We start from the raw sequence: 70,319 nt of genomic DNA, 5'->3' as shown, positions 1-70,319 counted from the left end.
CTTTGCTCAGTCAGGCAACATATCATTGATTTCCCTATGAAAATAAATAGTTCACTTTTATCAGAACTTGGCAGCAAGCAGAATAAACTTGAAGAGCAGCACAATCCAAGCAGCATCCCGATAAGGTCCCCACGTGGTGCCTGTATGCTGGGCAAGCAGTGACTCTTCAGGCTGAAATCATTAGTGTGGCTTTGAAATCGTTCCAAAACCAACTCCCCTTTCAGGAAGCACCAAAAAAGAAGCTAACTTGTACCAACCACGATGGCAATTGTAGTGACTTTCCATTTTAAGATGGTCCTTTTTTGAGTAAGTAGCATAAGTTTGTTTGTGACCTGATCTAATGCCTGGCAGATTCACTGAGCTGTGAGTAGGTTTTCTCCTTCTGAAATATGCTGTGCTTGAAGGTTTCCATCAACCACCTTTAAAACAGTGGGGCAAAGAGCCTTTGTTTTCCCATTTCCCGTACGTGAAATGAGCTAGCAGTTCCTCTGAGGCTTGATTTACTGATGGTTGTAAAGCTCGTGGTAATATCTGCTTGGGGATTTCAAAAAGCTGCACTTCTGTCTAGTGTAAGTACCCTGACTTCAGCAAAGCTATGAACTAGATGAGTATCTCCATCTTGTGCTAGTAACTCCTAACTAATCTTATTAAATCCTTTCCAGACCCAGATCAATATCTGAAATGCACTCTGTCCTCTAATTAATCTGATGAGCCATGCTATCCGTGTTTACAGGTGCCTTCAAATTTTTCTTTAGGGTTTTTTATTTTAAAATTAAACTGGGTTAGCAGAACCAGGGTCATGGTCTCTGTTTCTCGGTAGCTTTTTCATGCCCTTATTAAATATCCTGCACTGAGTGCACTCAGTAATTCAATGATCCTGCCCTGGGGAACAGAGTTTGATACCAGGGTCTTAAAGACCCTGCACGGGGGCAAGTCTGGCAGTTTGATGGCTCATATGCGAAAGGCATCGCTCAGACCAGCCTGACAGATGCGTAGATGTGTTCCTCAGAGACATAAATGCGTGATGAAGCGTGTGGACCTACATGAGTTAGAGCAGCGTCACGTCAGCGCTCCTGCCTCATGTGTTCTCACCTGTGCTTGGTCTCCTTCAGCTCTTGAGGGGCAGGGTCTGCCTCTTGGTGAGGTCAGTCTTCTGACACGTGGCTCTTCTTGGAGCAAAGGGCTATTTGACAACAGCCCCATTGATCCGTGATGGACTACAGTGCTGCTAACTGGTGAGGGCATGAAAACACCGGCCTTTAGTTGTATATGCCCTCCAGACAAATGGGCATGTGGTCTTAGTTCATTAACAGTATAGACGACTTCATTAATGGTATAGACGACAGTAAGACTTAGAAGTAAGCTGTAGGAACAGAAGGAATTAATGGAATAATACCGTGACTCAAGAGAGAGCTGCAAGCAATATCGCAGTCTTGCTTTCTTTTTCTTTATCAGTCTCTAGCCTGCTTCTTTGGAAGGGATTCAGCTAATTGAAGGCATCAAGAAGGAGGTGCTGGAGAGGTTTATGGCAACAGGGACAACGGAAAGTGCAAGGCCAAGCCAAAACACTGAGATACCAGGTGGAGAGGAAAGAGGTCTGTACCAACCAGAGAGATTATCTAGTCTCTAGAGTTTTCCATGGAAATCTGAAGTTTTTTTTCTCATTTAAAGAGTGGAAATCACAAACGTTTTTGGTTTCTCCATGAGACACAAAGAATATCGCACAGCTGAAAATGTAGTACTTGGAGTTAGTGCAAAAGTTTTGTTCACCTCTTGGCCAGTGCAGGAGCTGCTATGGTGCTCGGAGGTGTTGTGAGGAGGTTCATCCTGACCCCTTTTATTATTTGAAGCTTACAGGGTCATGGAGAGGTGAGGAGAGAAATGGGCCCTTGTGTCCCTTCTGTAAAGGCTGAAAGTGTTTTGCAGCGCTTCATCTAAAGATTTGGGTTTGGCACAGGCCTAGACTGCTCTTGTGCCCAGTTCAGTCTTGCAGCTGGTACGTGTGCTAGTTTGGACTCAGAGACTGTTTAAGAACATCTTCCTTTTCTTTGAGGGCATTTGCATGCCTCCCTGTTCCCCTTGCATATAAAGGAAGGCCTGACCACCCAGCTATCACCCCACAGCTAGGGCACTTTCATATTACAATCTTAGCCTGGGTCTGGTGACCCAGACTTGACCTGCAGAGCGAACTTGACGAGCCAGAACAGTGCAGGTCTGCCAGGAAAATGGCAAGCTCTGCTCTGCAAAGAGCTGCTCAGCTGGGCTGCTGCTGAGCAGGTTGTGAGGATGAGAAGCCCTTCTCTGTTAGGATCTAGGGCTTGGCTTGGCCACACGTGTGGGCTTCGCTACCAGGGTCGAACAAGCACTCCCATTCCTGCAACTAAATTTTCGGAGAGTGCTCTGCATAGTTTGAATATCCCAGCGTGGGGTGGGTGAAAGGGAGCAGCTCTGGGTCTCCTCTCCCCCTTCGTCCTCATGGGAATTAAACATGAGAGCTAAGTGCTTGCTTTTCTGAAGCTATTATTGGCAACCGATGCAAAAATGTCCCTTTTCATGACAAGTAAATGACCTGCTAAGTACAAGCTATAAAAATTCAGGTCATGTTTTCTGTTTCATTAATATGCTGCCTGACAAAGCCTTTGCCTGCTGGGGCTCTCTGCTGGGGAATGGGAGTTAGAAAAGCCTTAAGGATTTCTCACTGTCATTATGAGATAGAAAGGCAAACAGGCTTCTAAAGGAAGGAAGGCTCCCAAAAGACAGGCTGCCTTTGTGTCCTGATCTCATGAGCAACCACAGGAGGAGGGAAGTAATGCCATTTACACACACAGTCCCAGCAGTGTGGGGTTCGAATGCTTTTATGTTTCACTAATAGCTGGGCCTGACTGTCCCAGAAGTCAATAGAAAGGTTTTCCTTGATGGAAACAGGCAGTGGACCAAAAATGTTATTCGGCCACAAAAATTTTTGCAAAGTTGGTAAGTAGGAGGGGAAGAGCAATATGAATTGGAAAGAGGATCCAAGGGAGAGCCTCTTTGAAATGCTTTTCTACAAAAACATTGGCTACTGTAGTCTTTGGGCCAGTAGCATCAGCAATTTACTGGAGACAGTTGTTCTTTCCACATAAAACTGTCTTTCAGAAATCAGAGAAGTGTCTCCCTGCAGGGGACATCCAAGGTGGGTTCAGAGGGTGCATCACTTCTTGGTGCAACTACAGGGCTTTCCCATAAAGGAGCCAGGGAGGATGGACCTTCGTTCACATGCTTGGCTAAGGCAGGATTAATCTAAAGCTGGATTCTGCCACCACATAATCCTGGCAAATGTTTGGATTCAAGGCCTTTTCCCTCTGTAGGGAGTTTGGGCTTGAAGGAGTTTGAAGAGCATTAATTTTTGCTCTTGGCAATGTTGAGTAGCCTTCTTAACTGCATTCTCTGGGCTTGCAGGGTGGTAGCTGACGTGCTGGCAGTGAGGTCTTGCTGCCCTGCCTAGGGCTGAGGTTTGGCTTTCCAGCGCCAGGTCAGCTCCCATTCCTCTTGCCTGTCCTGCTTTCTCAGCTATGAGCTGATACAGTGAGTTTCACACAGAGAACGTGGAGGCCGAGATCCGGCAGAGAGATCTGAGATGTAACCTGACAGCTCAGCGCCGTTCAGAGGGTTATAAATCCTTCCTTGAGCCAACAGGTGTTTCCAGGTTTGGCATCCAGGTGTTCTGCTGAATCACTTCTTGCTAGAGGTGGGTTTTAGGGACCAGGCTGCTTCATGCCCTCTTCTGCGTTGTTCACTACCCCATACCTTGCTCTCTACAGTGCTTTTGCCCAGAATGCCAATGTTTTGGAGCAGCACCATCAGCCTCGTTCCAGGGATACTCAGCCTGCAATGAATGCATTGATTCATAGCTTATTTTTAAAGCCAGAAGGAATTGCTATGCTCATTTGCTCTGACCTCGAGCGTGCAGTGGGCACAGGAGTATTTATAGCTCTGTTTACAGTGTTCTGCTCTGTATACAAGCCAATAAGGCCAAGCAAAGAGCAGGGTCCCTGCCCCAGTGTAGGTTTGACAGCCCCTACGAGCTCAACTGCTTTATTTGCCCTCGGTAAATGGCAGGGCAGACTAGCCCTGCTGATGCCAGAGCACGTGGGCAGAGTCGCCCGTGCACAAGGACTTACTGCGTACACATCTGTGGCCTGTTTGCAACAGAAGCAGAAACAAGCTCCAGGTGCAAGGCCAGAGATCTGGGAAATCCTGGGTCTGTGCTTTAGTGTTCCTTAGTCTCCATGCTGAGCCTGTCCTGCGTCTTCTCTTGGGGGATCATCTCTCCTATGGTCTAACCATATTGAAGCAGTCCAAAAGATGCGTTAGGTCACTGGATAAGATGGTTGAAATGAGCCTAGGGAATAATAAGTAACTTGTGGGGAGGTGCTGGAGAAGAGCAGGACAGAGCCACCACCAACTGCAGCTGCTACAGCTCTCCCCATATAATATTTCTCAATGTGTGTCCCCTGCTTTGTGTCGGGAGTTGCAGGCTAAGACACAGCGTGCTCCAGAGTGCCGTGGTGTTGCGTCTCAGACGTGGTACTTGAACTGACCTGCCCAAAGCTGAAGCACTCCAAGAAGATAAGCTCTCCTGTATGTGTGGGACTGAGATCGTTAAAACCGAAGCCATGCGAATATACCCCACTTGCCGTGGTCTGTCTTGGTGTCTCAGGGCACACAGCCAGCGTCCAGGCCACTTGTCTTTCTCCTGTGCTTAATTCTGTTGCCTTAGCTGGTGACGTGTGGTGAGTGCCCAACCAGAAACCTGAGCATTAACTACATAGATTAGCCAGTTTTTCTTCCTGTTGGATGTTAGGTTTCTGCAGGGTAGGCCACTGCAACTGCTTTTGGACTGCCAGCGTGACGTAAGAAGCCCTTGTTATTCTTTTTCCAATAAAATGGCAATTAGAATATTTCCCCGAATAAGGTTTTCATAGCTGAATTTTGTTAGTGTTCTAATTAACGCGTTGTCCCTTCAGGTTCAAATTCCCCCGAGAGCCTGCCTTTTTCACCAGACCCTATTTGTGAGTCAACACGTAACCGACTGTAACATTGTACATCCCTCAGATGAAATCCCTAAGAGGGAAAGTAATTACCTTTTTTACATGCAGAAATGGTACAATCAGCTGGAGCTAACGCTTTGATAGTTAAGGAAATCAGTTATTAGTATTTCTTCATGGAGGCAGCACGGCCACCGAGGCCCTTGCGACTGTGAGTCTCACAGTCTTGCTCCTGGGCAAAGTACACGCAGTCGTCTCTAATCTGTTCCATCTCTCCCCGAGCAGCTCACCCGGCAGCGCCAACAAATTGCCTGGAAATGCCGTCATCGGGCTTCATCTGGCACTGTCTCCCCTTCTGCCTGGGTCATTGATTTCCTCATCTCCTCTACCTTAAAACTCACGTCGTACCTTAATTTGCGGCTCTCCAGCGCTGAAGCAGCTGCGCTGTGCCTTCCCTGCTCGACACCAGCAGCTTTCAGCCTCTGAAGTGCCCTTCGCTGCTGCTCGCACGAAGACCTCCTGAGTGTGTCTCAAGTGGCCTCTCTGCCAGCTTTTGTGTCATCGCAGGAGAGCTTAGAGCTGTTCTGCTTTCGGAAATTGGGTAAGATTCGGTCTCCTTCCTACAATGACTCAGTGTGCTGGAGAAATGACTCCTGCCTTGTACAAGCGGCTACCGCGGAGCTCTCAGAGCTGTGCCAGCCTCTGGTAGCCACCAGCTCCCCTCCGAAGAGCCTCTTCGCCAGCGAGGAGCCTGGGCTGCTCCACACTCTGGTCTTATGATTGCAAAATATAGACTCCATTGATAAATAACATCAAAGCATGAAGGGCACAAGAACCAACAGTTGTTGCAGCCCAGAAAAGTTATTCTGTAAGAGAAAAAAAATCTTATCTGGCTACTCACTGATGCTGTGGTCGCTCTCTGCTTGTGCTGGCCAGAGTTTATTCCCAGTCCTGGTCTGCTGCCAGTGTTTAACAGCCAGGTACCACTCAGATCCTGTATCAGACCTGTCTGCTGCGCTGGAGCCAGCTCGGGCAGCTGAGCCACAAACTTTTGCCCGCTGTAGGTTTGCACAGCTGTTCCCAGGGATCTCATCTGGCCAGCAGAAACTCCCTTTCCTTGAGTTTTGTTAGGAGTAATAAAGTCCCACTTTTCCTCAACATTTCTAAACTGAGTGCATCTGAAATGGAAATAAGCGCAAGGTGGTGAGGCCTCAAATGCGAAGCCCTTACTCCTAAATTAATGGTGACCTTAATGGGAATAATTCCATTCAAAGGAAGCGTCAGATAAAAAGAGTCTGTTTCCTTAGGGGAGTGTGTACTTTTATAAAGCTCTGCTGATCCTTGTCTTTCTAGAAACCAAATTGTCAGTTTCTTTGTTTCACAGCCAAATTCCTCATCCCAGGCCTGGAATATGTACGGAAAAATATTTCCAGAGAATCCCCTGTTATAAATAACCTGGAAGGGGGAAGTGTTCTGTGTATCCTTCCTAAACCAAAGAGTGGCAGGCTGCAAAAGGGTATGGAGAAAGGGCTGATCTCTTGTACTGGGGGAGGAAAAAAGTCTTCATCTTGAGGCTGTTTGCAGTGTGTGCTCAGGGTGAGTCACATGAAAGGCAAACTGAGACAGGAGCAAAGACTCCTGCAAGAAACCTACTGATTTTAATCTCTCTATCCCTGCTTACAGGGTCTTTTCTGTAGAAATAAAAGCGCTGTGCTTCCCTGTGATGTCTCCTGGTTAAAAGATGCAGCACCACCAGCTCCCCGGAGCTTTCTGGCTGTGCCCTCACTGTATGTTTTCTATGTACAGAGCTTCTGGGGCTGTTTTTTTTCTTTGTGACCTGTTTATAGAGGAGGGTGCTGGGTGGTCAGCCTGTCCCAGCCCTCTTGCAGCTCTTACAGCCACGCCATAGCCCATCTTTAGCCACGCTGGCTCTTAAGCAGTCACATGTGAACTTTTATCGGGTTTATGTAGTTGCATGTGAATATCACTAGATGTCCTCTACTGCTAAGTAGCTTTACCGCAGCCTGTGCCAAGCACCACACAGAAATTCAGTAAAATCAATCTCAGCTGCTTAGGCTGTCTTTTTTTATAGCTTCATTGTTCCTAGTCCATAGATGCACGGCAATATTCCTCAGCCATAGCCTGAAGGAGTGATCTGCTACCTCTCACTGACTGGGTTTACAGTGACAGCAAAGCTCTTGTGTTGGTTTTCATGCAGATCTGCAGCCATCTGGCACATCACAGGAGCACCTCAACTTTTTCCTTTGCCATCAAGCTGGGCTCAGGCTTTGGTCTCCTTGTGCTCTTCTCCAAATTCAACACCAAAGGCCAGGCGTGTGGGTCTCCATTCCAGAAAGATCTGATCCAGTGCAGGATGGTGCATGCAATAGGGTACAGCTCCCTGCTCCAGCCCAGCTGCCCTCCAGGCAGTGATGCCAGCAGCACCTTGGGTTAGCTCATGGGAGGGCCACCACGTGCCCTCAGACCCCATCTCCACCCTCTCCCTTCTTTGCGGTGATCTCTTATCCCCAGCTCCATTCCACCAACAGGAACTTCTATAGACAAAACTCTTACTCGTTGCACTGTTCCTGCAGAGAAAACATTGCTTTTTTTTTTTTGTGCAGACAGTTCGTTGCTGCCGCGCTGTGCCAGCCCCTGCGCCCGCAGCCGCCCGCTGCAGAGCTCGACCAGCCCCGAAGGCAGCTGCCAGCAACACCAGCCAAGAGGCTTGTGCTGCATTAACCCGCTCAGCTTTAACATGGGGGCCATGAACAGCAGCTACATTCATCCAGCCCTCACAGTGAGATATTATGCTGTATAAATAACGTGGCCTCTTAAAGACAGGTCGCCTGAAGTATGGTCTGACCTGGGCAGTTCGGAGACTGTACGGTCGCTTTAATCTGTTAAGTGAAGCTGAAACAGACTGGAAACGTCACGTGCTTAAAGCTGTGTGGGGGGAAACGTCGGCTGAAATCTTAAGGCACTTTTTTCTTTCAGCTTTGTATTAAGTTCCGCAGTCTGAAGCTTGCCCATCCTGCACTCGCATCCCCTCCGGGGAGGGCTGGTCAAGGGGGGGACTCTTCACACCACTGCCATTGCTGTCAAACTGTTTTGTTTGAGGGCTCCTTGGGGTGACTCAGCAGGATACAAAAATGCACTTAAATAGGGGTTGTATTGTGTAAGTGCTCAACCACAGCAGCAATTCCCCTTTAGCAATGTTGTTAACTAATACGCACTACGAGAAATTTAATGCTGCTCCAGATACTGGCTGGATTTGAAAGAGGAGTTTTTGGCTTCCCTCCTTACAGGATTTTGGTATTTCTTACGGGCAGGAAGGCTACTGAGAACTGAGGAATACCCCGGAGACCCGATGTGCAGGAGCCAGGCCATGGGCTTTTCCTCTCAAACGTTACCGACTTGGGTATGACATGCTTCAGAGATGTTCAGGTTTGGGTGTCTGAATATTGGGCTCAGTTTGGAAATACAGCTGTCTCCGCAGAAGCGTGCCTGCTCTGAAGGGTGAACTGTTTAAGATGCCCAAGTACAAAACTGGATGCTCAGATTTCAAGCTCTAAACCTGAAACCTTTGGCCTACCGGTCCCAGGGCTGCTGTGTCCCCAGCATTTAGGGACAACATTTCCACACCTTTGAGGGCATATAAATGACCTGCTGTGTTTTGAGACTCACTAATGGGTTGTGCTCGCTGGTGGCTTTGCCAGTGCTGCCCTCGCTCATGGCAAGACATGCTGATAGCAAAAAAAAACCAGATTCCTCGTAGCCAGCCACCTCCATCGCTGTGCTGCACAAAAATGCTGACAGTCTGCCCTCGGGAAACTGAGGAGACCGTTTTGTCCTGGAAGGAAAATTTGCAGCCAACAGAGGAGCCGAGTTTTGCACCAAATTCATGCGCAAACCCGTGACTCCTGTTGACAAACGCGTGTCTTACAAACCCAGCTGTTGAACAAAAAGCCTCCGTCCTGCAGCTTGGTCAGCAAAGCCTGTGAGGGTTCTTCTGGATCTGTCTCCTGTGTCTCGAGATGGGGTGAGATTAGTGAAGGATTTGCAGGGTGAGGTGGCACAGGCACCGCAGCCAGGCGTGCTGTGGCCACTTGCTGTGGGTCTGCTCCCCCTCACCTCCTCCGTGCCGCTGGACCAACACACATTTTGAGGCAGACTCATGTATCTTGTTTGTAACATGGCAGTGTGCTCCTCTGTGCCTCTTACTTATAGAATCACAGAATCAATCAGGTTGGAAGAGCCCTCTGGGATCATCGAGTCCAACCGTTGCCCTGACACCACCATGTCAACTAGACCACTGCACTAAGTGCCATGTCCAGGCTTTTCTTAAACCCCTCCAGAGATGGTGACTCCACCACCTCCCTGGGCAGCCCCTTCCAATGGCTAATGACCCTTGCTGGGAAGAAATGCTTCCTAATGTCCAACCTGACCCTCCCCTGGCAAAGCTTGAGGCTGTGTCCTCTTGTCCTATCACTAGTTGTCCGGGAGAAGAGGCCGACTCCCACTTCACTACAGGCCTGTCCTTCAGGTAGTTGTTCCCAATACTGACAATCTTAGAATCACAGAATGGTTTGGGTTGGAAGGGACCTTAAAGACCATTTAGTTCCAACCCCCCTGCCACGGGCAGGGACACTTTCCTCTAGACCAGGTTGCTCCAAGCCCCATCCAACCTGGCCTTGAACACTGCCAGGGAGGGGGCAGCCACAGCTTCTCTGGGCAACCTGGGCCAGGGTCTCACCACCCTCACAGGAAAGAATTTCTTCCTCATATCTCATCTAAATCTCCCCTCTTTCAGTTTAAAACCGTTCCCCCTCGTCCTGTCACTCCATGCCCTTGTAAAAAGCCCCTCTCCAGCTTTCCTGTAGCCCCTTCAGGCACTGGAAGGTGCTAGAAGGTCTCCCCGGAGCCTTCTCTTCTCCAGGCTGAACAGCCCCGACTCTCTCAGCCGGTGTGGGAAAGGCAGCATGGAGGCTCTCTTGTTTTGTGCAGGCCACAGACTGCCTTTTTCAGCCCTTTTCAGGGAGTACCGGCGGGTACATAATGCAGATTTGGCACTGGGGAGCAGGGGCTGTTCGCTGGTCTGGATTTGAGTCATAGACACGCGCTTTGCAAACCAGCACCAGGTGGGCCCTGACCCACGAAGGTAAATTAGCAGGTGCCTAAACGCAACACCCTGAGATGCGCTGGGCGCCTCGGAGCGAGAGGCGAAGGGCCGCTCTGGTTCTGCCTCCCAGCGCCACGGGCACAAAGGAGAGGGAGGAAAAGCAACCGCTGCCCGTGTGTTCCCTGAGGCCTCCTCTGGGACGAGCCCTGGTGCGTCGGACACAAATTCTGTTATTGCGATGAAAGTGGATGAGGTTTCCTTGTGTTTAGTGTGAATATATTATATATATGGGGGGGGGTGTGTGCACGTAGCAGCCGGGTTTTCACGGCACAGTGTGCGCAGAGAAGCGGGTGTTCGCTGTCCTCCTCCTCACCTCCCGGGGCCCGGGCTGCCGGGGGGGCGAGAGCCGAGGCAGCGGCCGCCGGGGAGGCTTAAAGTGCCGCCGCGGTCCACCTTAACGCGGCGGCGGACGGGCCCATCGCCGCGCCGGGGGTCGGCGGGCCCCAGAGCCCCCTCGGGAGCGGCGGCGCCACCGCCCCGCGCCCGCCGGAGTCCAAAGTGAGGAGCAGGCCGCCGTCAGCGAGCCGCGGGTCACGGCGGGGCCCGGCCGCCGCCGAGAAACCCCCCTCCGGCGGCACCCGGCCCGGCCCCCGGCGGCGGGGCCCGGCTATTTATAGCAGCCGCCGCTGCGATATAAGGGATGGCCGGGTGCGGGCTGCCCGGCCGCGGCCGCCGGGGCGGGAGCCGGCGGCGCTGCCCGGGCATGGGCGGGCGCTGAGGGCGCGGCCCCCCTCCCCGCCCCAGGCCGGGTGAGCGGGGCTCCGGGCACGGGGGTGGGCGGTGCTTTTGGTGTAAGGGAGGGGGGGGAAAGCCCACAGCGAGCAACCGGCGGTGCTTCGGCTGCTCCCCCCGCGCAGCGCGGGGCTGCGGGATGGCGCCGCGCGGGGCCGGGGCGCCCCACGCGTGACAGGGCGGGGCGGGATCCCCGTGACGGTAACGGCGGCGGGGCCGACTCCTCTCCTCCGCCCGCAGCGATCGCTGCCGCGATGGGGTGCCCCGCTCTGGCATGAGCCCCCCGCCGCCCCCGCCAGGAGCAGCGCTCCCCGGGCACCGCCGCCTTCCCCGGCCGGAGCTCGCTGTCGGCAAGGGCGGGCTGTCGCCGCGGAGCCGCCGCTCTCAGCAACGCCGGACGCCGGGCTCGGGACGGTACGGTGGCTTTGTGGCACGGTGCGCGGGGAGGGGGGGGGCCCTCCCTGCCCCGCTGAGCGCTCGGGAATAGGCTGTGCACGGCCATGGTGGGACCGCGGCGGGTCCCTGAGGGGAGAGGGGGTCGCTCCGAGTGACACCGTGTCACGGAAGGTCTTTAGAAGTTGGATTTTTGTGTCTGGCATTCAGAGCCACGCGAATCTTTTACTTTCCTACCGCCTCCGTGCTCTCATCTGTGTGTTGTGAGATTTATCTTGCCTTAAAACTGCTCTTGGACTCCTAAATACTTGGTGAAAGCTTCCAGATTTAGGTGCTTTCAGTTATTTGCTAGACTCTAGAAAGAAGATATCGATGCTCCCTTTAATTACAAAGTAACAAGGAGAGGAGGTACTTTTTTTCCTGGTTTTACTTTTTCTCTGCTTTGAGAAAACAAGCTGAACTGCAGCTGAAGGACGAGGACTTTTCAGCTCTTGGGTTTGCTGGGGATTAGAAGGAAAACTTGCAACTGTTTTTTGGGTTTTTTTTCCTTTTTAAATGACTCGAGAGCTCTAGAAACAGTGTTTAGAAAACCCTGCTTCCCAGACAGAGAAACGAAGCTAAAGCCACGCTGGCCGCAAGTTGAGGAGCGAGTTACGAGTTAGCCCCTGGGTGGACCAGTCTCAGCATCCTGCGCTTGGCTGCTCTGGTGACCCTCCCCGTCGAACTGATCACTTTGTGCAACAAATTGGGACTTCACACCGTGGCGGTTCGGGGGAGAGGTTGGGGTTTTGTTAGAGTGGAGCCCTGACCCCTGTGGGAGGCTCTGCCCCAGCCCAGGTAGCTGCAGCCCTTCTGCATGCATCAGCTGGCACTTTTCTACATTAGTCGCCTAATGTTACAAAAAGCATTTAAATCTAAGCCGCCAACTCCTCGGGTATCTGAAGTCGTCTAAGTTCAGATCTTGGTGGCAGGCTTAAAGGGATGCTGTTGACTGGAAACCTTCTATTTATGTCTTACCTGGAAACTGTTGTTCGTACAAGAGTTGGTACTAAGAACAAGGGCACCGACTTGGTAGTCATACCTGGCTATAGATGTGCTTCCTGAATATTCACTGTGAAATTATTCGGTTAGCTCAGGCCCTTTCTGCACGAGAGAGATGCATTTCAAAGGCCGAAGGCTGCATGGGTCATGAAAGGTGCTCATCTGTTGCTCTGAATCCGTTGGGGGCATTGCAAAAATGGGATCTGTTAATTTAAGGAAAACTAGGAGAAGATAAGAGAGAGAATAAGGGTGCGGCAAGGAAATTATGAAGTAATAGCTTTAAAAAAAAAAACAGCCCCTCTTGGTAGCATAGCTTTGGACTGCCTAATAGAGATAGGATTTGTTTCTATGTACTTGAGTCTGAAAATACAAAGCTGACAGCATCTCTTTAAAAATAATAGCGCATACAGAAAAATAGGTTTTCTTCCTATTACAGTTCTGCATCAATCTGTTTGACTCCTTTTGATTTTACTGCTCCATTCCAGGAGATATCCCATACGATAGAGTATGTAGCCCTGATTGCAGAGAGCCAAACACCCCACCAGCGTGATGCCTGAACCAGAGCAGCTGCACCAGGGTCAGAGCTGGCCCAGCATCTGTTTGCAGAAATGATGTGGAAGGCAGTTTCTATTTATTGAAGTTTTTGCTGGGTGTTTTCACAAGCTCAAAATTTTTTGCAGAGGAACTAAGAATGACAGAAACAAAGCTTGCCTTCTTCATGGGAGGAGTTTTTGATATGTGTTGTGTTGGGTGTTTTTTTTTTTCTTAATCTGGGACTGAGGCTGACAAAAGGGAGGAATAAAACTGTATCATCTGGTGGTTAGAGAGGACTTCTTTCCTTCTCCTCACACGTTTTTTGGCACTGGGGAAGACATGGCATTTGGGGACTGGAAGGAGGAGGATGAGCTCTGTACGTGAGCTGGTGTTGTCGTTGGCAAAGTAGTACATGAGGGCAATGTAAGGACAAGTGAATATAGGAAAACGAATGTGATGAATCATTATCGTTGACATCGTGCTGTGGTTCCTCAGAGCTCCTCTTTAACTGCAGACACAAACAGCGTCCTGTAGCTCAGACCTGCATGGCCCCTGAGCTCGTACCGCGTGCTGCCGGGGGTGTTTTGCTGTTGAGACCATCAGGGCAGAAACTCTGCTTCCTTCTGCTCTTAATTCTGGAGGGCTCCTTGAGGAAGGCTGTTTAGCTTCCTTCATTTCTGCCCTTTCCTTTTTATCTTCCCTCTTTGGGTGTGAAATATTTTTTGTGGCTGGATTCAAGCCAAGAGCCTCTACCTACCTCCTGCAGTTGCCAAGCTGGGCATCCCTGCTGACCTGCTGGGTCCAGACAAGTCAATTCATTAGGATGAATCAGTCTGCCCTATGAAAGTTTTAGGCTCCAGACCTTCAAGTGGACCAGTCTTAATCTGGTTTTGCCTGGTTTGTTTGCTTTGCACTGCTCCGGCCGTGCTGTGGCTCCCGGTGGCTCCTCGCTCAGCCTGCGTGGGGGGCTGTGGTGTGGTGTGGGGACCTGCCCTTGCCTCAGCGTTGTAACTTCTCCGTGACTGTGCATCCATTTACCTCTCTTACCTGCAGAGGTGGAGGGAGGAGGGATTGCACCTCAGCGTGGGAGCGTGCAGCCCTCAGCGCAGAGGGTACTCCAGACTCTGGAGATGGAGAATATTAACAGGAATCTGCAGGAACGAAGAGGGGAGTGGTTTTGCGTGGTGGTGGTGTTCACATAAGCTTTTGCTGTCATAAGTAAGTAGATCAAGGTTGAGGGGACAGATTCAATAAGGAAAATATGGAATTCATTTTCAGGCTTCCAAGACAGGACTGAGGAAGGGAGGTGGTGTTAAGAGATACGGAAACGTGCCTTGGAAGTGACCTTCCAAAGATCAACGATATTATTCTTGGTGTCTGAGGCACCCAAGTTTGATGAAATATAAAGCAGAAGGGCTTGGGAGGATTTGGTCCAAGTGAAAACAGAATGAGCGTGGGACTGGCAGATGGGAGGAACGTTAGCCCACTCCTTGGAGGCTTCTTTCTCCTCTTGTTGCCTACAGAGGGACTTGACAGAAGATACTTAATGAGGAGGGGACTGCAGCCTCCCTGTTCTACTTGAATCACTGGCTGTATTTTTCTCTATGGGGAAACAAAGGTCCAGGGCTCCAGTGGGTCACATCCTGAGTGTTTGTATCCAATGTAAATCTAGAGCAAGTCCATCAACTTGAGTAACACCTGCAATAAGCCACGACTGGCTCTGTCTGAACAGAGAGGAGAAATGAACAGCTGTAACTTCAGATGCTGAATTTCTTGGCGTACTCATTTTTGTTGAGGTTTACGACTCTTTTATTCTCCGTTTGAGAACGTAGTGGAGCAGTTGCTGGTGTGTGCGTGCACGTATGTATGAGAAAATGTCAGCGGAGGAGTAGTACGTGTGGAAATCTTGCACAGAGATATGGCAAACTGGCCACCTGTTCTTAGATGATGAAATAATTATACAAAAATACGACTCTTGAAATACTGATTGAAGGAAGAGCTGGGGGCAGGGTTGGGGGATGTTAACGGTGTTTTTAAGTAGTTTGCTGTAGTTAGAGCACTTATTACTGACTCTCCTGCTAATTTTACTGCTTCAGCCACTAGCTCTTCAGTAAGTGGTGGTTAGTGCTGCGCAGACACACGGGTTTCATCAGAGGGAGCAGTCCAATGGCTGGAGCTAGCTGAGGAGATGGGAAACCTGCTTCCAGGTACCTTCTCTGCCACAGACTGCCTTTGGGAGGGGAGGCTAATGTTACCAGCTCTTACAGATCCCTGTAACTGAGATACTCTGGGATTGCATTGCCCTTCCTCCTGCTTCTGTTCTGACCAGCAGAATTGCCCAGTGCTTCCACAAATGAGCTTGGGGTTTGTTTTTTTTTTAATTAATTTTTGGCTAAATCTTGTTTGCCTCAACATTTGCCATTGATGGGCTTGAGATTAAAATTTTGAACTACTTTTTTGTACTTTCTTCTACTACTACTATAGAGCAATTCAGAAAGCGTGCTGCACCCCTTCACCTTCTCCCAGATAACGTAATGCCTGCCTTCCCTGCCATACCTTCTCTTTCCAAAGGTCTGCTTCTGGAAAGAGTGTTGTACCAAATACATAGCTTCATGCAGAATGGTAAAAATGGTTTGTTCTTTCTTCATCCCTCTCTGCCCTCCCCTGTCTAAGCCTTCTTTGTTGCTGCAAATTCCACATAGTTTCACACAAAGCCTCTCTTTTGAGCATACAACAGTTCTTATTCCTGTATTAACTTGCTAAACCTACCTAAAGTGAGCGCTTTGTTTCATGGAGGGGAAAATCTGTGTATTTTCCCAAGGGTGGGGGAGATGCCCCCAACTGGTTTGCTGATCTCTGCTCATTCTGTGTTGGGTTATTGCCAAGTCCTGACTGCATCTGCTTAGTTCTTGGTCTAGAGACGAGTGTCACTGAGGACTTTCTGGGGACTATTTTGCATCTGAATGGTGACTTGTAATCATCAAACGTGGTGGGCCAGACCACTGGGTTATGTAGTGACTGGTGTTAGTCCGCTGAAGACCAAACAGCTGCTCCAAGGTTCCATCATCTCTGGTGAAAACTTACAATAAACCTGCTCCCTGGGCTGTGGCTTAACCTCGCCAAGTGTCTCCTGGGGTCAGGTCTGTTACTCTTGTATGTGAAAATAAGTCTTAGTGTGCTTTCTGATTTACTGGAGTGTAAATAAAGCAAGAAGGTCTTTCACTTACAGGCTCACTCATCGGCATATATTAGTAACGCTCATCAGCTTTTGACAGGAACTTTGGTGGCAATAATTACTTTAAAAGGGTAACATATTCAAAACTACCTGTGTGACTTTGGGAGTTGGATTCCTAAGAGTCTTAGTCATTATTTTAATCAGAAATCAGCTTTTTAAGCCACATGTACTCCTGGAAGCCTTAAGAAAAGGCTTCTGTTGCCTCGTCTTTAAAATGACAGTTTCTAGGACGAGCGTGGCAGCTCTGCCACTCCACTCATTTCAGATATTAAATAAAGAGGTTGAAGAAAGAATTAGAAAGATACTGTGGAAAATAGATCCTCATGGGCAATCTTACTAGAGAGGTCCAAGATGTAAAAATGTCTGTTCTTCAGTCACCTGACAGCAGGATGGATTTCAGCTACGTCTTTAGGAGAGCTGGGAGGATGACTGATGTCTCGGCCATCACTGTAGACAGAGCAGAACGTGCCTTTCTCCAGACACAGTTTGGTGCACTGAATTCAAACAACTTGTGACTGGAACAGTTCGAGTCACCAGGGCAAACGTGGTTATCAGCAGAAACAGATAAACTAAGAAAACAATCTTGCATGCTCTAGCATTTGAGTTTGTGTAGGTAAGACTTTAATTTGCTATCAGTCTTAGGTTTCTTTTTGAGCAGTGATGGATTAGTCTTGGTCCTTGTGCAATTTTTAAAGCATTCCTGGAACACTTGTAATGCAAAATCTATTTATTTTTTTAACGTACCTGTGAGATAGGGACCTACTGTTTATCTCACTCCTACAGCTGGGGAACTGGAATATTCAGTAACACTAAACACAGCACCCAGGATCACAGAGGAAAGTCTGAAGTGGGACAGGCAGGAGGGTGCTGAAACTGGGCCTCAGTTCCCATGAAAGCCACTGAGCTCTAGTCCATGCTCTTCCTATCAGGTTCCTCCTCAGTTCCTCCTTCCCACGAGCTTCCTTCTGCCTCCATGAGGCAGCTCAGAGCACTTCCTTAGCTAGTCGAGGTGGGGTTTGGCTTTTCCAAGGGGCAAAGCTCGAGCCTGGTGGTGGAAGGAGGAAGAGCCTGGGCTCCCTGATGGAGGAGAGCCGCCTTCGCTCCGTCCCAGCCTTGTGAGGGGCACCAGTGTTTTGATTTGGGGGGAGGAAGCTGTTGCAAAGCCAGCAGAAGGAAATTTTTTTGTTGTTTTGGTTGCATGGTGAACAGTAACAATATGAGTTTTATTTCTCTGAATGTATCCACGTTTATAGGGTACTATATTTAAAAAGGAGAAAAAATGAGTCATGGGGAGCTATGCTAATGCTCGGTATTTATGTCTACCTCTTGTGAGGCTGAAGGCAGCGGGAGTTGAGTAACGCTCTTGCGAAGCGTCTAGAGGATTTACAGATCAAACTAAAACTGCTTGTTTTATTTAAAAGTTCCTTAATGCAATGGTGTTCTTTGAGAGTGCCAGTGAATTCAGCTTTCCAAGTGTTTGCTGGCCAGCGTGGCTCAGCTCCGGTCACAGGGAGAGGAAGGACTGGGACTGGGTGGGCCAAGAGCAGAGGATGGAGATGGACTCGCTGTGAGCAAACCCAGGCAGCACGATGAAAATGAGCATGTTTAGGCTTCCTGTGATACATTTTTGAGGGGTAGACTGGAAAACAGAAAAGACTGTACTAGGGTAAGGCTGGTTCTGGTTTGTGGCAACAAATACATTCTCATCTTGCAAATGTAAGAGGGGTTGAAATGCTTTTGAATAGGGAATCTGTTATTTGCGTTGCTGGAAGCACAAAGCCTAATGGTGAGTCTGATACACAATAGCTACAACAAAGACTCACCCAACCCAATTTAAAAAGATGTTAATGGACATTGGTGCAGTGGGAATCCCATCCATTTTTCCCTGAACTGACCCTCCCACTTAAAGGGCTACTAAAACATCCACCATAGCTTGTCTCCAGGTACCCGGTCACTCCAAAAAAAAAAGCATTTAGAGGATTTTTTTCTCTTAAGTTTGTGAGCCTGTGATACAAGCTCTTTACCAGTTGGTTGCTGGGACACAGAAAGACTCCAAAAAGGTATGAAATGACAAAAAGTAACAAGATGCAGATGGAATTTAATCTTTCAGACACATCCATATCGGGTCTGTCATCTGTACTTAGCATACCCAAAGAGCTCTTGAGTGGTCTGCATAGACAGCTGGCAACTAAGTAGAGATTGTGATCTTCAGAAAATACGTAGCCGATGTCTTGTGTAATACTTGGTGTGGAAGTATTAGTGCCACCAGTGTAAGTACAAGACTTGCAGGGTGGGGAATATCTGTCTGTAAAGTAGGACTCTTTGGGAAGAAGTTATTTGGTACCCAGCACTCAATCCCAGAAAGAGTCATGAAGGGCTTCCACAGAGCTGGTGCTGTTGGGTGATGAACTGGGAAGGGGGAGATGACCAAAGGATTCCCTTCAGCTCAGGAGTGCTTGCTGCTGAGCTGCAGACTGGAGGTTGGTTTGATGCCTGCTGGCATTTGGTGGGGACAAGAGTCCCTAGCTAACTTCAGAGGAGGAGGAGACATGCCCTCGTGCTCTGGCAAAATCCCAAGCTCTTTTGAATTGTTTTTGTGAAACAACAGTGCAACATCAAGTATTGCCACCATGGCTCTGAGTAGCGTAGGTACCTGCCTAGCCACAAGTCTACACCTGACATAACCCTCCTTGGAGAACGAGGCAGGTATCACCTGAGCCCATCCTGTGTACCTTCTGCTTTGCTTCCACCTGAAGAGACCTTGGTGGTAGCTGGTGAAGGATCGTAACCCTGGATTAAAAGTCTGAAGGTTATGATGAGCCGTAGCAATGAGGTGGACTTCAATGAGTACTTGCAGCTTTTTCCTCAGATAATATTTTGTAGCTCAAGGGCAGAGCTCTGGGAGAGAGACTTCTCTGTTTCCTCTGTATGCTGTGGATGCTTTTAAATTTAATCTGCAAAGAGGCAAAACAGCAAGCATGAAGAGCTGAGCGGCCCATGTGCTTTTCTTGAGGTTGGGTCTGGTCTGAAAAGCTCTGTTAAAATGCTCTGCTGAGCAGCGTTTCCTCTGTGCCTTCTGCAGAATGGCTTCGTGCGGCACAGAGATGCTGATGAGATGCTGCATCACCCCTGTCCTGCGAGCTGCGAGTGGTTTGTTACGTGAGATTTACCTGTGGAGTATTAAGTCCATCTTTGTCTTGGACTGAAGGCCTGCGGAGCGTGGAAGGTCTTCCATGTTAATCAGCAAAGTTAGCTAAGGGGATACATAATTTCGTATTCCTTTTGCAATGTGGCAAGTCTCTTTAATTAGGCATCTGGGATTTGAATTATTAAAGAACAGAACAGTTTCAGTCTACTTTTCTGTTGGTAAAGATCTCCAGCAACCCCTTTTTATTCCTTGGATTTTGAAATTAGGAGCTTCAGAAACTATTTGAACCTCAGGAGGACAACTTCCAGGATCCGGGAGGGCAGAGAAATACAACTCTTTTTCTAAGGTCTCCTGAGCACAGCAAGTCACTCCCCATTGTTTACACACCAGCCTCACAAGAATACGGGAATAAATGTTAGGTTGTGGAAGCAAAGCAGAAAAATCGTGTTTTCAGGTGTATCTGGTGGTGAAGCATCTGTTTGTGCAGCGTAAGAATAAATCCTTTTGCTGCGCAAAACACTGGGAGCAGTTCTCTGGTTTGGAGATCAGATTGCCTTATCTGTTTTGGGGAAAAAAAAAAATAGAGGAAAATAACATTAGTTGGGGTTTCCATGGGCTTGGGAAGGCTCGCAAAGAGGTGGATGGGTCTAGCCAAGAGGAGGGAAGGGACAAAGAGGAGTTGTCTACGCCAAAGGGTTGCTGAACTGGAGCGGTGGGTGGAGGTCTGCCACCTTTAAGGCAGTGAATGAGGAGCTGGGGAAGGTGAGGAAGTGCCTGCTAGCGGCCGTGATGGGGGCAGAGGGGCAGGCAGCCCTGGGCAGGGCGTCCTTGGGGGCAGGGGGAGGTGAGGGACTTGCTGACAAAGCCACTTGGCCCCAACAAGCTCCCAAAATGCCTGCCAAGCTCAGGAGCGCTCTGGCTCCCCAAACCCTCCTGACCCCAGGCTAACGTGCTCTGGCTCCCGTTTGAGACCGGTGCGCTTCAAAAGCCTTGTCGAGCGGAGGGGTGGGTGGACACGGTGGGTGGAGCTGGTGACCCAAAATACCATTTCCCCTTCCTAAGGCTGGGCGTACACCCAACTTGTGTCTCTGTGTGGTAAAAGGATATGAACCAAAAGTGCTGAGGGATGCAGTGGTTAAATTGAAACATGCTGTGGCAGGATGAAAGTAATCTTGTCCCTTACCAGCCCTTAATGCTTTGGGGCTTTATTTATTTTTTTTTCAAGTGGCTGCAATCCGTGCTGGCTCTATCTGTGCTTTTACTAGAGAGATTTTTATATGCAGAAACATGTCAAGACACCATCAGGGTAAACAATCCCAGCTCAAAAGGTCAAGGTAAAACATAAGTGTATCTATCTACAGTCGTCTTTCAGTTCAGATTTTATTTTTGCAGTGTCCTTGAATGTGCTGAAGCGTATGGAAAAGACCCCAACATGGAGTGAATGTCCTTTAGGGAGAACCCAGCAGTTCAAAGAAGGGCCAAATCCAAATTTCTTCCTCTTTCTGTGAGTCTGGTGTGTAAAAATTGATGCAAATGAGAGATGTACCTGAGTTGCCAAGAGTAACTTTGCTTGGTGTTTAAAAATAATGGCAGTATACAGGCACAGGAATGGCATATGAGACCTACTAGAAGGTCAGAGCAACACAACGCTGCATCCCACTATTTGAGACAAGACCTTGATGTCTTGACTCCATTGTGACTTTGCAGCAGGATAGCTGTACTTCACAGCTGTGTAGTGGATGGAAAAAAAAATGTATTTTTCCTGGGCTCTGACAGCAGAACCTAAATGTTTCTGTGAAAATTCTCAGCCAAGATCTGCAGGGGGTCAAAACTGTGAGAGTATCTGAGCAAGGAAACCTATTCACCCAGGAGAGCAGAGTGAACTAAAACGATGCTCTGGAAGAGCTACTCAAGGACCTCAAGGACCAGGGATTCTTCTTTGAAAGTAGCTCTTGATTTGACCTCGAGAGTCCAGACTCGGAAACTTTGTCCAGTTGCTTTGCTTTGTTCAGTTCCTGTGTGATCTTACCTGTGAAATGACCCTTCCCATTGCCCAGGTAAAGCAGAAGTCCTCGACGCTTGTGGGAGCCAGCACTGTACCACTGCAGGTACAACTGCACGTAGTACCACTCACATTTAAGGTAAACTAAGTGTGTCCAGCCCCAGTAAATGATGAGCAGTGTGGTGCTATTGGTGTTTAACTGGTGTTTTATCCTCTTGTCCCATCAAAGGTCCTTATCCAGCCCTTCTCCAATACTGAGTGCCATGTTTGCTGTCTGAGCTGCCATGGGGAGGGAGGTCCTCGGTGGGTCGGGTGTAGCCCAGCACATCTCCTCACCCCTCCGGGACAGCACCCCCTCAGGGAACCTGACTGCACACTCTCTGGAGACGTGTTAGTGCCAGCCCGATGGTTAGACAGGAGGCATCATCTTCGGCGTGGGGCGCTGGGAGGCTGAGCACCTTCAAGGCTGACTTCTGAAATGGGTATAACCATGTGTGGAGTGTTTCTCCCACGTGAGAATCAGTTTATAGGGCAAAACCAGAAGATGTTATTGTTTGCTGTGTGTGAAAGACGCTTCGTGGCGATGGCAGCGGAGATTATGCCTCTCCCTTTTCCTTTAACTGCAGAGAGACTTTGCTGTTGCTTTTTCTTTTCTTTCTGCACCCTTCCCTCCCCCAAATGGCAATTGATTTTTGAGAGGGTTTATCTTTTCCCGAAGGTGTGAGTGAATTTCTGATGTGGTTGCACAGAGGTAGTGGTGGTTGGAGCCCTGATGTTGCCTCGTTCATCGGAGGTGCTTCACCTCATTAATGTTTATAAATATGTAAAGGGCAAGTGTCACGAGGATGGAGCCAGGCTCTTCTCGGTGACATCCCTTGACAGGACAAGGGGCAATGGGTGCAAGCTGGAACACAGGAGGTTCCACATAAATATGAGGAAAAACTTCTTTACGGTGAGGGTGACCGAACACTGGCACAGGCTGCCCAGAGAGGTGGTGGAGTCTCCTTCTCTGGAGACATTCAAAACCCGCCTGGACGCGTTCCTGTGTGACATGATCTGGGTGATCCTGCTCCGGCAGGGGGATTGGACTAGATGATCTTTTGAGGTCCCTTCCAATCCCTGACATTCTGTGATTCTGTGATTCACGAGAGTGCAGAACACTTTTGAGGTGTGAATTCCCATAACGTGCTAATCCAGCCAAGTGCTGGAGACTCGCGTGCTGGCACTGTTTGAATCCATAATGCGGCACCACCTGCCAAGCCATGAGGCATAATGAAAGTGTTAATGAATGTATATATATACCCTCCCACACTGCTGCAAGTTGAATGACTTAGAAGCTGAGGCAGGTTTGAAACAAACCCTTTTCTTCTCAGAAAGGGTTATTAGATATTGGAATGGGCTGCCCAGGGAGGTGGTGGTGTCACCATCTCTGGAGGGGTTTAAAAAAAGACTGGACATGGCACTTAGTGCCATGGTCTAGTTGCCATGGTGGTGTCAGGGCAATGGTTGGACTCGATGATCCCAGAGGGCTCTTCCAACCTGAGTGATTCTGTGATTCTGTTTAGACTGAGCATAGAAGGAACAGGCTTAGGGTATCCTGGTGTGGGTCTGTGCCGAAAGTAGGGGGTGGCCACAGGGGTCGGAAGTTGGGTCAACTGACCTGTAGGGTGTTTTCAAAGATGTGTTGATTTTCGGCTGCTGCTCTCAGATATATGGAATCATCCACTCATGACACCTGAGAAGAAACTTGAGCGTCCAACAGGTACTGAGCAGCACCGGCTGGGACCTCGGTACATCTTTTCCAAAGGGGTGTCCTTGCAGGATGCTTCTCTCTGGTGCTGGCAGGGTGAATGCACTCGATAGGAGGGAGGACTTGAGTCATGCATGGGTAAACTCTGTTCCTCAAGGGTGGTTTGGCCAGTTGCCTGCTGGTCTGAACATCAAGATGTGCGTTGGCCACTGGGAAGGCTTGCCCGGGCTGGCAGGGAGCAGGAGGAGGACAGCAGGGAGGGAGCTGACGGCCGAGGAGGTTGCCAAAGAGAAGGGCTGAGAAGAGGCGCTGGGGCTGGCCAGGCACGTGGCTGGGATGCTGGCGGTGTACGTGCACCCTGTCCTCAGCCGGGTTTGTGGGGACGCTGTGGCTTCGTAGAGGCAGAGGAAGGGGCCATGCAGCCCCCCCATCCCGCTCCTCACCCTGGTTCCCAGCCCCGAGCTGTGCCCGCACTCCTCTTTCAGACAAGCCCATTGGATTTGCCAAGTACGGAGTCGCATCCCCAGCGTGTCGTACGTAAATAAGAGGCTCATGCTCTTGGCAGACGCTGTAACGAGCCTGGAAAAAATGACTGTTATGGGTCCTGGGCCAGTGATGAGATCTTGGAGTCTTCCAAGTGACAGAGTAACGACATGGACCCAGGAAATGCCTGGAAAATAGCCTTCTACGTGATTCTGGGATTGAGAGTCATGAAATTTTACCTAAAATCTGCCAAGTGCCTCTTTGGGTAAACCTGGGAGATGGTGTTTATGTGAACCTGGGAGATGGCTGTTTCTTCATCTTCTGAAGTCCATGCTGGTGAAGCTCTACTAGAGCCCCAGTGTCACAGACTAGCACTCCTGTACCTGTAAGTGAGTGCTCTTCTGTACCTGTCGATGAGTATTAAATGGGTTGTGGGGAACCAGGAGGACTGTCCTCGTCCCAGGAGCCTAGGAAAATTGGCAGAGCGCCCTACAAGCCTGCCTTGTGTCCTGGGGTGTAGAGGTGTTGCAGAAACATCTGTGCTGCCCCATAGCTCACAGGTAGTTCCAGGGAACTCTGCCATGCAGAGAGGGAATGGGTGATCTGTTTTTTTTATCCATAGGATATGGACAATAGTCTTTTTGCCTAGAAAGGATATAGTCCTGAGTCCTGTTTTGGAGAAAATTTGCAGTAGAGCACAGGTTTTGGAAATAGGCTGGAGATCCCTGCTCTTCTCACCTTCCTCCACCTGCCCCAAGAGAGGGAGCATCAGCCTGGGATTTGATAGGATTCACCCATCCCCTCGTGGAAATGCTGTTACCAGGGATCTTCACAGCCTTCAGCTCCTTACAGCTGTCTAAAGAGATGCAAAGTGTGTTTGCCAGGAGGGAAAGGACTCTTTAAAAAGCCATTTACATCCCGAAAGGCATCCGGTAGCAACACTGGAGATGTAAAAAGCATTAAATACTGAATTGAGCCTGACTGGAAGACAAACTTGGAGCCAAATGCAATGATTGATTTGCAGGAGGGTGACTGGAATGAGATGGCCCTGTACCCTTTCTATCCATAAACCATCTCCAAAGCATCCGTAGGTGCCATGAAGTCTGTGCATCGGCTCGGGCGTGCCTGCACTGTGCATGGCATCATGTCCGTAAGACCACAGCGCAACCAGCCATCGAGGAGCTGGGTGGAGGGGTGGGTTGTTTTGGCAGGGGGGTGCGGGGCCGTGGTGGGGAAAGCAGGGTGGAGCCGTGAGGATAGTCATAGAATCACAGACTGGTTTGGGTTGGAAGGGACCTTAAAGATCATCTAGTTCCAACCCCCCTGCCACGGGCAGGGACACCTTCCACCAGACCAGGTTGCTCCAAGCCCCATCCAACCTGGCCTTGAACACTGCCAGGGAGGGGGCAGCCACAGCTTCTCTGGGCAACCTGGGCCAGGGTCTCACCACCCTCACAGCAAAGAATTTCTTCCTAATATCTAATCTAAATCTCCCCTCTTTCAGTTTAAAACCGTTCCCCCTCGTCCTGTCACTCCATGCCCTTGTAAGTCCATGCTGGGCAGCTCTTGGTGCTGCTCGGGATCCCCTCCACAGCTCCGTGCTGCGGCACACGAATTCATCGCATGGACCGCTTCCACCTGCCCAAGGCGATGCTGGCCGAGGCCAGGAGGGCTGTGCCACGCACATCTGGCTGTGCCACGCACATCTGGCTGCGGCACCAGCAGCAGGGCCATGTGCAGGCAGCAGAGACTCTGCCTGCAAACCGAGCACTGGGCTATTGCTTTGGAAACCTCGCTGAGCAGTGTAAGAGCAGCAAAACCAGCCAGGGCAGTGGCTTTGGGGTCTTTTTATTGGTGTGTCAGCAGGCTGGGATGTGTAGGAGGGAAGCTGCCCATTTCCAGGGATTGTGCGAGCAGGAAGGGCAGCTATTGGAATTTGAAGCTGCTTCCTCCACTGTAAATTTTGCTCTTGTTGTGTTATCTCTGGCTGGGCAGGGCAGGGGAACATCTTGGCTATCTGATTTTTTTGCTCCAGTGTGTTTAGGTCAGCTTCATCAGTTCCATGATAACATAGGAGAGGCATTCCTGGCCTCACTAGTGAAGAATTTTCAAGAGTAATACACGAATCTGTCATCCCCTGATGTCTCCCAAGAGCTTTGGAAATAAATGAGTAAGGAAAGGGATGGTGGAATTAAACACACAAGAAGAGATGGAAGTAAAAGTAGCTGAGCCATCCGCTTCCTCAGGCCCCAGTTGCTGTGCAGGGACGCTCTCATTTCACGCCCTGCCAAAAGGCTTGGATCAACCTCCAGTGGACACCCCTCAACTGGCAATGGAGGTTGTAGCAGAGTGGGAGTCGGCCTCTCCTCCCAGGCAACTAGCGACAGGACAAGAGGACACAGCCTCAAGCTTCACCAGGGGAGGTTCAGGTTGGATATTAGGAAGCATTTCTTCTCAGCAAGGGTCATTAGCCATTGGAAGGGGCTGCCCAGGGAGGTGGTGGAGTCACCATCTCTGGAGGGGTTTAAGAAAAGCCTGGACATGGCACTTAGTGCCATGGTCTGGTTGACATGGTGGTGTCGGGGCAATGGTTGTACTTGATGATCCCAGAGGGCTCTTCCAACCTGATTGATTCTGTGGGGTCTGTGAGATACAGGAATGGATCTCACATCTGGATTCTCCGACCAAACTGGCAGCAGCAGTGCTGTAACTCTACAGATGACCCAAATCTGACTTAAGTGTTGTTTTTAATTAAAAAAAAAATAATAATAATCTGGCTTCTGCATCCGACTGTTGGCTTGTCAGAGCCTCTGACAGGAATCTTCTTACGTATTTTGAAAAGGGCACCACAGCACCGCGAGAAACAGGCTGAAGATTAATGGAGTCATTGTGGGAGGTGGAGGAGGAGATGGGGAGGGAAGCGGAGTTCGTTTCGGGTGACATTTGTCGATACGCTTGACGCACGCTGTGCTGCGTTTACGTACAGATCGGGACACCGACAAGCACGTGCTTCCAAGGAAACAGGAGCGAGCCCCCGAGCCCAGCCTGGCCACGGGAAAGCTGCTGCTCGGTGCCACAGCGAGGGCTCCTTACCGCTGAAGGAGTCGCAGTGGGGGGAGCCGGGGGGCCGCCTACCACCTGAGCGATTTCCAGTGACGTGGCTTTTATTGTTATTATTTGTTCAGACTATAATTCTGTGTTTCCTGAAATAACCACCCGGTATTCATCAGGCTGCTGCTCCCTTTAGTTGCCTTTTGTGTTAATCTCAAGTGCTTCATTACTCCCCCGGTGCGTTTTCTTTCTCTTACAGTAAATCTGAGCAGCATCTGGGTGGTGGAGGAGGCAATGCAATCTTGGGTTGAAGAGAAGGTCTGGCCGGCACAGGAAGCCAGGGAGGAGTTTAGGGAGCGCAGCCCTCGGGATACAGCATCTTTTTGCACTGGAGGAGAATTCACAAGGCCACTTCCAGGACCCACAGCTACGTCCCCCCAAATTCAAAACCCAACCAGTTGCAGCTCTTTATTGCTGGGTTGAGGATTTTATTTTTAAACAACAGTTGGTTTATGACTTTTTTTTCTCTCCTCTTCAGTAGCAATCTGATAGTGCTTTGATCACTGCTGCAAAAGGAAATGCTTGTAATTTCCTGTGCAGGTCTTGCCAGGTGCTGGGCTCCATCAGATCTCCTGGAAGCTGATGGGAGTTGAGAGCGCTCTCACCTGGCAGGATCCTCCTTATTAGAAAACCTCCGAGAGCTGAAATTTCACTTGGGTTTTGAGCAACCTAATGCCAGAACAACAAAGGGCTTCAGGCTCTGGCTTCCCACGTGATGGATCTCTTCCATGCTGGCTTCCCACTGAAGACTTGCATGTGGTCCAGCTTTTGCTCGCTGTGTCCTTTTTGAGGCATTGACTGGGCAGGAAGACTGACAGAGTGGAGGAAACCTGGCTAAGAGCTAATCAATCATCTTTATTTAATAATAATTGGTTGTTCATACACCTACGGGTCCTTTGGCGCTCGAAGGTTTGGGACATGGTCATGCCTACTTGAGGGAGAAATTCCTGAAGTTCATTTGGTCCTGATCAGCATGACTCAAGGGAGGCAGCTGCCTCCTAAAAGGGCATGTCCTGTGTTTCAAGAGTTCTCAGTAGCTCCCAGTCCAAGGGATTGCCTGCAACACAGAAGGCTGAACTATTTTGGTACCTGGCGAGCGTCTCTGGGTGTGTCGTGGTGGTTGGGTGGCTGCAGCCAGCAGTCTGCAAGAGGAACAGAGAGGGAAGTGTTGAGATCTTGGAGAGTTTCAGCCCTGGAGGCATTGCATGGAGCTGCTAATGCTTGCAAAGTGGCCGGGTAAAAGGGCGTAATCGAGTGAGCTGTGGCTAGAGGAAGAGTTATTAATTGCAACCGTAGGAGTAGTTGGCAGCCTCGGTGGCTGATAGTCTTCCTCAGCCTCAGGTGAGGTTGGTGTCTTCTGGCAGGCTGTATGTGAAGAGCTATCCATGGACCAAAGCAAGCTGACAACAGAAAAATTCCCTTGGCTGTGGGCTGATGGAGTTGGTCAGCATACATACAGGTACCGAAGCATATGCTACATTTCAGCCTATTGCTAGAGTGCCCACAGGCTCCCTGAAGTTCTCACTTTTGGAGAGCTGCAGCAGAGGAGGAGGGAGCTGGTGGTTCCCACGCAGACCCTGCTGCAGCTTTTCCTTGGGGTTTCATAACAGAATTAAGCAATTTGTGTCGCGTGTTGCCTTGGAGACCGTAAATCACTGTCATGCTGGGCTTCTCTGTCAGGGATCCGGTGTCTTTAATCGCACTAACCTCCTCTGCAAACCCAGGGCTTGGTTCTGAGCTCGTTTACCTGCTGTAATGGCTTTGCCCTGGGAGCTCGGCCTCCAGGAGAGCAGAGCTGGAACCAGGGATAGGGGTGCTCGCACATTGAATATCAAATATCTGGGGTCGATTTTATTATTGTTGGATGTGGCCACACCTCTGCTCAGGACTACCTACATGTTGTGGTGACTTGGGGCTCGGTGGTCCAGTTGCACAACCTAAGCTGAATTTCTCCATCTGTGGTGTTTTTATATGACTTGGCTGCTCCGAGAGGACAGCTCAGCCCTTCCACTCCATCCCCACGTCCAGACAGGTAACTGGGGGTTTATGCAGTTTATTCTGCCTCCATAAAAAAATCCTTTTTGCAGAGGAGGCTCAGCCTCAGTGACACTCTTGGGTCAGCGTTTCTCTTTTTTTCCTTGCCATCTACCCCAGAACTAGCCACGTTTCTGACTGTCTCAGCATTGTGCTGTCAGGACACAGATCTTGCCAGTGTGTACGAAGACGGTGGCATAAATCAGCCTCCCTCGAGTGACTTAACCAGAGCCCTGACGGCATTCGTCAGCGTACGGTATGGTTCCTTCTCTTGGCTCCTTCAAAATAAACAACGATATAAATTGTAAGATGATTATCATCAGAGCTCATTAGCGTATTACCACATGCTGCTTTGTATTCAGACAATAGATAAAAACGTCTCTGCTTCGTTTTTCTCAGTCAGATCGACAGCAAACACGCTTATTCTTGCTCCCATCTGAGGAGGACTGTGTCAGTACTCTTGCCAAAAACACATGAAAATCAGCCCAAGTCTTGTGCACTTGCCCGTAGTGACGTAACCAGCCGGCGCGGAAGCTCTGCCCACGTTTGGGAGTGTTTAATGTTTTCCAGGAGGTGACATACGTTGTTTTTAAGGTTTGATTTATTAGCTCGTTTAGATGATAATCTTGTCAGCGCATGAGCTGTCTTCTTGCTTTGGTTATCAGGGCAGGTGGAGGTGGAGAGGGATTGAAGTACTTGGCTTTCGGAGGGGTTGCATTACGTACCTGCGTGTTGGGAGCACGGGACCTCAGTAAAAAGAGAAGTGTTTCCATGAGCAGTAGAAACATAGAATCACACAGAATCGATCAGGTTGGAAGAGACCTCTGGGATCATCGAGTCCAACCATGTCCAAACATCTAAACTTCCTCCCTTTTGCCACTGGAATTTTTCATCTGTTCATGCTAACATCACCTAAAATACGGGGGGTTGTGCTCAACGAACCAGTCTAAAGTTCTTGACTTATTTTTTTTAATTTTATTTTTTTTTTTCCATTCAGTTCTTGCTGTTCTCCCCAGGCTACGTAATACTCAGTCTGGTAGCTTAGACATACAGCGTGACCAAGCTTCTGGAACCGACGGGAAGCAAATGCCCCGATTCAACCCATAAGCGTGTTGGGCAGAGTCACAGTTTGTACAACGGGCTAAATATTATCCTAGTCCTTTGGGGAGCGTTTCATGCGAGATAAGCTCGAGGCTTCTTAGCAGGGAGTTAAAGGGGCTGGTACAATGAAAATGTAACGCTTGTCTGCGGAGCAGCAGCTTGTGGTTTTGCGATGAGGTCAAAAATGGTGCACAAACGGAGCATGGTTTTCACATCCGCAGCCTGTCCCCCGCCATGTCAGTAACAATCAGTCTTTCATGCCGCCTGGCCAGAGCTGCTCCGCCGTGTAAGGAAGGATGGGGTGAAATCTTGGCCACGGGCAAAGCAAAAAATTGTCATCAAATGTGTTGGGAGGGGGCAGGGTTTTAGCCAGGGTCTCTGTCCTGAAGAGCCTGTGAGGATCGTCTGACTCAAGCAGGGTTCCATGGAAAGAAAACTTGGTCTTCCAAGCAAAAATGAGAAGCTTAGTTGAAATTCATAGGTTTCTATGCAGCCAAACATGCTGCTTGTTGATGTGTGATCTTGTCAATATGAGAAAGTTGCTTACTCTCCCAAAAATGGGGGTAGGAAACTTTTCCTACGGATTACGGTGAGGAACTGCAATAAGACTGGTTGAGACCTCAGCTGGTGCTTGGTCTCCTTCTCCCTGTCCACCAGCTGTTGCTTGCAGTGGAAGTTCTTGCTGTTCTTAAGAATTTCCTCCAAAGATAGTTTAGAAACAAGCAGACTTGATAATGTTTCTTCTTGCTCTGAAAATTTGGGCTTGTCTCGACTTGGATGAGAGGCCTTTGCAGTTCTTACTAGCCTCAGTGATCTTCACCCCTGAGATCACCCTCTGTCTCCCTCTTATGGGGTTTTCTTTTTAGAGGAGAAACTAAGACAGACCCTATACATTGGGTTCAAGGAGAAATGAACCAGTACATGACCTTAATTAGGAGTCATTTAACCTGCACAACATACAGATTATGCATATGGGAAGTTATTCCTGACCCTCAGAAGTCCCTCAAGTGCAAGCTGTACCTTGTCTTCATGCATAATGTGGTGCGGAGGATGGAGGAGAGGGGATTCCCTCGTTTAAAAAATGGAGGGGTTTTCTCTTTTGTCATTGAGCTGTGACTGTCGGTGGGAATGTACCTCCCAGAGTTGTGTCCTGCTGGCACTAGTTGGATTATGGTGTGGTGATCAGGGGCAAGAAGTATCCAGGAACCCTTGTTCTCATGCCTACCTTGTGGGCAGAAAAAGCATAGAGTGAATCAGTCAAGTTTTGTCATCTTGATATTATCTTTGGGCATTGCTGTCTTTTGAATGGTGCTCTCACAGCATGCCTGAGGTCACCTGCTAACATTGAATGTTTTGAGGGGTTATATTTTCGATTATGGCTCAATTTCCACAGTTGCTTTGGCCTGGGGGTCTTTTTCCCGTCATTAAAACTTAAACTCAAATGTGGATGTTCACAACTGGTTTTATTTTGTCTCCGTTCATGCACTTGAGTGGGAAGGTGGGTATGTAGTGGGGGGAAAAAGCTGGTTCATAGAGCTGTGAAATGACTGTGAAAAGCCCTTTCTCCAGGGGTGGGGTCTCCAGTGTACAGTAAGGAATGTGGGACCCCCAAACACACCAGGTCAAAAGTGCTTTTTATGGTTCAATAATTTGGATTAAGCTGAAATAGTGATTTGGGAGAAAGGGAATAGTGATATGGGAGACAACTACCTGAAGAGAGGTTGTAGCAGAGTGGGAGTCAGCCTCTTCTCCCAGGCAACTAGCGATAAGACAAGAGGACACAGCCTCAAGCTTCGCCAGGGGAGGGTCAGGTTGGACATTAGGAAGCATTTCTTCTCAGCAAGGGTCATTAGCCATTGGAAGGGGCTGCCCAGGGAGGTGGTGGAGTCACCATCTCTGGAGGGGTTTAAGAAAAGCCTGGACATGGCACTTAGTGCCATGGTCTAGTTGACACGGTGGTGTCAGGGCAACGGTTGGACTCGATGATCCCAGAGGGCTCTTCCAACCTGATTGATTGATTGACTACAGAAACCAGAAACTAAACTTGGAAGTCAGATATCTTGTTCAATGTGAAACCAAAAGATTAGGGGGTTACGTTCTTGTCTGTTCGAAAAATAGTCCAAGCTGGCTTTTGCGTCTCTTCAGAAATGAAGAGTCAAAGCATTTTGTTTGGAAAATATAAAAAATGAAAGAATTTCTGGAAAAAATGTGTTGTTTTTTTTTTTCTGTACTATAGGCTGAAATAAAATTATATTAGGCGTCGACTCAGCTTGCGCTGTGCACACAGCAGCCCTGCAGTCTGGGTGCCTAAGCACCACCTGGGCCAGCCGCAGCACCGAGCACATCAGCCTTGCTGAGTGGTTTTGGAGAATGAAGAAGTTAGAGTTTTCTTCTTAATGAAGGAAAAATCCCTATGGTTATTGGGAAAGCCTCCAAAAACTTGTGTGGGGTAGTGGGGATACAGGTGCCTGCAGCAAGTGCCACCACAGCTGCTCCCGCGCTGGACGGCTTGAGTGAAGAAAACCAATACCAAGGAAATCAGTTGTCCTTATCATTAGGATAGTTTGGGTTTGGTTTGTTTGGGTTTTTAGATGTCTGAAAAACCTCCCTGAAAATGCAGCAGTTATTCAGATGTGGGAGATGGCCACCCTTTTCCCATGTGATCTGAGCGAGCATCACTGCGAGGACACTGACCTCCGTAGCGTACGTACAAAACCACTCGCCTGGCTGCTTCTTAACCAAGCAGCCCCTGCTGTTGGCTGGTGAAATGGGCTGTCCAGCTATGGTTGCCTCTTCTCCTTTCTCCACACGTGTGCCATTGCCACGGCAGGGTTGGGGTGGTTTGTTTTGGTTTTTTTTAAAAAAAAAGGCAAAACAAAACCCACCTGTCGTTCCCAGCCTGCTGCCTTCTTGGTTTATTTCTCAAGCTTGAAAATGAGGGAGAAGCAAGCAGCTAAGTGCATTTTTGTCTGCTGATGGAGCCAGGATTAGACCTTTAACTCTGGTTTCACCCATCACCACCAGTTCTGCCTGCAGATCTGGCCCCAGGATGTAACGCACCGTTTAATGTTTGCTGTACCTCTGGTTGAGCAGTGAAGAACAGCATGACTCTGGCTTATCAATGGGGTTTGGTCACTGGCAACTGGAAATTATCTGGAGCTTGACAGCTGCGCTCAGCCAGGGTGATTTTTGGCATGGCCATGTGGGCCCAGCCCCTATAGGAAAGATATTGAGATGATAAAAGTTTTGCACATGCATTTGGTGGCAATTAGTGATCCTTGTAGACGAGGCTGGAGTAGAGCCACAGCGGTGAGGTTGTCTGCGCTTCTAAGTGATGGTTCTGAGTTGTGGTGGAGCTGCTGGGGAGGGTAAGTGCTGTTGCTCCTGTCCAAAAGGACTTTGGGTGTCAGTACTGCCTTCATCCTCACCTCGTAGGCAGCAGGTAAAAGCTGCCTTGTGCACATTGCCCTCTTTTCGTTGCTAACGAGTGATCGGAGATGATCTCTTTCTCCAGCAGGTTTAGCACACTGGAAGCATGGCTACAAGTGCCGTTCCCAGCGAGAACCTCCCCACGTACAAGCTGGTGGTGGTTGGAGATGGTGGCGTGGGGAAGAGTGCTCTCACCATTCAGTTTTTCCAGAAGATTTTTGTGCCGGACTATGACCCAACTATTGAAGACTCCTACCTGAAGCACACGGAAATAGACGGGCAGTGGGCAATTCTTGATGGTAAGCAAGCTACTCTCATGGTCCCCTTTCCCTTCTAGCTGGGCCTAAGTGCAAGTAGACCTCAATACCTCCCCACACTTCAAGAAAGATGTTGAGGTGTTGGAGCGAGTCCAGAGGAGGGCGACCAAGCTGGGGAAGGGTCTGGAGGGTCTGACCTCCGAGGAACGGCTGAGGGAGCTGGGGGTGTTTAGCCTGGAGAAGAGGAGGCTCAGAGGTGACCTTATTGCCATCTACAACTACCTGAAGGGAGGTTGTAGTGGAGTGGGAGTTGGCCTCTTCTCCCAGGCAACTAGCGATAGGACAAGAGGACACAGCCTCAAGCTTCGCCAGGGGAGGTTCAGGTTGGACATTAGGAAGCATTTCTTCTCAGCAAGGGTCATTAGCCATTGGAAGGGGCTGCCCAGGGAGGTGGTGGAGTCACCATCTCTGGAGGGGTTTAAGCAAAGACTGGACATGGCACTTAGTGCCCTGGTCTAGTTGCCATGGTGGTGTCAGGGCAACGGTTGGACTCGATGATCCCAGAGGGCTCTTCCAACCTGGTTGATTCTGTGATTCTGTGCCCTTGTGTCCCCTCCTACTCCGCTGTGGGCTGCCAGGAATTTGAGCACAGACTGGCCTGCGAGCTGCGGCGCGTGGTCTGCAGCTGATCTCCAGCAAAGCTCCTGCTTCCAGTTGCATTCCTTCCAGTTCTGCACAGAAATGTTTCTTGCAGGAGTGTAAAAACCTATAGATCATCACAGACGTTTGGGGTAGGCTTCTACGGAGGGTGAATTATAGCACTGTGAGGTGGCTATTGCTAATGATGCTTCATTGTGGTTAGGCTCATCCCCTGGGAAATAACAGTGAGTGGGTAACTGAAGGAGGGTTATAACCAGAAAGAACATTTAATCAAAACTGTCATCCACTGACAGTGAAGAATTGTAACACCTCTTAACTCCCATCATTCAGGCGTGATGTTTTCATATCTAGTTACCTGTTTCGTTTAAGTATGGGTAAGGTACCAGCCTGGAGAGCTGCTGTAACCAAGATCTTTCAGTTCTTTGAAGAAAAACTGCTTTTTTTTAAAAAAAAACAAACCAAACCAAACAAACAAAACCAGCCAACCCCCCCCCCCAAAAAAAAAACCAAAACCAAAAAAATCTTTATTCTGCAGGTGAGGAAAAAGCCCTATATTACCTAAAGCTGCAACTTACTAGTTTGTGCTGGAAGACACACACTGACCACAGCCATAAGGGGAACCTTGCTGTTAAATGTTACAAGGTTTGTTTGGCTTTATACAATAATTAGGTGGTACATAAAAGCAAGCAAATATTTTGTGCCTTAATTACCCAAGCGCATGTATGTGGCCACTAAAACAACTCAACTAAGTTGAACTCGCTTGCGTCAAGTTCCTACCTCCACCCTCTTGTCATGAAGGCACTCAAGGTCTTTGCTGTCTCTGTGTATGTGTCATTGGTGTGTGGGGACAGAAAACTGGGGGACTGGCATGAGTGGTGGAACGTGGAGGCTGGTGAGGTTTGCTGTGAAGACCATGAGCTTGATTTGGAAACTTGGGATCTTCGTTGCACTCTTAAGGATTTATCAGATACAATTTAGTGAGTAATGGCCCCAAGATCCTTAAAGAACAGCCTTTACTCAGTATTTTTTTTAAAAAAAACCCCAACTTAATCTTGCCAACGTTTGTTCATTTAAATATGTTAGTAGTTGATAGCTGATATGAGGGAATATTTGTGAAACTGGTGCCCAAATGTCTCTCTTGTTGTCATCTGCATCAGAGATACCTTCTCTCAATTAACCATCACATAATGTACCTGTGCACCTTTATTTTTAAAATGACAGTGTTGTATAAAAGAAAAATCCAATCCCTCTGTAAACGAAATTCATTCTTTCTTTTCAGTCCAGAATCCAGCCCTCTAAAACAAGCAAACTTTATCTTTGCTGGTATGCCCCATGCTCTGATATAACAGTACCAGCTGCTGTACACGTCGGCGTTGGCTGAAACAGCCTGGGGTTTGTAAATGGTTTGAAAGTAGAAAAGGCATCTTTCACTGAATGTTTGGAATTTTTGTTTACTCAAAAAAAATCAAAAAACCAGCCCTGACCTGGGGTGGGAGTGAGGAAAGAGGTTGTTCTCCAACAAGCAGAAACTTAACCCTTTGTTTTAATGAAAAAGCCTTTCTTCTGTTGAGATGGAGCTTAGTGGCTGTACTGGGGTTGAACTGAAGTCAGCTGTGGCCTTGAATGGCGTGTTGGGAATCCCTGACTTTCAGAGTTCGTGGGCCCACAGGTGCCTTGCAGCCACAGAAGTGAGACTGCAGCTTCTCCTTCTCTTTCCTACTGCTTGAGATTTTGAACAATTGGGATTTTGGAAGAAAGGTGGTGTTCTTGCTTGGAAAAGCACGTGAGCCTTTACCATCTGCCCAGCAGAAACAGGGCATAAAGGCTGACTGGCATGTGTGTCTTCTGCCACAGCTTTCTGTCATAGGCTTTGGACCCAGGCCATTCTCAGAGGTCACCATATACTTGGACAACTGCTCTTGCTGTGCTTACATGTGGTTGCGTGAATCACTTATGGTATAAAATTAGGGACAAACATGATAGGAAGGGTAAGGATGCATCATGCTAAACTCTAGACTTTCCAGTTGTCCTTTATAACCAAACCCTTTACAAGCCGATGTTTCATGCAGTGCTTGGTGGGGAGAAGAAGCTGCCCACCCCCAAAATAGGGTCTAGTTTTAGAAGATGAGACTACTAAGGGAGGATATAGCATGAGGGGCTCCATAATTTTCTAAGTTCGCAGAAATAGTTATTAAAACAAAAAAAGCAAATACATTGGCATCCAACAACTTAATAAAAAAAACAACCACAAAGAAAACCAAAAGAAAACACAGCCCACTCCCTTCCAGGCTGTTGCCTGAGCAGTTCTGTACAAAGCTTCTCTAGCATTTGGTATCTGCACCAGCATTATGTTGTTTAAAAAAACCCCTTGTGCTAGCCAGCTTGCATAAAGCATTTGGCTTCCCTCCATGAAGACCTCCACTCCCATTTATTCAACAGCACTAACTGGCAGCGTGATGAAATGTTTGACTTGCATTTTTTTTCCTTTGCTGAAATCTCTCACTGAAAGTAGACTCAAACGGAATAGGCTTTTGTTTCAGATTTTAGACCTTGGAGCCAAACCTACATTCAAACTCTTCTTTTCCATATTTGCTCTCTGGCTGGGGCATGTCTATGTGTCTATTTTCTTAACCAAAGCAGAGTCTATGATAGTTTCCTGCCTCCCAGAAGACTGTGGGACCTGTGCTTGGTGTGTTCAGGTCCAACACCTCACAAAAATACTTTACTGTTGCCTTTCTGGCAGCTTTAGAAGACCATCGATGTAGTGTTTGGAGGACAAGTGTTGCAGAGTGGAACCTGCATAAGGGGTGCAAAGGCAATTCGTGGCTAGCCCATTTTTTCAGTTGCTGCCACCCCAACAAGGCTTTAAGATCAGCCTTCAATGTTTTATGCATGTGTTATCTTCCTTTATTCCCTGCTGAAATCAGCACAGTGATGTGCTTGGTTAAATGCATTCACACACAAGTGCTGTATAGACGCATCGGGTCAGAACTAAGCTGGGGCCAGGGTTAATCTGCTTTGATTAGCTGTTGCTCCAAGTGAGTTGCTGTCGTTAATTTTGTACCTCCTTTCTGTGTGCAGGCTAACTTAGCAATTAGCAGAGGATTTCTTTTGGTGTGGCTGCAAAATGCCGGTCTGGAATTATTCATCTGGGCATGAAGCCAAAAGTGGAATACCTCAAGATGGCAAAAAAATTTCCCAATGGTTCAAAATTCCTTATGGCTTATAAAGCCCACGTAGATAAAAAGGTGGTGAGGAAGAGGAGAGGAAGAGATGGCCACAAGCACATGGCTTGGGCATGTTGATGAGTTGGGCTAAACCCTTAGCTGTCAGGAGGGCTGTGCCAACTGGTACCAGCAAAGCAGAATCACAGAATCAACCAGGTTGGAAGAGACCTCAGGGATCATCGAGTCCAACCGTTGCCCTGACACCACCATGGCAACTAGACCATGGCACTAAGTGCCATGTCCAGGCTTTTCTTAAACCCCTCCAGAGATGGTGACTCCACCACCTCCCTGGGCAGCCCCTTCCAATGGCTAATGACCCTTTCTGAGAAGAAATGCTTCCTAATGTCCAACCTGAACCTCCCCTGGTGAAGCTTGAGGCTGTGTCCTCTTGTCCTATCGCTGGTTGCCTGGGAGAAGAGGCCGACTCCCACTTCACTACAACCTCCCTTCAGGTAGTTGTAGACTGCACTAAGGTCACCTCTGAGCCTCCTCTTCTCCAGGCTAAATAACCCTAAAGCAAGGAATTGTGCCCGTGTGTCGGGTGAAAGGAGGCTGTGGTCTCCCTCCTCTTCCCTCTCCTTCCCCCGGTATGAGTTAGATGAAACTCTCACTGCCTAGAAGTTGTCTTCCTGCTCCTGCGCTTCAGTTTTCCTTTTTAATTCTCTTCTTCCCAAGTCCCCCTCTCAATCCCTGGGTGCCCTTGCGTTGGGCTGGACCTGCCCAGCCCTGGTGTGCACCCACAGGGAGTAACACCAAGCACCGGTCCTTCCCCTGGGCTCCCTCTCTGCCCTTTCCACCCGTGTCTCCCATGCATCCCTTCTTGCCGAGGGTTTTTGCTGCTAGTCATCCCAGGACAGGCTGTCTGCTTTCCTGCTTTTCTCCTCAGGAAGCTCGGGAACAATTCAGCCAGGAGGCCAGGGGGAGATCAAAGGTCACTTCAGACCTGCAGGCAGAAGGGTTGGTTTGCAGCTCGCTTTCTTTTTTTTTTTTTTATTTATACTTTGGGTAACATCATTGAAAGAATTAGAATTCAAATTAAGTTTGTACTTTCATTCTTTTATTTGTGTGTACAGTGTTTTCCCTCCCTTAATTGCTGGGATTTTGCAGCCTCGAAAGAGGGTTTTTTTTTGTCTTGGGTTGTGGGGATTTTTTCCCTGCCAGGAAAATTTTGATGTTGCAACATGGAAAACACAAGGCTTTGAATACTTGCCCTTTGTTAGAGAAAGAGTTCCTTTAAGGGCTCGCATCTTTATTCTCTTTATTGATGTGGAAGCCTTTCTTCTGAAGGCCCCTCTTTTCTTTCTCCTTAAAGAAAGGGCAGGAATTCAAGTCCTCGGCTTTTCCATGTTATAACATCTGTGTATTTAGTTAGAGCACAGAAGAAGGGCTCATAAAAGCCCCAGTGTTTCCCCGTCGCATGTTTTTCCCTGAGGAAAGCTCTCACGCTGGAGGCAGCGTGGCTGTATTTGAGAAGGAGCAGAAGCATCAGAGTGACCAAGTGAAGCATCTACCTCACCTTCCTCACAGCCTGGACACCTCATACCTCTTCAGGGTGACTTGGGAATACAAAATATAAGCTCCCACTGCTCAGCACCCAGAATACCAACTCCAATGTCTGATGGAGGCTGCCCTCTCCTACCGCACTGCTGATGGAAGGAAGATGAAGACTGTGGGGGTGGCTTTCCTCAGCCTGAGACTCTTTGGTTTGACTTCTCAATTCAAATTAAGTTCTCCCTTGAGCTTAGCTACCAAGCTGCAGGGCAGCTGGGGATGGAGTTTCTCTCTGGCCCCACCTTTTGAAGCAGAGCTGCGGTACAAGCAAGGCTTGGAGAGAGAAGCACCACGAGGAGTCTGGCTCCGTAAGCTGTGGTTCCCTGATAGTGCCACATTCCCAGTTCTGCTCTTTGCTCCAGGGACTTTTCCTGGATTTCATATTAAGAAGCAGAAAACGCCTGGAGTCAGACTCCTTTTGCGCTGCTCCTCTCGCTGGCGCTGGGAACCCGGGTTCCTATCTGCCTGCTGACCCACCCAGCCCCTTAAAGGCTTGCACGTGTGCTTGCACGTACCTAGCCAAAGGGATTTCACTGGAGACTGCTTGCAAAAGTCAAGACGTACACGTTGTGCTCGCCTTTCTGAGCATGAGATTGAGGTGGGCACAAACAACTGTGTCCTGTCCCTGAGCTTCAGGATGTGTAGCCACTCTTCTGGATGCTGGAGGGCAAGGATTCAGGCCATGAAACCCAAGTGCTGAAAGATAGAAAATGGGTTTAACCTGCCTGTCTGGTCATCTTTGGCCCCTTAGATGCCATGGAGAGTGGAGAAACACTCTTGAGTTGCTCCATACACCTAGCTGCCCAGCAATATAAAGATAAAGACATAGGAGGGAATTTTGCCTAGGTATGAAAAGAGGAAGGCACCTGCACAACCAGATCTGAGCTCCCCAAAGGCTGGGACGGCTGTGTTTGAATCTGAACTGAATCCAGCCTAGGCTCTAGAAAAAGCAATGCCATGACTTAGATTTCATAGTGTCTTTGTCCTTGGCTTAGATTTATGTGCCTGTGCATCCACAGGGATGGACACTCAGGGCACTGTTGGTTCCAGAGACATTGCCACATAAAATACGTGGAAGCCCCAAGTGCTTCTGTTTTGGCCCACAAATTCCTATGTATTCATGGGCTCCTGTGTCTGCTCAGAAGTGCTCTCCAAGCAGCTGCACTCTTACCTAACCCATCAGGTTAACGGTGTGGAGAGCTCTAAGGGGGCAGGATTCAATTAGCAAGGAGTTCATCACAACAGTTGGGGTCACATCCACTGGAAAGCAGAAAAGGCCATCTCTTCACTCAGCAACCTCTTATCTGCCAAGAAGGAGACCTCCCTGCTGGGCTCTCACACCCTCATTGCTCTTAGTTTAGTCTCCAGCTGATAGCTCTGTACAATGGCTTTGCCCTCTTTGGATGTCTGTTCCCTCATCATAGTCTTTGGCTTCTCTCTCCTCGATCTTTACCCAAACGCTTTCATTACCATTCCTCCTTGCTTCTTCTTCGGTCAAGTTTGTGGGAACATCACCAAGTTTGCTGTTGGAAGATTATACCAGAAGCAAAGCTGCTTGCATCTGGCCCTTTTTTGGTGCTGATGCTTTCCAGGACGTTGTCCTGTCCTGCCTACAAAGGATCCAGGTCGCACTCTCCTCTCTGATTGCTTACAATCCATGTAGCACGGAAGTGTTAGGATGGGGGAGTTGTCTTTCTGAAGAGCACATTTAAAATTAAAACAAGGACCTTCTCTGGCCATCCACATGATGCTTTACTTTGCATGAATAACCCACCTGAGATTAACCTTAACTTTCACTGCTGCATGTCTTGTACTTGCATTTCCAAGGTGCCATTTTAGATGCTACTTGGACTTAGAATCATAGAATCTCAGACTGGTTTGGGTTGGAAGGGACCTTAAAGACCATCTAGTTCCAACCCCCTGCCACGGGCAGGGACACCTTCCACTAGACCAGGTTGCTCCAAGCCCCATCCAACCTGGCCTTGAACACTGCCAGGGAGGGGGCAGCCACAGCTTCTCTGGGCAACCTGGGCCAGGGTCTCACCACCCTCACGGGAAACAATTTCTTCCTAATATCTCATCTAAATCTCCCCTCTTTCAGTTTAAAACCATTCCCCCTCGTCCTGTCACTCCATGCCCTTGTATAAAGCCCCTCTCCAGCTTTCCTGTAGCCCCTCCAGGTGCTGGAAGGTGCTAGAAGGTCTCCCTGGAGCCTTCTCTTCTTCAGGCTGAACAGCCCCAACTCTCTCAGCCTGTCTCCATAGCAGAGGGGCTCCAGCCCTCTGAGCATCTTCGTGCCCTCCTCTGGACTCGTTCCAACAAACTTGCTCACCTTTCTATGAATGCTGCAAGTGAATTCCCTTTAAATAGCAGCTGCTGCCACAGCAGCTCTGCCTGTGTTTAGTGTGATGCTGTGGCCAAGATTCAGGTGAGGTAGGAGTGGCAGGACCACAGCCCTGTGCTGTCCCTTGGGTATCCCCACAGCCCCACCCCGGGCTCGTCCCCTGCCCTCTCGCAGGGGATGGAAATCTTTGGAGAGGCAGCAGCTAGGGGTGGGTTGATGGGTGCAAGAGCAGAGCTGGCTGCTTCTCGTGTGTTTCATGGGAGGTTTGCAAATGTGCCAGAGCAAGGGGAAGTCCCGAAGCAAATTACCATGCAGGATACAGCACATCCATCTCCACCTTCCTGCCCACGGCTTGTGCTCGGGCACCTGCCCTGTCTCGGGGGGAAGGAGGGCAGGAGAGGCCGGCCCCCTGGGAGAAGCTGCCCCACTCCGCCTCAAGCTGGGTCTGTGTGTTGGAGAGGGGAAGGGAGTGTGTGTTTGCATGTGTGTGTTGGTTGTCAGCTCTCAGCCCTGCCCTGACAGCGCGTCCAGCTGGTGGAGGAGTCAGATGAGGGCAGCCCAGCCTCTCCTTACAGGTTGGGCGGGTAGGAAGGATTAATTTCCTCTTCCGTCCTAGCCACGCGGTCCTGGCCTTATTCCATGGCAGCAATTCTGCCCAGGGCATAGAAATTCACCAGCACATGCAGTGTCTTTGGGTTGTTTTTCTATTTTCTTTTTTGTACAGTCCTTAAGAATAGCCTGGATGCCTTTGAGCTGAGACCCTCATTTCTGAGATTTAGAGGGAAGAAGCAAGATAAAAGGCTATAAAAGAGACACTCGTGACTTTCCAGTGAGCTCCAGCTACTTTGCAAACAAGCCTCAATCTCGGGGTCTCTGCAAGAGCCTAGAAGCTCTTTTCACCTTAAGGGCTCATGGAAACAGACATTCAAGACTAGCTAAGGCAGGTGAACGAATGAGGCTGAAGGCTTTGAAGGGCCTGGCCCTCATGGAAACAGACATTCAAGACTAGCTAAGGCAGGTGAACAAATGAGGCTGAAGGCTTTGAAGGGCCTGGCCATCACCAAGTAAGGGCTCCAGGTCCTCCAGCATAGCTGCCTTTCCTCCAGACATGTAGTGAAGGTGTAGGCTGGCTCGTTGGGGTGTGCTGTGACATGCAACGTGTCCGCCTGTGGCCACCCGTGCTGATTCAGCAAGTAACACCAGCAGCCAAGTGGGCTTTATCCTGGCCCCATCTGGAAATCGGGGCAGCCTGAGTGCTTACCCCTACAGGGAACCTCTTGCTAGGACCGTGGGCCTGCTCAGACTAGAAAAACCCGTATCAAGCCCTGCTGCTCTGTCAGCAGTGCGTTCCTGCCACAGCCTCCATCCACCGGTGCCCTGGGCTTTCCCATCGCTCGTGGGCAGCAGATGCTAAAGCTGTGGCTGTACAGCGGAGGTGGAAACAGTTTTTCCACCCAGCCCAGTTGTCTGGGATGTGAAAACTTCGCCAGTCGTCATGAAGGTCCCAAATTTGCCTCTAGGACTCTCGCTTCTGCGCAGCTGATGCATTTTGAGCTCACACCGTGTTTGTACTGGCATAGCTGAAGCTGATGAACTCCCCTTGTACCCTCCTCCTGCCAGCCCACATCCTGGCAGTGTATGAAGCTGGGCCCCAAGAGGTGGCATTGAGGATGTGCATCAGTATGTGGTGTTTCCCCAGAAGGCTGGCGTAGCTTGCTCCACATGTGGTCCGTGATGTAGCTGATGGGACCCCCGGCGAGGCAAAGTGATGGAGAACCAGTGAGTTATGGTCACCTTAGAGAGGAGGTTAATCTAGTGGGGAACAGCAGCTGGGTGGCTGGCACAACTGGGGTGTTTTAGGGGATTTGAGCATAGATTTAGGTGTTGTCAATGCACAGAAACAACGGGCGCTATATAGGATATGCAAGTCACTCAAAGCTTTTCCACCTATTTTAACTAGCTTCTCCATATCACCACACCACTTGGGACTAAATATTGAACGGGAGCTCCTCAAGGCTCTACCGTCTTGCTCCGAAAGCACGTAATTGTGTAGAAATAATATCCAGGTATTGAGAAAATGAAAATGCTTGTAGCTATTACTCTGGGTTGTCTTCCAGCTCTGCTTCGCCACACAGTTTGCAGATTGTCCCTGACATTTAAACTGGTATTTACTTCCTCTTCCAGTCTTGGGTTTTTCCATGTGGGGAACAGAGAGAGTTGGGAGAGGGAAAGATGGAGGGCTGTGAAATACTTCAAGCCGTATGGGAGTCGGCCTCTTCTCCCAGGCAACTAGCGATAGGACAACTGGACACAGCCTCAAGCTTCGCCAGGGGAGGTGGGAGGTTCAGGTTGGACATTAGGAAGCATTTCTTCTCAGCAAGGGTCATTAGCCATTGGAAGGGGCTGCCCAGGGAGATGGTGGAGTCATCATCCCTGGAGGTGTTTAAGCAAAGACTGGACATGGCACTCAGTGCCATGGTCTAGTTGACGTGGTGGTGTCAGGGCAATGGTTGGACTCGATGATCGCAGAGGGCTCTTCCAACCTCATTGATTCTGGGATTCTGTGTCTTGCCAGAGGAGCAACTCCCCAAGTTCAGTGGTCAGTATTTGCTACTGGAAAAGGAAAGTAAAATCCATGTAGTCTTCTTCCTCTCCATCCGCTCCCAGTGTAGGCACACGGTGATGTGTGGGGTCTGGGAGTGGTTTTTGTTCTGTAACAAGAAACCACCTTGTCCATCCAAGTTGCTTTTGTCAAATCATGCAGCCTTTGAAAGGACCAAGCCCAGGGGAGGCAGAAAGGCCATGGAGGACGCATAGTGGTGACAGCAACCACAGGTCCTCCCAGTAACTAAAAACCTTCATCTCTTCTGTCCTAGTTCTGGATACCGCGGGCCAAGAGGAGTTCAGCGCAATGCGGGAGCAGTACATGAGGACCGGAGATGGTTTCCTTATAGTCTACTCGGTGACGGACAAGGCTAGCTTCGAGCACGTGGACCGGTTCCACCAGCTGATCCTCAGAGTCAAGGACAGGTGGGTGCCATGGAGCCAGGCGCAGCCTGACCCCGCTCCCGCCACTCTGGACACCGTGCCATGGGGGTGGTTGCGTGGGCAGGGACACCTTCCACCAGACCAGGTTGCTCCAAGCCCCATCCAACCTGGCCTTGAACACTGCCAGGGAGGGGGCAGCCACAGCTTCTTTGGGCAACTGGGCCAGTGTCTCACCACCCTCACAGCAAAGAATTGCTTCCTAATATCTAATCTCAATCTCCCCTCTTTCAGTTTAAAACCATTCCCCCTTGTCCTGTCACTCCATGCCCTTGTAAAAAGCCCCTCTCCAGCTTTCCTGTAGCCCCTTCAGGCACTGGAAGGTGCTAGAAGGTCTCCCCGGAGCCTTCTCTTCTCCAGGCTGAACAGCCCCAACTCTCTCAGCCTGTCTCCAGAGCAGAGGGGCTCCAGCCCTCTGAGCATCTCCGTGGCCTCCTCTGGACTCGCTCCAACAGCTCCATGTCCTTCTTCTGTTGGGGGCCCCAGAGCTGGACATCTCTGCCTGACTGGGGAGAGTCTGGCAAGAGAGGTTGCCCACTCCCCTCCCTGTGCATGGGAGAAGGTAGCGCTGAGAGTTTAATCGTGGTAAGCAAATGTGTCCTGACAGAGCAAGGAGAAGCTGCCAGGGTTTTATCTCCAAGATAACTCCCTCTTCCCATCCCAGTTCAAGAGGCGATGAATCCATCTGCACTGGGTGGGGTGTGAATTGAGCTCTGCAGCTCAATTGTCTGCAGCTTTGAAACACTTAGTTTTTCCATTCATAATGGCTTTTAATTATGGAAGTCATCAAGAAAAGCCACCAGAGGGTTCGGGCCTCGTTGCTGGCTTCCTTTCACAGCTCTGAATAACTTCCCCACAGGAAGGGTGGACTCATATCATGTGAGGTTCACAGCTGACAGCTCTTCCAGTAAAGCATCCAAAGCAGAGCCCACAAGGGTGAAAAGTAAAGGAAAAACCACCCTTTGATTTCATCTAAATGAAGAAAAATGTCAGTTGCTCAGTCTGCCTCCTGGATAAGGACAGTCTGTTCTTCGCTGCCAGCTCAGCTTGGGGCAAATGAAATCTGTTTCTGAAAGCTGAAGGAGACAGGACGGTGTTTCCTGTAAACTGCCCCAAACCGGTGTTGGTGTTACCTAATTTAACTTCGTGAAAATAAGATGTGGTACCGATTGTTTTGCTCTGGACTGAAACTTTTACCCCTTCGTACGCCGTGCAAACGCCGCGGCCGGCGTGTGAGAAGCAGGAAGTGAAACAGGCTGGCGAGGTTGTTTTTGTTTCCCCGCTCAACGCCGCCGAAGCGCGGAGCGTGAGGAGCTTAATGCTTCGCCCAAAACCCTCAACTTGTCCAGAAATTCGCGGCAGTAGGAGCAGGGTGAGGAAAGAACCCGCCCTGCCGGACCCGCAGGTCGCTGGGAGCAGAGCGTCGCCCTGGTTTTCAAGCGAGCAGTCAGTTTTGGCACCTTAAAATCCCGAGGAATTGCAGGCTGCCTTGCTCCGGTTTCTTTCACAACCTTCATTACAGTAAAACTTCCAGCTATAGTAGCTTTGTCCAGCTAGTAATCGTACGGCTTACAACAGGGAGCAAAGTCCCCATAGAGTTTTGCGTCTGGTGTAAACAAGGCAAATGAGATACCGTCCAAATGTAATCCCTTTCGTATCGACGTGCTGCAAGCCCAAAAGGAATCAAGTAATCCAGACAAGCAGGTGTTTTGCTCCAGAATGATCAGAGTCAAGATCTATCAATGCTCAGGTATTAAAATTAAATCAAAGCCACGTTATCAGAATGAATAAGTGCAAGATTCATTTAAAATGCAGCGTGCAGGACGGTATTTTTCCAACCAGAGCGATGGGGCAACGTGCCAGAGAGAAGATGGAGCCCTTATCGGCTCGGTGAAAAATGACACAGAAATGCTGTTTGAAAACCCAGAGTTACTCAGGGAAGTGTTTTATGCAGAAATGAGTACGGCCAGCTGCTCCTTGCCTCAATAAAATCAGCTGTGTTACAGCAGAGAATGCTGGGTTCATTTTAGGAGGGTTTATAGTTAAATATGAGCAAATAATACTTCAATAACTGTCAGTTATCAGAAGTGAACTCCTCTGTCCCAGCAGCACGACTTTACTCTCTGTGTGCCGCAGCCAGAGGAGAGGCAGCTGTACGGGAGGTGGGGTGGGGTGGGAAGCAGCTGCCCTGCCAGGACCTCCCGTGACCTGAGCTGGCTTGGTTCAGTTTAATCACTGGAGCTACGGGGCTTTCTACCAGGGGAGAGCCTGACCCGCACACCGTGTCAGGAGAACCTTGCACTGGCCGCGCTGTGGATAGATGGGTCTCTTCTCAGGTGGTGGCTGAAGACAGTCACATGCCTGGTAAAGTCAGAGAAATACTGAGTATTATTACAGAGGTAGATGGTTTTGGTACAAAAGGATGGTTGTTCAGCAGATTTTTGCTCTGGGATTAGAAGCTGGAGGTGGTAGGTAGTAGCATCTAAAAGCTTACGGAGACTCCTTGGTTCCCTCCAGCCTCCTTCCAGCTACCACTGCCAGTCTCGATTTGTCTTGGGGTAACAGCTGATGGGGATCTTTGCTCCCAGTCGTTTCCTCCCCCATTTGGTGCCCCTCTAAGCCCCAGCTCCCAGAGTCCATCTTTTCTTCCCCCACGGTTGCTCTCAGTGGATGACCAGGACATGAACTGACACCAGTTCCTCCAGCATACCTCGTTACCTTGCAATGACGAGCAGCTGCCAAGATACACAGCTACTGAGATGCCTTAACTGTTACAAAAGGGTCCCAATCTCCCGTTCAAGATCTGTCTCTGTGTCTCTGTTAATTTCCTGACTAATTCTGTAGTTCGTTCTTCACCTAGTTGGATCTTCAGTCTTAGCTCTTATGAGGCATTGCAGAAACGATGACACTAAGTCCCTGAAGTGCCTGCAAATAAGAATGAATGTGTCCATGCATGCAACTTGTCGAGTAAATTTTTACAACATGAACATACGTGTAGCACAGTCTGGGGGGCTGATTTGTGTTCACTTGGTCTTTCTATTTCTTTACACGTATGTGGTCTGTCTGTAGCTGAAAATGTTAGATGATGTCAGCATCAGAAAGTGAAACTTCTGCTCAGCACTTTTTATTGTAGTCTGCTAATAATCAGGTGGTGGTTTTGATTTTTTCCAGAGAGTCCTTTCCAATGATTTTGGTGGCGAACAAAGTTGATCTAATGCATTTACGGAAAATTACAAGAGAACAGGGAAGAGAAATGGCAACAAAACATAATGTAAGTTTGTGTGATTGTTTAATTGGTGGTTGTAAGTCCCATTACAAACACTCAGAATTGAATTCTCTGCTATTTGGAGCTGAATTAAAGCATTTCTCTTACAATCAAACATTTGCAATTACATTTTTAGAATCACAGAATGGTTTGGGTTGGAAGGGACCTTAAAGACCATCTAGTTCCAACCCCCCTGCCACAGGCAGGGACACCTTCTACCAGACCAGGTTGCTCCAAGCCCCATCCAACCTGGCCTTGAACACTGCCAGCGAGGGGGCAGCCGCAGCTTCTCTGGGCAACCTGGGCCAGTGTCTCACCACCCTCACAGGAAAGAATTTCTTCCTAATATCTAATCTAAATCTACTACAAAGTAGTAGCTATGCAGTTTCCTTTCAGTAGGGCCAGTTCATCATGGAAACTAGAACCTCTGCTGTGCACCAGGCTGTAGCAAAGCTGTGGCCATCACAAAGCCACGCGTGTAAGGTGTCTGCAAGTGGCGAGAAACATGAAATGTTCAAAATGAGGAACTGAGTGGAAAGGTAAAGGCAAACAACCCTGAGACCTCGTGGCAGCTTGCTGTGCCTAAACAGCAAACTGGGGGGTGTTTCTAAACAAGCCACAAGCCACGATGGGAGTTTGGCAGGGCAGGTTCACCCCCTCCCCTCCCCAAGGAAGCTCGTTTCTGTAGGAGCCAGGACACCTAGACTGCAACACGACGCGTTGGCCCCATCTGTACGCACACGCGTTGGAAAAGGCCGTGTACGAAAATACCTCGTCAGAGGCAGTTTTATAGATCTGCCAGCATGCTGGACGAGCACTCTAGGAGGCCCCATCTGGCTGTCAGACTTTGAAGGAGAAGATCATTTTACACTGAAGGGGAATTGTAGTCATGAAATATTCATGCAGTAGTCCTAATAAAATGTGGCAAGCAAGAATTTTTGGCAAGCGCTCATCTTTCAACAACCTTCGGCTATTTTCATGTCTGCAAGCACAACTTAGCGGGAGAGAACATCTGACGACATCAAGTCTATGATTATTCTTCCCCAAAGCCGAAGCTCTGATAGCAGCTGGTTTGCCTGGTGCTTATTCAGGACCTTTTGGAAGCGCTTGCTGACCTTGCTGCGAGCGGGAAGGTGTTGATAGCAGTGTTGTGACAACACATTGTTTACCTGTATTTCCCTGGTCTCTCAGGTAGCCCATTTCTCCAGCCTTTAGGGTTTTTCATTTTGAAATTTGTTTGAATCACAGAATCAGAGAATCAACCAGGTTGGAAGAGCCCTCTGGGCTCATCGAGTCCAACCATTGCCCTGACACCACCCTGTCAACTAGACCATGGCACTAAGTGCCATGTCCAGTCTTTTCTTAAACCCCTCCAGAGATGGTGACTCCACCTACCAACACTTAGGCTGTTACTAATCTCTTTGGTGATATGCTTCTCTCCTCCAGATTCCCTATATAGAAACGAGCGCCAAGGACCCACCTCTAAACGTTGACAAGGCCTTCCATGATCTCGTGAGGGTAATAAGGTAAGCGGCAAACTCTTGGATGGGATGTGCAGGAGTCCTGGCCTGGAGAGCCAGGAGCTAGCTTTTGGGGAGCAGAGGCCGGGTGGTTTGGTTGAAGGTGGGAGATCTTTGGGGTTTACTAAACCTTCTTGTCCTGTATCTGCATAGGGATGTTACCAGCACTTAGTTACCCTTGCAGGACGTCAGTGCTAGGCAGGTGAGAACTAGTTGTGGCCACGATAAAAACATATTATTCGATGAAGGGGTTGTCAAGCACTGGCACAGGCTGCCCAGAGAAGTGGTTGAGTCCCCATCCCTGGAGGGATTTAAAAGCCGTGTAGATGTGGTGCTGAGGGACATGGGTTAGTGGTGGGCTTGGCAGTGCTGGGTTAACGGTTGAACTCGATGATCTTAAAGGTCTTTTCCAACCTAAATGATTCTCTGATTCTATGAACAGTGCAAAGCCTACTATGACGATGAGCTTTGAAAGGCTGGTGTTAAAAGCTCGGGATCAGTAATTTAGGTTTTCATAGCTTCGTCCTCTCGGGGTCTCATGCTGCCAGAGGTTGAAAAGGACTGGCAAAAAATCCTATAAAATTCTAATGTTGTAGGTGACTTCTAACATTTTCTGCTCGCTAAATGGAAAAAATTAAGCCGCTTTGTATGAGCAAGCATGACCTAATGGCTAAGGCACAGGTCTCCTCCTCAGACCGCAGAGGTTTGTTCCCAGTTTTGGCACGAGCTGCCTTTGCTCGCTTTGGCAAAGGCCTGCTCTCGGGGGCGAAGCCCTGCTCTGGCTGCCAGCGGGGAGGGACGGCCCTCCCAGATCCCGGCTGCCCCGCAGGAAAAGAGCTGTACGCGCCTCTCAGCTGATAACCCCAAAGCTCTCCGAGAAGATTTGTTTTTCTGGCACTGGTTGTCTGCCAGATTTTTCTGGGCCCTCATTTTTCTTGTTTTGGGAGGGTTGCCGAGCCGAAATCACGCTCCTCCCCGCCGTGCAGTCGAAGCGCCTCGCTCGGCGATTAAACCGTGAGGCGTTTATTCACGGAGTATCTGTACTTGTGAATATCTTAGCGCAGCCTCCATCAAAAGCAGATGGTGCTGCCCACTCTCCCCACATGTCTCAAAAGCAGGGGGCAGAAAGTCTATGGAGAACTCCAGAGCTGCGTTGGAAATGTCCCAAGCTATTTCCCAACCGTTCTGTAACTCGGCATTAGCTGGCTAGATATTACTGTTGTGTTACAGAGAGGTCTTACCACCAGCTATTTTACTCTGTGGGGGGGAAAAAAAACACATAGGCAAAATAAGATGGTGAGGCTCTGTTTGCTTTCTCTGTGTAACGTGACTCCAGACAGGCTGGAAGGAGCATTGGACTGAGACGTCACTAAATTGATGTCTTGAGTACTGTGTTCAGTTCTGGGCCCCGCACTTCAAGAAAGATGTTGAGGTGTTGGAGCGAGTCCAGAGGAGGGCGACCAAGCTGGGGAAGGGTCTGGAGGGTCTGACCTACGAGGAATGGCTGAGGGAGCTGGGGTTGTTTAGCCTGGAGAAGAGGAGGCTCAGAGGTGACCTTATTGCAGTCTACAGCTACCTGAAGGGAGGTTGTAGTGAGGTGGGAGTCAGCCTCTTCTCCCAGGCAACTAGCGATAGGACAAGAGGGCACAGCCTCAAGCTTCGCCAGGGGAGGTTCAGGTTGGACATCAGGAAGAATTTCTTTTCAGAAAGGGTCATTAGCCATTGGAATGGGCTGCCCAGGGAGGTGGTGGAGTCACCATCTCTGGAGGTGTTTAAGAAAAGCCTGGACATGGCACTTAGTGCCCTGGTCTAGTTGACAGGGTGGTGCAAGGGCAACGGTTGGACTCGATGATCCCAGAGGTCTCTTCCAACCTGGTTGATTCTGTGATTCTGTGAAATTCAAGCCCTGAAAATGCACCCCATAACCTCAAAAATAGGTGATGCAGTCACTGTGAAAGTCACTGCCAGCCAGGTGAAACCCTCCGTGGCATCAAGGGCACCAGAGATGTTCACAAGAGCTGGAGCTTGGGTTAGGTCAGAGAGCAGAGAGGTGCTGTGTGATCTACCTGGTCGTTTGCCACAAAGCAGCTTCGCTTGGTCTTTGGACGTTGCAAACTGTGCGCAGCCGTAGGATGGCATCACCCACGAAGTATTGCTTGTCTTTTTTTAAGTGAGCTTTCCCAAATAAAACGTAAATTTACGGCTCCCTAGTGAGTATGTCATTCCTGGAGTGCTTTACAAACATAGAGGCTCCTCAGAGCCCGTGGGAGGTCGCAGGGTGAGGACGCTCGTTCAAGGTTGGCAGGGTTTGTGCTCCTTGCACTTGGCTGATTCCCAGTTTATTTCGCCTCATGCAAGAAACCGTTGCCTGAAAGTAGTCCAGAAAGGAGTGGGGTGATTGAGTCTGTCGATAGATCTTTTAAATTTCCTCATACCCCTTTTATGCCGCAGCAGGGCGTGCGTAAGGACTGTCACAGCAGAAAGCTTAAGTGGATGTGGGACGTGGTTTTATGGATCTCTAAAACAGTTTCAGAGCTCTGTGTTTCGTTTAAACTGAGAGAGGGGAGATTTAGATTAGATATTAAGAAGAAATTCTTTGCTGTGAGGGTGGTGAGACCCTGGCCCAGGTTGCCCAGAGAAGCTGTGGCTGCCCCCTCCCTGGCAGTGTTCAAGGCCAGGCTGGATGGGGCTGGGAGCAACCTGGTCTGGTGGAAGGTGTCCCTGCCTGTGGCAGGGGGGTTGGAACTAGATGGTCTTTAAGGTCCCTTCCAACCCAAACCATTCCATGATTCTATGATTCTATGAACAGCTTGCGGCCACTTAGTGTTTATCCAAATTAAAGTATTTTTTTATTTCAGCTTTCTAGTTTTGAGCTTTAAAGTTTGATGTTTTTCATGCCTCCAGCCTTCATACTCACTGAAAAAAAAAAATCTGTTTAGTCGAAGCTGAGTTTTTTCAGGTGGTTGCAAAGCATTTGGGAGCTGAGGCTGTAAGAAAAAACACCGAACAAAGCCATAATGATTTGTCCCCCAGCTGTGTCTCATCCTGGTCTGGAGAACTTGGTCTAAAAACTCAGTTTAGTGCCTGGCATATTGCGTAGCAAAGAGGCTGGCTCTGAACTGTTCGAACTCAGGTTGGTGACTTAGACACTGTTTGAATCTACGGAAGCTGCTGGTGTTTGTATGGTTTATCTTGCCATAAAATCTAAGTTTACGGGTTGTCTGTCGGCTGTTTGAACTACAAAGCCTTCTTCTGTTAAATTTGCACCGCTGGGCTAGCTGAGGGCCTGCTGCAAACAGGCATTGGGGCAATGCCTCATCGTAAGGAAAAGGGAGGAGCCCTCAACATCCCATTTTAGAGGTGGCTCACAGCCCACCTGAGCGATGGGGCTGCCGGGGCGCAGCGCAGGAGGGCTCTCAGCTGCGTGTTTGACAGCTCTGACTTCAGGCAACCAGGGATGCCTTTCTGGGGTCAGCTCGCTCTCAGTGCTCTGGTGCTCTTCACAGCTCCCAGGGGAGGCCAGAGCCCCATCGGCAGCACACTCTTGGGTTTTCATTAGTATTTTTTACCCCCCCCCCCCATAACCAAGTCCACAGCTGTGCAGTTGGCTAAGGACAATGCTTATGGCTTCTTTCCTCCTTCCTTGAAAAGGCAGGCGGTTGTCTTGTGAGCTGTGCGGCCTGAAAAGCCACGTGGTGGTGGAAGGGTACATGGAGATACATCTGCAAATACACATACGCACGCCATGATGCCGTTCTGCTGGCTGCCCAGGGCTCTGGATGCTGGTGGCCGACCCAGCTTTGTGTCTCACCTGCTTATTTTCCTCTCTGTCTCCCAAAACAGGCAACAGATCCCAGAGAAAAGCCAGAAGAAGAAGAAAAAGACCAAATGGCGAGGGGACAGAGCCACGGGCTCCCATAAACTCCAGTGCGTGATTTTGTGACGGGACCGCCTGGGAGCGCCTTGGACGCCTCCCTCCTCCCACCTTGACCCTCCGCCAACCCAGGCAAGGGGCAGCGGTGTGATGCCCGTGTGGCCCCGCCACCCCCTCGGGCTCCCCGTGGCGGCTCAATGGGGTCCAGACCCCCCTGGAGCGGGGCCGGCGTGGGAGCTGCGCGAACGGGAGGTGGAAGGGATCAGCAGGACCTTGACTCTTGAACATCCCCAGCGCCTTCCAGGGGCCTCCATGATGTTTATTTAAAAAAAAAAAAAGGGGAGGGGCGGGGGGGGACAAAAAGAAAAAAAAAAGTGTTGGTTTTATCTGCAAACATTTCTCCTTGTGACCCACTTCTGAAGAGCCATGAATAGCCCCCCTGTTTGGTACAGTCGTCTGTGTATGTGTGGGGGAAGGGAAAGGGCTTTGCTTTTCTTTCTCTCATTTTTTTTTTTTCCCCTTGTCCTCTTCTCCTTTTTCGTTGTTTGCTCAGCGAGTGTTGGGTTGCAAAGAAACACGTCCGGGGTTAGATTTTTTGCACTGAACTCTCTCTCTTAGGCGGCAGTGCCAAAACACGACTTCAGATGAAAGTGCATAGATTGGAGGAAGAAAATGAATTCCAGCTGCTCTGGGTGCTCCAGACATTGTGTCAGACTCTGGAGGGCAGCCAGCTCACAGACCGTAAACTCCAGCTTAGGAAAGGAGGTTTGAGCTTGGATTGTTGGGTTTTTTTTTTCCTTACCCTTTGTCAAGAGGTTTTGTTTCTGTTTTGTAATTTGGGGCATGTCAAAGTTAAGTCGTTTTGTTAACCTGGAAGTATTTAAATTAAAGTAATTTACAAATGGAAGGGTATGTCATCTGTAAAGGGGAGGAAAGGGAGAGAGGAAGTAAAACCTGAACTGAATTTGTTATCTGGGTGTTGAATTTCTCCCTCATAAATGTGCGTAAAGTGGTGTGATCTAAAATCCCTCTTCATTATTCCTTAACCTTTCAGTGCAAAGCCACCCTTGGGTAGATGAACTGTTTTGCTTTTCCCAGGCTCATCTCGCACACAGCAAAAAAAAAAATCTGTTTATGGGCTTTGGCTCAATGTTTCTTCGTTTCTTCTTCGCCCCCCTTTGCTGGGAGTTGGTGACTTGAAAGGAAGAGGTGTTTTGAAGATGACTCAAGTGGTATGTGTCTCTTCATAAGCTTCATATATCTACAATGTCTCCCTGAAAACAGCAGAGACTTAAATCTCTTTATGCCTTATGGAAAGGCAAGGCAAAAAAACCTGCAGCCGTTTGAGCTGCCATCTGTGGCACCAGAAATACGGTTGTGCACGGCCTGAAGGGGCCACATTTTCTCTCACACCTTTGCTGGCGCTAGGAATTGTGGTGGCAATTTTTTCTTTAATTTAATAGATTGTCATCTGCTGGGCTGAAGCCATCAGCTCCATTCACGGGGTCACCAAACGCCTTTAAAAGTAACAACTTGCTTTTCGTCAGCTTGAATCCCATTCAAATATGCTTTATGGGCATGACTTAAAATACTGGCAGAGGATGAATGCCTGAGACTTGTGTGTCTGAGTGCAGAAAATCCTGGTATTGGCTATTGAAGGTCTGTGCAAGATGGTGGATCATCACAGACTTAGTTGTTTATGTTTGTCTTGGCAATCCGTTTGCTGCCAGATTTTGTTTCTTGACTCTTTGCCAGGCCACCTTGTGAAATGGGAGTTGGCTGCTAATTAATTTTCAGGTGAGTGCAGCTAATGAAAACATACTCCTAATTTGTCCAGTCTTCATCATGGCCAGAAGATGGCAAATGTCTGTGGGCTGGCTCTGGCTCAGCAACCTGCTTACCCTAACGCTGGCTCCACTTTCTCCGTCCCCTTTTGTGCGACAGCAGATGCTGGGGCTGGAGTAAGGAGGCGGATATTGGGAAGAAATATTTTTCATGCACTCTTGCGTTGGATGTGGGCCACAGGCTTCAGTGAAGTTGCAACACCCTGTGTCATCTGAGCTCTGGCTCCAGACCATCACAGCATTTCTCCCACTATATTGTTTCCTTGTTGGCTGAACTGTGGTGACCGAAACCATCCGGGTCAAATCCGGGCTCTTGAGACTTGCCACTGTCTTCTGGGGGTGAAGAGCTCCCCGTAGGCCTCTCATTTGTTCTGCATTGAAATTGTCTAGTAAATCAGAAGGTGTCTAGCGATAGGACAAGAGGACACAGCCTCAAGCTTCACCAGGGGAGGTTCAGGTTGAACATTAGGAAGCATTTCTTCTCAGCAAGGGTCATTAGCCATTGGAAGGGGCTGCCCAGGGAGGTGGTGGAGTCACCATCTCTGGAGGGGTTTAAGAAAAGACTGGACATGGCACTTAGTGCCATGGTCTAGTTGACATGGTGGTGTCAGGGCAATGGTTGGACTCGATGATCCCAGAGGGCTCTTCCAACCTGATTGATTCTGTGATTCTGTGATCTGAGTAAACCATGTTCAGATGATGGTGCTCAGCAGAAAAACTCTAGAGATGGTGAACAAGACAAGCGGGAGCATAATGAGGGGCTGAGATTGCTTGGTTTGGGTCAGATGTTTCAGTTTAACAAGAGGACATTGCAGTATGTTCCTTAATCCATCATAATTAATTTCGTCTGGCTCTTTAAACCTACAGCTGTGCTACAGTCTGTAAATTGGGAGAGGCTGAGGGGTTTAGACATACATGATGTGTCTCGTCTCGAGAGGAAATGAGCATTATTAGGCAAGGAGAGGACTCTGCTAAGGGTAGAATATAATGAGGAGTACAGAATATGAGTGTTTTAAGAGACACAACTTGTGGACTACTCTAGATGTCAGGGTTCAGATATGTATTTACTGATGAGGGGGAAAGAGAGAGAGAGCTTCAGAGAAGTTTGGCATTAGAGAACTATCCAAGCCCTTTTGACAACTGCCCCATCAACCCATGTACCTGGGACTGGACAGAAAAACTCTGTGTCTGGAAATCCAAGTTCTGTGAGTTCATGTTCAGGACATGGTTTAGCGGGCATGGTGGCATTGGGTTGATGGTTGGACTTGATGATCTCTTAGGTCTTTTCCAACCCTAACAATTCTATGATTCTATTAGGTATTGGAATGGGCTACCCAGGGAGGTGGTGGAGTCACCATCCCTGGAGGTGTTTAAGAAAAGGCTGGACGTGGCACTTAGTGCCATGGTCTAGTTGACACAGTGGTGTTAGGTCAAAGGTTGGACTCGATGATCGCAGAGGTCTCTTCCAACCTGATTGATTCTGAGTTGAGGTTCCATGGCCAACCTACTCTATCTGTTGTAGGTCGGGCAGAAAGGAGGACCTTTAGTGTATGTGTCACTAAAGATTACAGCTGCACATCCAGCACTACAGCAAAAAGGAGATGAAGGGTGCTATGACACAGGCAATGCTGCAGTTCTTGGTCACTGCTCCCTGTGCTGGGAGGTCTGCTGGGTCCAGTGGTCACACGGGCTCAGTTCTGTGTCTTGCATATATGTATTTAAGGCCATCTGAGATGCCTCGGGGTAGACAGGGCATTTGCCTGGGAGTTTCAGATGTAACACAAGGCCTATGGGAGATCTGTGCCCTTCTGAAGCAACAGGTAAGAGTCACCAGAGCATCTGAAATGGCTCCAGATGTGTATCTTCAGGCAGCTGGTTGGCAGTTTGAGAGCCCTTTCCTATTTCTTCCTTAAAGGAAGGAATTTTCTGTGAGGGTGGTGAGACCCTGGCCCAGGTTGCCCAGAGAAGCTGTGGCTGCCCCCTCCCTGGCAGTGTTCAAGGCCAGGTTGGATGAGGCTTGGAGCAACCTGGTCTGGTGGAAGGTGTCCCTGCCTGTGGCAGGGGGTTGGAACTAGATGATCTTTAAGGTCCCTTCCAACCCAAACCATTCTATGATTCTATGATTTCACAGTAGTGCTCTGAGAAAAGTCTGTGGATATTTCAAGTGTCTGTGGATATTCCAGCTCTTCTCCTGCAAAGGGATCTCACCTGGTTTTTAGGGACTCACCGATGCATCAAAACAAAGTCTGAAGTAGAAGTTGCCAATTTTGCAAATGGATTAATTGCACCTTGCAGCCTAAGCGATCTCCTGAGTATCACTTGCACAATTAGGCTGTGAATAATTCAATATTTGGCTATCAGGGATCCCATCGATAGTATGCAGGCTTTTTGCTTCTTTTTCTCCTGCGTGTGAGGGGAATAAATATGTCATAGATGATCTCACAGACACAGTTCCTGGGATGACATGGGACTCGCTTGTAGCAGAACAGGGGAGGGAGATGACTCTGCGTGTGCTGGATCCCGCGACATGCCCTAATCCTTCTGGCAGTTTTGGGACAGCTTTTTTTATTTCTTCTGAATTGAGGGTTCCCTTTGCCAGATCCTGGGGGACCAGCAACATCATTCCAAGCCCAACACAGCAGTCTGACTTGCCACGAGCATTACTACTTCTCTGCTTTCCATCCTTCCTCCCAGGTCTCCCTCACGCAGACCAGGGCATGTGATGTAGTCTGAGAGCTCAGACAGGGCATGTGGTCAGGTCCAGCAGCCAAAGAGGAGGGACCCAGACAAAATCCTGGATCTGCTCAACAAGAGAGAAGGAGTAAGAGCAGGATGAAGGAGTTCTGTGAACAGGAGCCTGTTCTATAAAGCCAAATCCTCTGCAAATCTGGGTAAGACGTCTGGGTTTCTTTTCTGCGAGCTCCATAATAAGGGTTGTGTTTCAAACAACAGTCCCGGGGACGCGAGCCGACAGCAAGCAGGAAATTCAAAGTGAAGGCTGATGCTCCGGGCTCTGCTCGCACAGTGGTGGAGGTCCAACAAAGCACAGTGGTGTGAGCTGGGGACAAGGTGCTGCCTGCCCTCCCCTGGGAGCTCTCTGCCTTGCCTTGCCCTCAGCCCCGTCTCCAAACCTTCACCAGAGCTAAAGCCCGTTTCTGGCACTGACTTTCCCACCGAGTTTCATTCCCACGTGTTTTTTTTTGCTCAGCTGGGTGAAGTCTTTGTTTCCTTCAGCACCCTTTGGCCAGAGGGGTTAGCTTGCTGATGGGGCGGTGTTTGGGCAGCCTTGGGCAGAAGGTGTTTCATAGGGAAGAGGAGTCACACCACCATCATGAAATACTGAAGGTCAGAGGTGGCACTCTGCTATGGTTTCAATGGATTTACTCTAACATGTAACAATTATTCTGGGAAAATCCACATGGTACCTGCTGCTGTAAGGATAAAGTGGCACTAATGATCTTTAATTTCAGGATCTTAAAGCATGAATCAACCCAACCACTTTGCAGTCAGGACACCCAGAGGCGGCAGATCTTGTTCTGTAGGCTGCAGAAACGAGAGCGCAGAGATCTGACGCGTGGAGAAAGAAGGAGCTGAAGTTGGTGAGATGCCCAAACACCTAGCACTGCTGGGACTTGTGCTGAATTTGCTTCAAGCTGAGAAACCAATTAGCATAGACTTAACTTAAGATAAATATCAAATGCTAAGGGAAGAGGTCTAAGGCCAGCACTCTATCTTGAGAGGTTCAGTCCTTGACACAAACTAAATACCTACTAGATAGAGGCTGCTTCCACAAGTGGCATATTTCCCAGTATTTTCTATTGATTTTGTTTTCCTAAATAATCCATCTCCTTCCTGATTGGGGACTCAGCTTTTCACATGGCGGAGAAAAAAATAAAAACGGAAAAGGTCACAAGTTCTGTTTCATTTAGGGGAAAAAAAACCTGCTTACTCTTTGTAAAATGCCTTTGGACTAACTTAAGTGACTGCTTTGGCTTTTCTTGTTGCCAACTAATGCCAAACCAGAGGCTTATTCAGCTCTAGCAATGGTCTTAGTTGGGTTTCCTCTTACTGTGACCAGTATGGGACTTGTAGCCTTGAAAAATCACTGGAGAACCAGTTTGGCTATGGCACAGCATCTTTTACTGCCCAGCTGTCTCTTGTCTGCAACAGCCTTTTACCACAGGCCCTGTAAAGGTGGGACAGAGCTGGTGCTCCTCCCTCGAGAGAGGCTGGTGCCTTGAATTTGATGGTGTGGGCTTGGGTTTATGTCTACTGCATGGTGCAGCTTCAAGGACGGGGACAAATCCATTGCCAACCTGTATCACTAAGGGGGTCTTAGCATCTCTTTGGGGCAATTTGGCCATTTCTCAGAAATGAATCCCCTGCACTGACCAGCTGAGTACAGGAACACTTTGTGTTTTCACTTGGTATCAGGTTTAGCTGTTTTATAGAGGGGTTGGACCCCAGAAGAGCATCTGTGAGGAGAGGTGGCCTTACCTGCCGTCTGGACTGGCCTTGTCCCAGCACTCTCCATTGGTCCCATGTCGCCCTTGTGACAATGTCCAGCAGCAAACGCAGACAGGGTGGATGACGTGGGCCCTTTGGCCGCAGCCACCCGTACAACATCTGGCATGACCAGGGAGGTCAACACGCCTTCGGGACCCCTTCACGGGTGTGCAGGGTAGGTAACCGCCGGCCGGAGCGCCAGGTGCTGGGCACCACTGGGAGCCCGCTGGGGTTTTCAGTGAGGGCATATTATGCTTTTCCAGATCCATCCTGACCCCTTCTCTTTCCTACTGGTGCAGAAAATAACCCAGGGAACAACTAAACAGCAGAAAAAGCTTCTCTAACATCTTAGTCATTCTTGTACCTTCTCAGTGAAGGCTGGGAGTAAAACTGCGCCAAAAACAATGGTGAAAAAATTGCTGAAGGGGGAGAGTGTAAAAGAGAAATGAAGCAGTGTGCACTTGCGTTAGTGGTGGATGGTTTTTGTTATTACTGTTATTGGCCATTCAAACACCCCAAAAAAAGAAAAGGAGAAGTGGAGGCAGCAGCCTCAAATCAAACAGAGGATTTCAAACAGTTCACAAATTTTTTCTAAATATATTCATCTTCCAAAGGCTCTTTAGCCTGCTAGTTAGACTTAAATAATCATGACCTAGTCCTTACTGAGTAACTAAAATCTTTTGAGAGTTCATGTTTGTACTCCAGGAGATCATTGTAAAACAAAGGGCTGAAAATATCCCATTTGGACGTGAATATTTGATGCGGCTGCTTGGAAAGCTGCTACACTGACATTAATTTGGGCAGATAATCAAATCAGTATTAAACCACACAATTTTGTAGAGGTAAAATTAGAACAGGAAAAAGCTCTAAGTTAAGCCAAAAGAAAATGGTTTATAAAGACCATTTGACGATGGCCTTTCAAACATAACTGGAACAAAACGCCAGAGTTGTCACTTTATGTTCAGGATTATAGGTCGGCGGCAGTACCAGTAGTACCGGGGATGTAAATACAGGATGGAAGTTGGGTTTGTTCTTCAGAGCCCATGAACGTTAACTGGAGCCTTTCTGCTAAGTCACAGACTCACAGAATGTTTGGGATTGGAAGGGACCTCGAAAGATCATCCACTCCAATCCCCCTGCCGGAGCAGGATCACCCAGATCATGTCACACAGGAACGCGTCCAGGCGGGTTTTGAATGTCTCCAGAGAAGGAGACTCCACCATCTCTCTGGGCAGCCTGTGCCAGTGTTTGGTCACCCTCACCGTAAAGAAGTTTTTCCTCATATTTATGTGGAACCTCCTGTGTTCCAGCTTGCACCCATTGCCCCTTGTCCTGTCAATGGATGTCACTGAGAAGAGCCTGGCTCCATCCTCAGGACACTTGCCCTTTCCATATTTATAAACATTAATGAGGTCACCCCTCAGTCTCCTCTTCTCCAAGCTAAAGAGACCCAGCTCCCTCAGCCTCTCCTCATAAGGGAGATGTTCCACTCCCTTAATCATCTTCGTGGCTCTGCGCTGGACTCTCTCTAGCAGTTCCCTGTCCTTCTTGAAGTGGGGGGCCCAGAACTGGACACAATGTTCCAGATGTGGCCTCACCAGGGCAGAGTAGAGGGGGAAGAGAACCTCTCTTGACCTGCTAACCACACCCCTTCTAATACAGCCCAGGAGGCCATTGGCCTTCTTGGCCACAAGGGCACACTGCTGGCTCATGGCCATCCTGCTGTCCACTAGGACCCCCAAGTCCCTTTCCCCTACGCTGCTCTCCAAACAGATCAAACAGGTTTTGGCTCAGGCTCCATCACCTTCTGATGAGGGAGTCCCACAATTCCTTTAATCGGCAGCTTGCAAGAGAAGCAGAAGCGAAACATATTGCAAAAGCCAAGCTCCAACAGTTCTGTTCAATTACGTCTTAACATTAAACTGTAGCTAATGTGCTTTTACCAGATGTCCCGATGAAATACTATTAAGAGCCGGTGCATTGCATTAATTAAAGTGAAATTTCCTAATGAATTCTTTTTGCGAGGCAGCGGGGATGAATCGGTGACCTACATCACCTCCCTCGCAGAGGAACCGAGGGATAAACTGGCTGACCCTCTACCTTATAAACCAGCACGGACGCACAGATAGTTAAATGTACATTCGCTTGAGCGTAAGAGGCTTAGGGGATGCCGTTAAAATATAATCCACCACACGCACACGCCGCTGGCAGGCTCAAACCCGTTTTTGCAGGCGCTTTAGGAGAGAAGCAGGAGAATAAGCATTACGTATCTCGCGTACGCGGGGAGAGGATGGGAGGGGGGAGACCTCTGTGCCCGGGCATGTGGTTTTAAAAGAGAAAATCTGTCTGTGAATTCCAATTATGCCTGTGTTAGTACATTTTTATCCGTGGTGGTTTGAGATTAAAAGCGGTTTCTGATGTTCCCAGGTCTCAGCAGTCGCCGTTTCGCTAAGCTCTTGCGGTGCAATCACAACGGTGCCTGTACCAAGGCTGGATTGTGCCAGCGAGTCCTAATTGCCTCAAAGATAATGGTGTCATTAAAGTCTTCTTGCCCTTGTGATGCGCTCCTCGACAGAAAAGCTGCTTTTATTGTTGGTTTCAAAGGAGCCCTCAGTCACTGCTAAAGCACATTGTCCATTCACTGGGAGGCTGTGTTCTGGAGCGGCTTTATTTCCCTGCTTTTCCCTTCTTAGGCGGAGAACAGGGGAGGGCAATGGAGAGAAACGCAGGAAAAAGTGTTGACTTTTCACCGAGAAAGCCAAAATATAAATCAGGTATTATTCAGTTAGACACCATGAGGGGAAGAGGTGGCTGAGACCTTGCAGGGGTGAGGCTTCCAGCAACAGAACCGGAGGGTGAAAGGAGACACACTCCCCAAGAAACGCCAGCAGTGTACACTCAGTTATGCTTAAGAGACTTACATCAGGCCATTACAACCTAATCCAGAGCACTCACCTAACGCATTCATTACAGAGAAAATTGCTGCACGTCCGGCGCAGGATACTTCCAAGCAGAGCATCTGTACTTTGCAGCTTGCAGGAGAAAACCAGCTCTCCACAAATCAGCACTCAGATAATTTTTCCTTTCCTGTTTTCCTTCTCCTTTTCGACCCTTCATTCTCCATTGCCTCTACTCCTCCAACACTACCTTTCCATCTTCCCTCCATGTTACAGGCTGGGCGGAGAATGGGTTGAGAGCAGCCCTGAGGAGAAGGACTTGGGGGTGATGGGTGATGAGAAGCTCACCATGAGCCGGCAATTTTCACTTGCAGCCCAGAAAGCCAACTGTGTCCTGGGCTGCATCCCCAGCAGCGTGGCCAGCAGGGTGAGGGAGGGGATTCTGCCCCTCTGCTCCGCTCTCGTGAGAACCCCCCTGCAGTGCTGCGTCCAGCTCTGGGGCCCCCAACAGAAGAAGGACATGGAGCTGTTGGAGCAAGTCCAGAGGAGGCAACAGAGATGCTCAGAGGGCTGGAGCCCCTCTGCTATGGAGACAGGCTGAGAGAGTTGGGGCTGTTCAGCCTGGAGAAGAGAAGGCTCCAGGGAGACCTTCTAGCACCTTCCAGTACCTGAAGGGGCTACAGGAAAGCTGGAGAGGGGCTTTTTACAAGGGCATGGAGTGATAGGATGCAGGGGAACGGTTTTAAACTGAAACAGGGGAGATTTAGATGAGATATGAGGAAGGAATTCTTTGCTGTGAGGGTGGTGAGAGCCTGGCCCAGGTTGCCCAGAGAAGCTGTGGCTGCCCCCTCCCTGGCAGTGTTCAAGGCCAGGCTGGATGGGGCTTGGAGCAACCTGGTCTGGTGGAAGGTGTCCCTGCCCATGGCAGGGCGGTTGGAACTAGATGGTCTTTAAGGTCCCTTCCAACCCAAACCAGTCTGTGATTCTATGATTCTATGTTACCCACCATGGCTGGTATAAGAGCCTGTCTCATTGCATCACCTTGCTGGAGCACTCTCTGTTGTCGTTTTTGCCACTGACTCTCCGTTTAACTAAGTTTAAGACTTACTGGCATTTAATGTTTTTTCTTTGCTGAAGCTTTTTTGAATGTTGTCCTGCTGCTCAGGGCTGTGCCTGTAAGGTGGCACCGGAGCAGGGGCTTCATCTGAACAAAGAAGAGTCTCGGTCTCTTGGATGAGTGGAGGGACCTTATCGGTGGAGGGGAGGCAGCAGTTAGACAAAGAGGAGCTTAACGTGAGTGGGGGAGATTGTTTAAACCCTGCAAACAAATCGGAGACCTCCCTGTGCATATCATCCCGCAGCCTGCGAGGCAGGGGGGTCCCAGCAAGCCAAAGGGGCTCATTGACAACGGCGCTGGAAAGCCCATGGCAGCGGTATGGGCAGCTCTCCCCAGCCTCCCGGACCCCCTGGTGCACAGCAGGCCCTGCCAAGGACTCGCTCCCATGCCCAAACCCTGCAAAATGTCAGGTCAGATCTTAATCCAGTGTATTCAGAATAGACACTGGTGTCCTTGTTTTTATAAAGGGCCAGAGCACAAATGGCAGTAAATCCATGAGCCTTTTGGCTTAATCCCATTTCAGACACAAAAAAGAAAACCCTGCCTGACAGCCACAAGGTCTCCTGGAAGAGTCGGCTCTTCCTGTGTTTCCCTAAATATAATTTTACTCAGTCATGCGCTGTCCTTCTCCAATCCTCCTTGAGTGTCACTTGAAAAAGAAAAAAAATCTGTTGTCAATTATACTGACAATGCACTGAAGACGGCTTACAGCAGAGAATGGTGCTTCACAGCAGCCAGCTGGGACAGATCTGCGTTGTGAGAGAACATTGTGTGTGTCCTAGGGATTATAGCTTTTAAAGTGAAAACCTCATTCTAGTTCCCTGGGGCTCTTTAATGCATCGCCACATGCAACAATGCCTTAAAGGAAGCAGCAGTGATTACCCATCTGACTGCAGCTCACTTGGTATTTACAAAATAAAAGAACAGCCAGCACCCTGAAAACCCTAAACCTACTTGAAGAGCTCTACTGATGCTAAGGATACACCCCACTTTAAAGGCAATGAAGTTGTAGTCTCCGAAGGAGAAAAAGCTTTCAAAGAGGTGGGACTTGGGAGGCCCCACGATTAACGTCACTCAGAGGGATGATATATCTGCCTCTGAGCCATGGACCAGTTGCACCACACGCAGGCCAGGGAACAGACTGATGGCAGTGGGTGCCAGTCCGGTGCCAGTATTATTCAGGCACCTGGATAAAGGGAAATCATGTTTTGCACCGCTGGCAGGGGCTAGGATGATGCCAGGTGCACCAGTCCTGCCCGTACAACCTGGAATGAAGCGATTCTTATTGGACCATGAGAATCATAGCAGCCTTCCAGTAGCTGAAGGGGCTACAGGAAAGCGGGAGAGGGGCTTTTTACAAGGGCATGGAGTGATGGGACGAGGGGGAATGGTTTTAAACTGAAACACGGGAGATTTAGATTGGATATTAGGAAGAAATTCTTTGCTGTGAGGGTGGTGAGACACTGGCCCAGGTTGCCCAGAGAAGCTGTGGCTGCCCCCTCCCTGGCAGTGTTCAAGGCCAGGTTGGATGGGGCTTGGAGCAACCTGGTCTGGTGGAAGGTGTCCCTGCCCGTGGCAAGGGGGGGTGGAACTAGATGATCTTTAAGGTCCCTTCCAACCCAAACCATTCTGTGATTCTATGATTACGATCCAGTGAGGGTTAGGGGTCTTGTGCCTAGGGCCAGGGATGTCCTGTTCCATCCAGACACCTGTTTAAACACATAAGCACTATGGCTTTTCCCTCTCAGATAGACGTGCTGGTCACAGCATTTAACTCCGTGCATTTGGCTTAGGTGTGCAAGTGGAGACTCCAAACTACCACGGCTCCCTCTGCAGTTGTTGGATGAGATGGGCTCCTCTCCCACGTAATACAGTCCCTGCTGCGCATCATCCCACAGGAAAGCCTGCCTCTCTCCAATGAATGTACAAGGGCCTCTGGAGGCCACAGTCCTAAATCAGACACCTCATTTAAATGCCTTGGGCTGGGTTGTGCAAATACTCGCCTCAATGCCAAGAGTTAGTGAGACCTCTGGCTCCCCTGTCCCATCTTAACCATCCTTCCATGCCCGTGTACTCACCCTGCACCCTCCGGGGCTCTCCCAGTCCTGTTACAGCCTGCACACACAAACCTAACAACTCCTTCAGGTCCAAAAGTGTGTTTTAAAGCATCCCAAACCGGATTGCTCAGAATAGCCTCTGCACATGTGGAAGAAGGCTAACGCATCCCGATGCACCGGACCTGCTGCGCACGGGACACGGTGTCCCTCTGCATTCGCCCAGGGTTTGGGGATGCCCAGCGCTGCCCAGGCTGGCAGATATCCAGGTACCCACTAGCTCATTGCCCGCGTTGCTGTAGAGCTGCCAGGTCTGTGCATTCAACACCCGCCCTGCATTCATCTTCTGTTCTCCTGGGCTTGGCAGCTTCCCGGGTAAATCTGGGTCAACGTCTTTCCATAGGATTTCTGTTCCCTTCCTGCCGTGGCTGGCAGAAGGAGATGTGCCAGGACAGTACTGAGGGGCCATTGACTGACGAGGAAGGACAGGCAGGGAATGAGGGGGTTTGGTTTGACTGTGTCGAAGCTGTGCACGAATACACAGACGGGCATTGCTAGCAAATGTCAGTAAAAATCAGAGACTGATGTAATAAAATCTCTTCTTTTCTCCAAAAATTGCACAGATTCAATTTGAATCAGTGGGAAATTCAGCATTTGCTTTTTTTACTGTGGCTAATAGCTACTCAGGGTTTCATAATTTTAAGCCATTATTCCTCATATATGTAACAACCTGACTTTAAAACCATGCTTAGACAATGCAAGTCTGACTGTTGGGAAGCTCACAGGGAAAAAAAAAAGCCTCATCCCTATTTCAGTAAACGTGCAGGAGGATGAGCATGAGTAAAAGCTCTTGTTAGTTCTCTCACGCTTTGCTCTTAGTAATTGGTTGATATTTTGGGGACGGAATAATCTGTGGAAGTTAGCATGCACTGCTAACCCTCTTTTTTTTTTTTTTTTTCCCAGAAGATCCTTTTGAAATTAGACACAGCTTCTGGAAACCAACCTAGACACTGCTTTTCAAGCCAGAAGCATTTGTATAAGCATCATCAGTAATGCCACTGGCTCTTTTTGCTACTGTATATTCACTTTGTACCTGGTTTGAATTCCTAATTGGCCCTGCTGCCAGGGCCTGAAGAAGGCCCGAAGGCCCGAAGAAGGCCCAAAGAAGGCCCGAAGAAGGCCCGAAGAAGGCCCGAAGGCCTGAAGAAGGCCCGAAGAAGGCCCGAAGAAGGCCTGAAGGCCCGAAGAAGGCCTGAAGAAAGCGGTGGAAGGGAGGTGGGGGAGAGTATTACACCCTCAGCTGGGATCAGGAGGGATTCTTGCAAATTACATTGATAAAGTCCGTTTCCTGCAGAAAACAGACAAGCAGCAGTTGGTAACCGGGTGAGTAAGAGTCGGATGTGATGGGGTGTGATGTACAAAAGTATGTATGACTGGCTCGGTTATCATCGGAGCAGTTGGCCTGGCAGCTGCTTATATCAAGTGTTTCAGGCTCGTGCACTGTAACGCAAGCACACGAGAAGCCCTTTGGCCAGGAACAGAGCAGATCATTCAAGAGACAGGCTGTTTTTCTGATTTAAGTACAGGAGAAACTCTGAAAAACGCAGGTGATTTTCCGTGCTGTCCCCAGCAGGAGTTCTCTTTTCTTGCCTAGGAAACCCCTGCTGCACTCCCCATCCTCCAGCTCTCATTTATAGCCAACTCCTTGTTACCATAATGGCCTCGCAAGCTGCCTAAAGTGGGAGCACCCCCAGGGGCTGGTGACCCAGGGCACAGGGGTGGTCTGGGCTGTGCCAGGGCTGCCCCTCCACGGGTCAAATCCCCACACAGCCCCAGGTACAGCGAACACAAAGGTGGCTTGGAGCTACCTCTCCACCTCAGGTGCAGAGCAAGTACGAACAGGAGCTCCGTTCGCATATAGCACATTTATTTCATTGCTTTGCACCCCGCTGTCCCCAACCCTGCTCCCATTAAGGGCTCACACATGCTGCTGGAAGCCAGGGCAGCTGTCCTCATCTATCAAAGCCTGTCAGTTTGAGAGCATAGGCTCTTCCCATTAATTAAGCAAATGTAATGTGATTAGCTAAGGCTGTAAATGTTTCTAGGCCCACTTAGAAAGCTACAAAACACTGAGCTTCACAGCCTCTCATTTTTATGCACTTGTGCTATCTGAGATGCTCCTCTGGGGCTGAGATTCTTGTTCTTAAATTTCTCTGTGTGAGATAAAATAGGGAGATGTAAGAGAAAGCACTAGAAATGGAGTATATTTTGTAGTCCTTAAGTTGCTGTTTGAATTATAGGAGGCTGAAGAAGAAATTAATTTCTACGCTTTTAAAAAACCCTTCTGCCTACACCTTCTTTAAATGGATGTAACAAGAGCTGCTGAAAGCTGACGTTTTGGTAAGAATCTCTACTTCATTTAAGATTTCTTCTTGCTTTGATGAAAAATTTATATTACTTAGCAGTTAAGGATCTAAACTGGGGTGCTTTAGGCTGTCAACCTGAAAGCAAACGGAGCAGTTATTGGGAAGCTGCACACAGAATAAGGAAATTCTTGAAGTCAGTTTAGTGATATGAACAAGATCCACTTAAGGATTTAAACCTAAGGTGGGGTGGAGGTGCCTAAATCTAATACTGTGATGCTGAAAAACCCCTAGTCAGCTTTTGACAGACTTTCAGGATGCGTAAACTCCCAAGGCACCTCCCTGTTTAAAGGTCTACAGCTCTTTGGGATCCACAAATTTAGCATTCCCTTCCCTAAATCCCTGCAGCAGCTCAGCCTGGTAGGCGTGCACTAAGAATACCTCAGACAAAGCAGCTGTGCCTACGCAGGCAGCTCAGGCCACTCTCAAGATCCCAAAAGGACTTCCTAGCAGTTTGCACCCACACGTTGTTCACAGCAAGCGAAGCCCGGTGCCTGATGTCTCGCCCTCTGCACCTTCTGTGTCAGTAATCGAGATCAAAGTCCCGGCACATCACGTACCTTCATGTGGATGTAAAAAATAACCAGGACTCAAATTGCAAGAGGCATTTCCTGAAGCCAAATTCATTTAAACAAACCATCCTGCCCAGCCCTGACACCCTCTGTGCAATCTTTTAGATGACCCAAATTCCCAACTTTGTTTCCAGAAATCTGCTGGGGATTTTTTATCTGTGAGAGAGGACGAAGCTACCATCACAGCAGGGATGCATGCCTGGTAAGTTCCTATCCCACATGGCAGAACAGTCTTTAGGGAGCCTGGGGTAAGAAAGTGCTCCCTGCAATGCCTATCTCATCGCTCTCACGAATGTCCTGGGGGGACACAGGGAGGAAAATGCTACTTGAAAGCACTTTAACTCCCTCCCTGAAACAGTCCAGCACTGCAGATAGCTGCTGCACTCAGCAGGTAGAAGGAAAGGGCACATGAGAGGAGGTTCAGCAGTAGCATCTCACAGCCTGATGCTTTCTGAGGGCTCGGTGCTCTGACTGCCCCAACCACGTCTTACTGCCAAAGGAGAAATGGAGGGGCAAGAGGGCTGTCGCTACAGTTATCCTCTCATACAAATGAGCGTGTGATAAGACATGAGGTTTGTCCTTATGGTAGGTCTGTGGTGCTTGAGATGAAGACCGAGCTCAAGCCCAATCGCTGTCGAGACCTGTCTGTAGAGGTGGAGCCACAAACACGCCTGGGCCCTTCTCTTACAGCACGCACTCGCAGCTGCTGGAAGGGCAGAGGCAAGGCCACATTTTTGTATTGTTTCCTAGTGCTGGGATCAGCAAGAAGCAGGAAGCCAGGGGTTAATTTTCTGAAGCAGATTCAAAGACCTCTCTCACCGAGACAGTGTCTCACTGCAGCCTTGTATGAGTTTTTGAGTGTAGAAACTCCCCGTCTTGGATCAAAAGCAGAGAAAAGGACTATCAGACTTACATGGCCAAGGAGCACTTTCAGCATAGGATGCAGCACTGGAGCTTCACGTTTTGGGCCTTCACCTGGCTGTTAGTACATTTGGGAGCAAACAGATCTATTGAAACACTGCAGCAGCTCCTAGCAATTGCTGCAGATGTTTCAAACCCACCTAAGGGGCACAGGTTATCTGTTTTTATGCAGTTAGTCCCAAGCCATCAAAGGCGATTCCAATGACTGCAAGAGAGTAAAACATCTCCAGGAGCCTATGACTTACTAGCTTTCAAGGAAGAATAGGTTATCAGCCCGATTTCTGAGGGCATGTCAGCACTGGAAGAGACACGGGGAAACCTAAGTGGCATTCTGACAAGCTTGTAGGTACCCAGGTCTAGCGAAAACCACAGGATCCTAATGCATGGGGTATTGTGAAACTCTACTAGGTGTCCCTCTGCTTCTCCAGGCAAGATCCTCTGTAGTGTTTCAATGCCTTTTTAAATCAGTGGTGGTTAGACGGCTGAATGCTTTCAGAAATCTGGCCTCCACCTTCCTCAGAAATGGGAGGTTTTCCCTACAATTTATGCTGTTGAGGTGTAGCCTCTACCAATAATAGTGGAAGCCTAAATATTTTACTCAGAGATCCCAAAGAGCCTTTTTCGTACCTCAGTTTGATGCTGGCATTCAGTTAATGTTGATGTAATGTCTCCTTTCAAAAGATTGTAATTATATTTACCAACACAGTCACCAAAGAGCCATTTATAAATTGTATATATAGTCTCAATTCAGCATGTGTATTTCATTGGGTTAGGCCTAACATCACAAGCTAATAATACTGAAAACAGGGATATGGGTAAATCACAGAGGACACTGCACTCAGTATATAGCTAACAGTGATTAAGTAGTCTCTGCTTTCAGAAGGAAGATAAGGGCCAAAAAGAATAGGTCCCTCGATAACATCAGGTAATTCTTATCCATGGTCCTTCACGACACAGGCATAAATCACAATAAAACCCATCTGCAGATCTAAGGGGTGAAATCATGAATCCCGCTTTATAAATGAGACCTGCACATCTGA

The 70,319-nt window shown here is 49.0% G+C and overlaps 1 protein-coding gene across 4 annotated transcripts; it reads left to right on the top strand.

The window, feature by feature from the left end:
* Positions 1 to 10,875: 10,875 nt before the first annotated feature.
* On the top strand, positions 10,876 to 53,916 carry MRAS (muscle RAS oncogene homolog). 4 transcript variants are annotated; one of them, XM_068407295.1, is made up of 6 exons: positions 10,876 to 10,958; positions 33,291 to 33,501; positions 44,118 to 44,271; positions 47,458 to 47,557; positions 48,998 to 49,077; positions 52,915 to 53,916. In XM_068407295.1, the coding sequence occupies exons 2-6, from the start codon at positions 33,309 to 33,311 to the stop codon at positions 53,012 to 53,014; spliced, it is 627 nt and encodes a 208-aa protein (XP_068263396.1). In that variant the 5' UTR covers positions 10,876 to 10,958; positions 33,291 to 33,308; the 3' UTR covers positions 53,015 to 53,916. The 4 variants fall into 4 exon arrangements, with proteins under 4 accessions (XP_068263396.1, XP_068263393.1, XP_068263395.1 ...); XM_068407292.1 differs by having other exon boundaries at positions 33,288 to 33,501; XM_068407294.1 differs by lacking the exon at positions 10,876 to 10,958 and adding an exon at positions 10,996 to 11,355.
* The last annotated feature ends 16,403 nt before the right edge of the window (positions 53,917 to 70,319 follow it).

Source organism: Nyctibius grandis, chromosome 9, assembly GCF_013368605.1.
Source record: "Nyctibius grandis isolate bNycGra1 chromosome 9, bNycGra1.pri, whole genome shotgun sequence".
Classification (NCBI taxonomy): domain Eukaryota; kingdom Metazoa; phylum Chordata; class Aves; order Nyctibiiformes; family Nyctibiidae; genus Nyctibius; species Nyctibius grandis.
This window is presented reverse-complemented; position numbering and strand designations above follow the sequence as displayed.

Bases quoted from the DNA above. Each gene is read 5' to 3' on its own strand.
- MRAS (XM_068407295.1), top strand. From the start codon at position 33,309: ATGGCTACAAGTGCCGTTCCCAGCGAGAACCTCCCCACGTACAAGCTG. The intron at 44,272-47,457 runs GTGGGTGCCATG...GATTTTTTCCAG, and splicing joins ATCCTCAGAGTCAAGGACAG to AGAGTCCTTTCCAATGATTT. The intron at 47,558-48,997 runs GTAAGTTTGTGT...TCTCTCCTCCAG, and splicing joins AAATGGCAACAAAACATAAT to ATTCCCTATATAGAAACGAG.